We start from the raw sequence: 60,948 nt of genomic DNA, 5'->3' as shown, positions 1-60,948 counted from the left end.
TGTACAGCCTTTCCACGTTGCATCTGCACCTATCAAATATTTATCTACAGTTATTCACTGTTGCTACATCCACAGTGTTGGTCTGTGATTTAATTTGTCGTTCAGTTGGGAACATAATGATCCACAACAATTCACCACAAGACTACACGAATGTTAGCTACAAGGTTCACTGCGTCATGACAAGATGTATTGAACATTCAACTACCGCTGTACCTGCGAAGATTCATTAGCACATTCACATTTATGAACTCAGAACATTACATTTAGGGTGAATAAAATTAACATGAAGTACAATCACTGTTAAGTTGCCTACTTAAATTAATATTGCTTTTCTCGTTGATTTATATTAAAAAAATATATTTGGGTTTGTGCCAATACAAACCACCGAAGGTCACGAGATGAAGAAATTGTTTTATCTTATCGACTAACATTATCTCGACCAGGTTGGTAAATTGATGGTTCGTATACCATCTTTCTCAACGCCCTGATAAGCGGTGAGCACTCTTAGGATAGCAAACGCAGGTGTATTTAATTCGTATGTGAGGACCAATTCATGTGTGAGATTTGTTGTTGAATGAATATGGTTCACAGTCCGCAACATGGGAATGAATTTCGGCTCTTACAGTGCGTCGCCATATTAATACTGAAGGGAAATTTCCCTGATTTATCTTTGGCAATAATGGCACCAAAGCACGGGTAAAAAAATATACCAGATGCTCTCCTCCCTTTCCCACAACCTAAAAAGCTGATAGTTATGATTTTGTTTAACTACCGAGACAAATAATAAGTTAACGGTAAATAAGCAACATCTGAACATGGTGGGATTAAGGACCCGGGGCAGGGGACAACTCGAACACTCGTGTCGCTGACTAACTGAAGCTATTGAGCACGGAGAGAAAACATCAAAAACAAGAAATAGCCCCCTCCTTCAGCGCGTGTCACAATCGCAAGCAGGACTCGACCAGGATAACGCTTGTGAAGGGCGACGACTCCAGTTAGCTAGCTAGGTACTCCCTAAACATAGCTAACCAGCTTTATTCTATAGTAACCTAGAATTAGGTAACACTTGCTAACCATTAAGAAAGCTAATGTTGCTAATATTACTGTTTAGCTAACTGGCTAACGGTACTTTTTAGCTTGCTTATCAGCTAGCCAGCTCAGCTCCTACTAGCTAGTGAGCTAGCGGATTGAAACGCGGGTTTGACGGTTCAGTTTATATTACAAAATACAGCAGGCTTGCTAACTGCATTAGAAAGTTATAAGAGCGGTTGACAGATTTTAATTTCGTTACATTTTTCAAGCTCACTTATCTAACGCTAGATACAATCCAGACTGAGCTGGACTCCGTTCCATAAGCTAATGTTAGCGAGTGCGAGCTAGATGGTGGCTAAATTCACATAGCGTGCTAGCTGATTTGACTTGCGGGAGTGGACTGTCTGCATATTAATTTCTAATTAACTTGCTAACATGTGCATGCTTGGAGTAATTGTGGTTGGGTTCCAAAGATGTTATCATCAACTAGATAGCCATATGCTATGCTTTTAAACTTCATTGAGTGTAGAGGTAAGTTAAGCGTGGTTAGGCACTAACAACAGCAACATAGTGCCAGCGAATCGAATTCGCAGCACAGGACTTTAGCTAGCACTAGCTGTATGGTTTGTTTGGACTTCAGTGTTCTTTGATACCCCAGTAAATAAGCTAGTCCCTCTATTCGCCCCCCTTCGGGTTCAACTGTTCAACTGAAGACCCAAGGCCAAGATTGATAAACCGGTAAGTGATGACATTTGCCCTTGCTGTCGGCGAGCTGGCAATAGTCTAGGACCAATGTACTAATTTTGTCGTTTTAGCTAGCTAAAACGTTAACTGTTTATGTCTGATATCAGTTCATTGTGTCAACGTACGCTGCTACATATATATATATACCAGCTGATATTATTGCCAGATAGCTTACTAATTAGTAAGATACCGTGGCACTAGACTAGTCTAGATAACGTTATTCTTAACTTGGCTTTCGTCTAGCTAGCCTAACTAACATTCAGTTCATTTCAAGATGGCAAGCTGCAAAGGTCAACTAAATCGCTCGCTGGTGAAGTATTTGCTCATAATTAAACCAACTTCGTTGCTAACTAGTAGTAACGTCTTCATTCACTAATGTTACCAATAATATGCAACTAGCTTCCTAGCAACTTTGCTGCCCATGCAGTAAGCGTAGCACAACTGTCAGTAACGTTACATAGCGAGAAGGCTCACTCTGTCCTAGTCTATCGTTATATAGTGAGAAGACTCTCCCTGCCTTAACGCAATGACTTAATTATAAGTATGGATGAATCTAACGTTAGCCAAGTTAGGTCAACCTTAATTTACTCCTCATAACCTGTTAGCTAGCTGAAATGATGGTATATCGCTAGAGAAATGTATTGCCTCTCATGATTTAATGTCCACGTCGCCCTTTCTGTTACGCACACAACGTTAGTCCAGCTAACGTTATAAATCCGGAGCCAGCTTCTACTGTGAGCTAACGTTAGCTAGTTAACTACGTAGGTGATGCAGTCAGTTGCAGATGCAGCGCTTTGGTAACTTGGCTAGCTGTCACTGACCGCACAGAGATTAGCTGCGTAGCATGACAGTTAGCAGGTTCGCTAGTTAGATTCTGTACTGACCGGATGTGTAAGGGTAAGAACCCTGATTTTTAAACCAAGGGTACGGTCCGAAGAGTGCAGTGTTGTGACTGGTGATCAGTTAACGTTAGCAAGCATATCTTCTTGTCACTGGATAGGAAGTATTTACTGCCACTGTCTAGCTAGGCATATTTCAGCAGCTAGCTGTGACTAGTGTTTTCATGGGAAAAAACGTCATTAAATATTTGGGGTGACCTTTGCAGAATAAGCCACTGTTTGTCGAATGTCACGGGGAGGGACAATGCAGAGATGGAGCTGCAATTATTTACCGATGCCATTGGCAACAGTAACATCATTTGACATTCTTGGCATTAAGTCCGCTAGTCTAGCTGCACGACTATCCGTTCGTTTTTACATAAGAGTACTCTGTCGTTCGTAACATTTATCACAAATGACAGCTAAATATAAATGCTGTTTTTAGTAAACGCCAGGGAGAACACATCCACTTCGTCCAAATGTATGCTCTTCGCAGAGATTTTTTGAAATAATCAACAGTTTTTCACTTACAAATGAAGTAAAATGACAATTTTACAGCAGCGATATTTTACCTTGGTTTTGATACTGTTACGTTTGTCCTTCATGGCGTGTACGTGACATCATGGTAATGACCGATTTATGGTTTAATATGTCATAATTATACAAATAGCAGGCTTGTCATACAAACCTTGCACTAAAGTGTTTTGTGTTATATCAATGAGGTGTTATTCTAATTGTTGATATAATCATATATGCATACACCTATGTTAAACGTGGTCAAAGGCAGTGGTTTTGTACAGGAATGGTGTGGTAGCCTGCAGGGATAACACACTCAGGAAGACTGCTTTATTATCAAGAGTTGTAGTGGATTTGTTTGTTTGTGTGTCTATTCTCAGGCATAGGTTATCTGGTCCTGTTGAACTAAAGGAGATTAGTGGTTCTGCGGAAAAAGTTTTGCTTGTTTTTTCAGCACAAACATAACCCATCCTAATGGAATTGTGTGAGTGCTGGGGATTTTTGTAAAGGTTGCTCAAGGGGGAAAAAAACACAAAAAAAGGGAATCCAATCTTGGTCTTTTTTTGTTCTACGGTTCTTCAGGAAACAGCTTTTTTTAAATGAGAAAACTACCATCTTTGTAATCACGCAGTGTTCTTTCTGGTTTCCAGTATGTTACCTGGCAACACATGGCACATGCAATTGCACATGTTATTGCTACTATTGTGAAAAGCAGCCATAATGTTGAAGAAGACCAGGCATTCCAGTTCATAAAGCAAATAAGAAGTGGGCTGTTACAGCTGGTGCTTAATTTTGAGTTATAGGTGAACACAGCAATTTACATCGTAGCGTAAATTTAGTATAAAGCATTCACATGGCTATATAGGCATGAACATTTTTAATTGTGTCCATTAAAAAGGAAGGGAATTAAATAGAAAATTTCATATTTAAAAATCCGCTCCAGTTAGTTGTACGTTTACATTATGTTTTAGAGTTTAGCAGAGCGACTGTCTGTTTCTTACTGGGTCAAGTTTCAGGATTTTCCTAACCTGTGTGGGTGGTGGTCTAAGAAGGGCAGTTGGCTCTACAGCCCCAGCTTGTGCGCTTCACTGCTATCACAGAGTGAGACATTAGAAGCACTGACTTGGAGGCCTTTGGTCTCCCCTTACACCTTTATGTTATTGACCAAAGCTTTTCTTGGATCTGCCTCATTTGGAATCGATGCAGACTAAGAAACTGACTTTGCCAATATTTTTGCAGCCTGGCCTTTAATTTGGGTACAGGACTTGTGTAGTTCTAAACCCAAGATCCTAGACCTAAGATTTTAACTGTGAGCATTGCCTTCAGCATCTCTGCTCCCCACACACAGTTTCTAATCTTACCTTTGTTTGGTCTGTGAAATAGCAGTGTTCTCAGAAATGTATGTTTTTGGCCTGTAAGGTGGCTCTTCAGTTTCCTACTCAGTCTTTGGGAGTTTCAGTGTGGCGGGGCAGTCAGTGGTTGCTTGTTGTCTGTGATCAGGTCACCCATTGATACCATGTATTGCACACAGGGCACATAGGCTGGTGGCATCAGAATAATCTTCCAAATCCTGCCCAATGTGCATCATGCTGTTTTCATCAAAAGTGCGCTCAGGCTGTTGATCAAATATGCAGAGTTATTTTGTTTCTTTAATAGACGCAAACAATAAAGCTGGCTCCTCAGGCTCTGCATTTTTAAAATTGTGTGTCAACAAAGCAATTTGTGCCGTAATGACTTGGATTGTGGTTCGTCTTCCAGCACTCGAAACCGTGCACTGTAGACTAAGTCCGCTTTTAAAGATTAGCTACTTTATATGTTTATTTTCCCCCAGCCCACTGAATGGTAATGGTTAGTGTGGTGGTTTACTATAGTAGCAGCCAGTGTTTTCTAACATTAGATTTTGATTTAGTGCCTAGAATGTGAGTGGTGTGAACCGTAATGCTGAATGCAGTCAAATCGAGCCTGCCGAAATGAAAGGGCGCTATTTAAACCTTGGAGAGGAAGGGCTTCACCCACACACACACACACACACACACACACGCGCACACACTGGTCCTGTCTGTGCGTATGATGGTCTTTTTGAGCCGTTCTGTGTGTGGAATTCCGTGTGACACGCGCTGAGTTGAGGCAGACGTGGGATGATTGGGTCAGCTGCATGTCCTTTAAAGGTAATGTGTGGCAGTGCACATGTTGGGCTGCTGTGTGCTCATCTCCTGTGCATGTTCTCGTGTGCTGTGCGGAGTGACGTGCGCGCACACATACACGCACGCACTTGTGCACACGCACACACATGCACGCATGCACACATGGTAAGATAGGAGGCAGGAGACTTAAGAGGACAACATGCTTGTGTTTTTTTGACATTACATTGAAAGTATAAAAAAACCCCTTAATCCCAAGTGTGAACCTAAAATATCTATGAAATATTTAGACATAGTTTCTTCAAAGTGTGTTATTCTGAGCACCTTTAGCATCGAATGCTAGTCCTTTTATAAGCGATAATTCGGTGTTGTTAGCCCAGCCCAAACCTGAGCTTGTTCTGAGGGGTCTCGCCCCCCCCCCCCCCCCCCCCCTCAGTATTATGTCCAGAGAGCTGGCTGCCCGTCGCCCCACACTCACGTGCCCCAGCAGGCTGACTAATACCCACAGCATTCCCGTCCCCTCGCTCCTATTAGGATCGTTAAACCCGTTTCCCATCACCCCCTCCTCATAGGTAGACAGTGTGTCGATTCCCCTCAGGTCACCTGTTGGATGTGGCCCTGCCCCAGGATGGATCCCCTTCCTCTGCCCCCCCACCCTCACCCTACCTCCCTCGTGGGTGACCGGCCCAGTGACTGCAGAACAGAGTCCAGGTCAAATGGAGAAGGCAGTGCCTCCCTAAAGCCCTCTATATCCACGTGTGGTTCAGTGTCCTGAAAAGCCTCAGTGGTTTTTATTATGTTGTTTTTGGGTTCTCGGTTAAGATTTAGCGCAAAGCTACCTGTTTTTCCATGTTTTTTTACAGTATTTTCCCCTCAAAGCCTCACCCCCCATTTTTTGTCTTAGGAAAGGGCTGAAATGGAAAGCATAAACAAAGAATAAAACTACGAGCTCAGCAACGGTGGAGAATTTGCAGCTGTAAAGCTTGTATTTGTGGGAATGTGTGCACCCATGCTGCTGTTCTGGCAGTTTTAATGTGTTGACCAATGCTTGAACTTTGTTTTGTACCCCTCCCAGGCTGACACACACACGAGCACACACACACAAGTTTGCTCTCACATGCTTGCACATTCAAACACATGAGCACACACGCTCGCACACACACACTCACTCACACACATGCTCGCACACCTGTACGGCCAGTGGCTCTTCCTCGAGTCTAAATATGAGGCTGTTCTGTGCAGGACACTGCCTTAAGCCAGAATAAGACCTTGGACAGGGAAGGTTTTTCTCTGTTGTTTGAATACCTTCCTAATCCTCCTCCTTCCTTCCTGTGTCAGGAACAAGGCCAGGAGCAGTGGCAGCGTGTACTTTATTACGTTACTGTCTAAGCATTCGAACCCCGTCCAGCTCACCCCAAGCCACCAGCTCTAATCTGCCTTTTCTGTCTCTGCCCAGCGTGTTATTCCAAGTGGTGTTTGGTCAAGTTATTCTGAAGAGCTCTTTGTGTTGAGCCTGTTAAGGAAAGGTGTGTTTAGAGAAAGGCCAAATTAAATCTGACATCATTCTCCTGGTTCCCGGCTGCAGGGCAGGGTTAGCCGGTTAAAGTAATTGTCCTCAATCTCTCCCCGCGGGACCGCGAGCTCCTCCGCGGCGGCTGTGTTCTGGAGCGGGCGGCGGCCGCCCCTGGGCCAGCATCCGCTGCCAGCAGTGCCTGGCAGGCTTTGGCATTCGCGGTGGCGGGGCACGCCGGCGTTCGGCGAAGCGGGCGGAGGGCGGGCGGGACGTGCAGGAGGCCGCAGGGACGGCGAGGTCCCCGCCCCGTGAGCGGGGTTGCCGCGTGTCGGTGTGCAGGGTGAGACCCGGCCCTGCTGTTGGGTTACCTGCATCCGGCCTGTCTGCCTGTCCCAGGGGTCACAGACTGGGTGATTCATGGGAAAGGGGGTCACAGGAGCGCTCAGGCTTTTTGGGACACGCCTTTGATTGGAATCCCTCAGAGCAGAGCGTGAGCCTCACTCCGGGGCTCTGAGCTCAAGTCTCAGCTGTGGCGCTTTGACTCTTTTTCTTAATGTGAACCATTTTTCCCGACGATTGATCCATTTTTTTTCTTGTCGTTTCGATCGTTTCCCGTAAGGCTGCAGTTTTCGATTATTTTATTGATTACTCTATCAATTATTTCATTTCTGAACAATGAAATACCCCATAATAACACCGAGTCTTTCTGAACAGTTTATAGACAGAATGAAGGATCTGGACAATGCTCTGGAAACTGTGCCAGTCTCATGAAGAATATTTTACACTGGCTTTCATCATGATGCAGATTCTATTAGATGCCCTCCCTGCCCGAAACATTCACACAGGTAATTATGTTCATATGAGGGAACCCGTTTGCTGCAGCTGTGCTGTTCCAGCCTTTTCCCCTCAAGTATTCAGCTGCGCTTCTTCATCGACGGACACTTTGGGGAAGCGATTCGGATCTTAAACGACTTTCATCGCCGTGTCAAAATTCTAGTGAATTTTTTAATGGATAATCTGTTTTATTGACGACACTTTGGGGAAGTGATAAGGATTTTAAATTGCTTCATGGCCAGTCAAAGTTATGGTGAATATTATTATTTTGTTATCTGTGAACTCGATCAGTTAGACTGCTTCCTGCGAGCAGTAGCTTTCGTAGCGCGCCGGTGGCTGCAGGAACGGTGTGGGCTGTGCTGACTTCCTGTGATGCTGTGGAGGGTGACTGAGCAGCACAGCCCTCGGGGGCCGCTGCAGTTTGGTTTCCTCAAGGTCACCGCAGTCCTTCAGCGCAGACTGTAACGCGCTGCGAAATGCGCCGTGCCCTGCAGACACACGCGGCTCAGAGCTCTGCCCTGCAGACACACGCACGGCTCAGAGCTCTGCCCTGCAGACACACACACGGCTCAGAGCTCTGCCCTGCAGACACACGCACGGCTCAGAGCTCTGCCCTGCAGACACACACACGGCTCAGAGCTCTGCCCTGCAGACACACACGGCTCAGAGCTCTGCCCTGCAGACACACACGGCTCAGAGCTCTGCCCTGCAGACACACACACGGCTCAGAGCTCTGCCCTGCAGACACACACACGGCTCGGAGCTCTGCCCTGCAGACACACGCGGCTCAGAGCTCTGCCCTGCAGACACACACACGGCTCAGAGCTCTGCCCTGCAGACACACACACGGCTCAGAGCTCTGCCCTGCAGACACACACACGGCTCAGAGCTCTGCCCTGCAGACACACACGGCTCAGAGCTCTGCCCTGCAGACACACACGGCTCAGAGCTCTGCCCTGCAGACACACACACGGCTCAGAGCCATAGCAGCGTGGGGCTCCTTCAGACACGAACGTCCATCATTAGCGCTCTGTTTGGCTATCTCTTCCTGCAGGACGTCTCGCCAGAGCGAGATAAGGCTGGCGTTCTCCCCAGGCTGGACTGCAGGCTCCTCTCCTCTGTTTTTATTCAGGCCCGCGTCAGATCCCTATCTGAAGCTGTTTAACTCCTTTGACCCTGGTCAAATGAGAACACTCCTCCAGATTCCTGAGAACAGTTACTGACCTAAATTGCAGAAAGAAATTTTACCAATGACCAAGAAGTTTGTTCAAGATATTGATAGAAATAGATGTTTTTAAAAAACGTTTTTTAACATATAATTGTTTTGAGGATATAATTGTTTTGTATTTCCTATGGCTTGTAGTTGTGAAGTTTTGCCCCCCTTGCCTGTGTCCAAGGAATGTATTGCATCAAGATACGGCCCATAATCAGGATTAAGAATAAGTTGGTTTTAACCATGAAGGACTTCCATAAGGCTGATGATCTGGTGCATATATGACTATTATATCACTGCTTTATTTATGAATGTGTCATGCATATAAGATTATGGCCACATATGACTTTTCATTCTTAATTCTGATGCTGATTATATGCACAGTAGGTCTAACATGCAGGTCAGACGAGAAGGCCTATTTAGCATCTTGAACTGTGAGCAGGTCTGAGCTGCAAAGGTAGCACTAAACCCTGAAAAAGGCTTTCTGGGCTGCCCCAGTGCTGTCCTTAGTGTGGCATGCCCAGTTGGCTCCTCGACAGGGTGCTTATTATAAAACATTTATTTCATTGTACAGTTTTAGAACACCATAAAAAAAAGGTACTTTAGACATGAAACTCATGTGATCTCTGCTCTGACTTTGGGACATTGTTTTGACAGAATAAGGGGTCAAATACCAGAGATTGATATTTATGAAGGGTACGTGCGTGCGTGTGTGGGTGTGCGTGCGTGTGCAAGTGAGTGTGTGTGTCAAAGACATTTTGCCTGCAGTGTAAAACTCAATGCCTATGGAAGCTACAGTAGCTGATACAGCTGATACAGAGATCCACCGTACTGCCGCTGAGGAGCTGCGTAAATATGCAGCTTCTAAGCTCATTTTAACTGAACTAGTTGGAAATACTGGCACGTGGAACACACTGTCTGTGGAGAACATCTTTTGGCTCTGTGATTGATGGGTGTTTGCAATGCTGTTTTACGATGCACATGTCACGGGAAAGCTCAGAGCAGCAGAGTGAGCTAGATGAGCAGGCTTTTTCTGCACTGTGGATGAGGCATTCATCAAGGAAGTGCTGTTTGCTGTGCTAAGGGATTAGCCTGTGTCCCAGTGAGCTGCTCTAAGTCATCCTATGTGTTGTGTGGAGGAAAACGGCTATTTTAAACATTTGTCACATTCAGGGAATGGTTAATAAAATGTTTTTTCTGAAATGAATTTCTACCAAGATGTGTAATCACATTGATGGCGTGGGCTGAAATCGCATTGTTACTTTGTCAAATACGAAAAATGTTTGGCCTCTTTGCATGATTTTTAATGTGATCTGCTGCCCCTGAAGAAGTAGGCCTAGTTGAAGTAACTGAAGAACTCAGGACTGAAGAGCAGTCTTTTGATAAATTGCACAATTTTTCAAGTTCAATTTTGGTTCCCAATCATACATTTTTTCTGTGGTGCTATAAAGATGGCACTTTTGCTGTTTAAGATTTCCCACACTTTGAGGATTTATTAAAAGCCAAATAGAAAGTGGGAATAGCCTATTCCGGGATAGACAAGTCAGTCATGAATGCATGAAATAATGAAAAAGAAAAAAGACTTGGCCTTCCGATAAAATAGACCTGTCTAGCTTCCCTTTCAGGACTCTTGTCTTCACTTCAGTTTGGAATTTAAAGGAGTTTCTGAGGTTTAACTCATAGCTTTCCTAAAATCTAGCAAAGAGCTGTCAATCATTCCAAAAATGTCACTGGAAATGGAAAATGGTTGAATAAAATGATGTAATTTATCACTGGATTTAGTATCAACATCGCCATCCTGTATTTTCTTTCCATTGTCGTTTATGCTGTAGCTCAGTCTTGTATAGCTATTTCTGTTGTTAATTTCTTTCTTTGCCTGCAGTTGGTTGTGTCACCACATTGCTTTGAACTTAAAGGAGGAGGTGGAGTCTACCAATGAGGCAAAGTGAATACAGCAGCATCAGGGTGTAAAGACCATACTCACGCTATCTATATTCCACACAGCCAGTATTCTTCAAATGATTTACATTAGCGCAACAGCAAAGTCCTTTTAGTGTTGCAAGGACCTTGGTCAAGTCCTAAGTGGTGATAGAGTGCCTGCTTTGCGTAATGAAGAATGTTGAACAATAAAAGTATAATTCTGTGCTTTTCAACTTGAGATTTTAAGTGCCCCATTATAGCCTGATAAGTTGACAGTTCACTTTGTGGTTCCAGGTGCAATATAGCCTACAGTTATAGCTGTTGATTTGTTTCTGGCATCTGTTTTGAGGTTGAAAATGCTGAGCGGTGTGCTACTGTAAATGCAAGCGTTATTTTATTGTTGAGCGCAGGCACAATTTTCGCTGCTAGGATTGAAAAGTAACAGAAAGCAATCTCGTGGTTTTGCCTTTTTTTCCCTAAACCCAACACGCCTGCACCTCCAGCTACAATTATACTGTGGTCATGCCAATTACTGCATTACCTTCACCACCGTCCATGCAGTGGGAAGAAAACTTCTAATTAAAAGAAGTGAAAATGGACATGAATTTGCATGAACATGTCCCTGCCACAAACAAACTAAGATTGGCACACACACAAAGCAAGCTAAATTTAAACATCAAAACCAAGAGCAGGTATCACCAAAAAAAAGGACAAGTACATACGGTACATTCCATGACTAGCTCAGTGGAGCTGTCACTGTGGCACCACTGTGCTGCGAATTTCTGAATGTGACAGAAAAAAACACCTGGACATCTCCATAATGACAAGAACGACCACCCACTCCTGCCCCCCACCCCCCTCCCCACGAGGAACGTGTTGCTCAATGTACTTGTATTGCCTGCATTATTTAAAGGGTTTATGGTTTGAAGAGCTGCTTGCATAACAAGTGCGGGTTTCTATCTGTACTCCGCAGAACAGAGTGTAGACTTTCCTCATGTTCAGTGTTCCCATGATGCTCCACCTCAAGTCCTGTACTGTACCTCAACTGATTGCAGACTCTGTGCAGAAATATTCTGTCCCTATTGAGGGCCAGGGCAGAATCTGGATAGGGCCAGACCTGCGGGGAGGACCTCACAAGCTCAGTTTCAGTCACACCTACCACAGATAGTCATTTGGGATGGTTTAACGTCCAGTGGGACGAGGCCAAGTGGCGCCAAATTTCTAGTGGAACATCTTGATGAACACATCCTTAATTTCCACCCTTTACATTCTCTATTTCACTTGCGTCCGGCAAATCGATCGCTGCTGGGTTTCCGTGGTGTTTTACGGGAAAGGCGTTGGAGTGTACCCTGGGCGCGTGACTGGCTGTTAAATGGCAGTTTGTTCGGTTTTCTGACCCCCCCCCCCCCATGTCACTCGTTGTCGTGGAAAGGTGTAGGATTGGAGTGACTCTGAGTAATTGAGCAGGTGCAGACGGATGAGGTCTGGGCAGATCGGTCTATCTTCCCCGCTCACTTTTATGCCCTTGATTTGCACACACACACACAGCGTCCCCCTAAATCCAAGGTGGACACCAGCTAAAATTAGCCCATTAATGCCCCGGGGCCGGCAGTCAGAGAATAGGTCTGGAATAGATGTGGAGTCCTAATCTACCCGGCCCTGCTTACTAACAGGCCTGTGACAGCAGAAAAGAGGCTTAGAGGGGTCACCTCTCTCTCTCCTTGCCCCTGTCTCTCCTCCCTCTCTCTCCCTCCCTTTCTCGCTCTCCCTCTCTCCACTCCCTCTCGCATATTTTGTCAAAACAAAGGTCCGCCCGACAGCCGGGCTTGTTTTTCTCCTGCTCTCAGCTGTCTCTCTCCCTCCGAGAGCTCCAGCGTGTCCCCGCCCCCCCGCCCCTCGCGCCAGCCCGGGCCCTTAAACTGCCCTCTCTCTGAGTCGCTTCCGCGGGGGCCAGGAGCTGGCTTTGATCTGCTCCCTCCCCCGGTCTCCGAGGAGGACCGTCCCGATCGGGGGCTAGGGGGGCACGTGGGACTATGCCCGAGTGTGCCCGCGCGGCGGCCATTTCCCGATGGAGAGGCCGGAGGTGGAAGGTTGCCCGCGGGACCCTGCCTTCACAGTAAGTGCCCGGGAACCCGGCCGCAGGCCCCGAGGAGCGCGGGGGGCTGCATCCTGGCTTTTATTCTGTCTTCTCTGTTTCACACGTTTTCCCCCGTCTCTGTTCTCTCTCTGGTCCAGATGGGCCTTCATTGCACTGTTGAGCAGCAGGACACTGTTCTCTCTTCATCTGTTCTTCCCTCTTGCGTACAGCAGCTGTACGTCCCAGAGAGCATCTGGGTTTGTTACCTCAGTGACCTATTGTTTTTAGCCGGGGTTCTGTGGGAAAAAAAAGGCTAGCGGGAGTTGGGGTCAGGGCGCAGCAAGCTCTCTGATTGGCTGTAGGGGTGGCGTGGGTGGTGGGGTCAGGGCACAGCAGGATCTCTGGCTGGCTGTTGAGGCGGGGCGGTGGGTGGGGTCAGGGCGCTGCGGACTCTCTGGCTGGCTGTTGAGGCGGGGCGGTGGGTGGGGTCAGGGCACAGCGGGCTCTCTGATTGGCTGTTGGGCGAGCGAGCCTGCTGAAGGACAGTGTCTCTGACGCGGTTCACGGTAAAGGGCGCGAGGGATCAGCAGCTGCTGGCTATTGTTTTCGCGGCATGTTGCATCACCGCCGCATTCTCGCATGAGCCTATCGCACGTCCTAACTTCCTGATGGGCCAGGGAGTGCCGTGCTGGAGAACCTCTTTGCAGCTTCGCTCTCAACTTAATTGGCTCTCGTTTTCATTAGGAGACCGAGTCGGCACCCTCTTGCTTTCCCTCACAGAACCTGTTATTCTCTTGGGTTTTCAAGCAAGAGCCTTGAATTTAATTTGACTTAGTTTCTTTGGCTGGTGAAGCCATGTTGCTTTATTTTAAATGCATGCACCATGCTTCTTGCCTTCATTTTGAAAGGGAAAGTGAACATCAGCACGCATTCAGCTTTGATTGGTGGAAAGAATCTCCGAATTGGTCCAGTCACCCATGCTTGCGCTGTTTTACACTCACTATCGTTTAATATCAGTACTGCGAGCATGTCCTTGTCTGGATGGTGTGACGGTGTCACCTCTTCACCAGTCGGGCTACCACAGTTAATGTGGACCAGGTGCGATTCTGTGACCTGTCCGTGTGTTACAGGTCTAACGCGCTAGCGGATGCTTTAGCTGCGTCGGGCAGCGGCTGGGGGCGGAGCCCCGCTCTGCGGCTGGTAGGGAGAGCCCTCCCCCTGGGGCTCGGTGCTCAGGGCCCTTCCAGACCGCTCATAATTACGCCCTCATTAGCAGTAATGGGATGTGCTCGGCAGGATGTGGTCACTCCTTTATTTTTTTGTGTATTCACTGTTGCGGAGGCCGGCCCAGCTTCCAGAACGCCACGCTGCCTCCTGACGCAGGGCTCCAAATGAATGAAATTAACCGTGATGGAATGATCTGGGATGCACAGTTAAAAATGTGCATGCGCTTGTAAATTCACTCTGCGCTTCGACAGCACAGCAGCGTGTTTTACAGGCTGCGCTGTAGCGGCTGGTCTTGGGGGAGGGAGTTGTTTTTACTGTTCTCGTGTCTCACAAACATGAATTTCTGAGATTGTGTTCAGATGCATATGTCCACTGCTGTGTGCTACCTGGAAATGTGTTTTGGGGCGGGGGGGGCACTTGTATGTGTGTGTGTGTGTGTGTGTGTGTTTACATTGTGTGCTCTTGTTTGTGCATCTGTAAGGAAGCCCAACAGAGGTCTTTTCCTGGAAATCCCAGCCTAGCTGAGCTGAGAGGGCTCTTTATCTCTCAGCCTGCAAATAGCCCTTAATCTGCAACTTCAATCTAGTGTCATGGAGCCAGATGATGTCATTGCCTGATGATGTCAGTGCTAGAGCTCCTCAGATCTTGTTTGCGAATGCATGGCAGCGTTGGAGTGGCTCAGGAGATCTGAAGGCCAGCAGAAATGAGTGCTGTTTGCGGGGCCTGGGCTCCCACCAGGAGGGCTGCCGTATCGGTGACTCCGGTGCGCCGCGGTGTGCGTTTGGGCTCGCCTTCTTTCTGCCCCCAGTCTCACTGGATCCACTTAGCACCCAGGCAGCACAAGGTCGAGGGAGCAGTGGCAGGGATCTCTGGGCTCAAAGCGTGTATGTGTAGCATGTGTAACGGTACCAAAGAGCATGTCTGCCACAGCTTTCAAACCTGTCGGCACTGGGAGATGAAGGTGTGTGCCATGAATGCTTTAGGTGGGGGGGGGTGGGGGTGAACGCTGTGGTTGGGGGCGAGCTCTGTATTTGGGGGGTGAATGCAGCAGTGGGCTCTGAGGAGCATGCCTTGCTCTCGGTTGTAAAGGTTTCGGGTAGGGGCATGACAGCAGGCCCTGGGGATGGTGCTTTGAGAGGGTGCGTAGGGGCTGGATGTGCGGTCCTGCGGTCCTGTTTAGCCGCGGTGCAGGAAACCCGGAGGACCGGCTCGCTAACGGAAGCGGTCTTTGTAATTAAAACAATCAGGGAAAGTACACTGATTGTGTTGTTATGGTGACAGGAAAGGCAAGGACAGTGGAAATGGGAGTGGAAACACTTGAATGCCTTTTTTAAAAAAGAAACGGGTACAAAAATACTCACTAAGCCCCCTCAGGTGCTAAGCCTGCAAACAGTATCAGAACTCCCACTGAAGTAAATGGGAGGGAGACTTGACCCACTTTTTACTGACACATGTACACTCACACACTCGCACACTCTCACGTACACGCACACTCGCATGCACACACTCATCCACACACAAGCACACTCATGTAATAGCACACTTGCATACACACACAGACACACACAGTAGTGCACATGTATGCTTCAGTGGGGATCAGAGCGCAAAGAGATCAACTCGCACCTACTTCTCTGGGTTTGCACCATAAATGAGGACCTCTCAGAAAAACAGCATATAGCTCTGTGTGGCTTTAAATACCATTAAAAGCGAGAGGAGCAGCCAAAAAGTCCTTATCTCCCATATTGTCCTCGCTTGAAAGGTTACAGTATTCAGGGTTGTTCTCACCAGTAGAGCAATACAAGCACGTACGCATGCTCGCAGACACACACACACTCACACACACTCAATGCTGCGTTGCACACAGTACAGCATAATGCAGTCGTTGGTGTTAGAAGTGCAGCCTGTGTGTGGATGAGCTTGCAGAGCTCAGCCCGGAGTGTTCGCCCTGCTCCTGTCGCTGGGGTGGGGGGAGTGTGGGGGTTAGGAGTGGCTGAGTGACTGCAGCGAGCTGCGTAACACAGAGGAGTCCGTGCGCTGCCCCCCCCCGCGCTTGTTTACCCCTCTCCCCCTGGCAGATCTGCGTTGGCCGATGACTCATGCAGTGCCCGAGTGCCTCGGGAAGCGCTGTGAGATTTTTCCCTCTTCTCCCTGTTTCTCCCACCCACCCCCCCCCCCATACTCTTATGTATCTGGAGGATCAGAGTGTATGTGGATCTGCGCAGGCGCATCACTGCACTCACACTCCTGATCCAGCTAATGGAGATGTGTAGAGCCTGGTCTGAGGTCTGGTAGAATCGGCTGTCGTAGCGCCTCACCAGAGCAGAACCCCTGGGCCCTCTGAGGGTACCAGCGGTCAGGTGCCCTCTCTGCCTCGCCTGGACGGACCCTGCGGAATCCGTACCCTGCTAGCCACGATGAAGACATCGCTGGCTGAGTAGGGCAGAGGGAGGGGCAGGGTGGGGGCAGGGCGGGGGCAGAGGGGGTCTCCTCTTGCACTAATCCATCAGCGGGGGGTGAGAATGAGACACCTGAAACCCCCCTCCTGTCCCAGCAAGCCGCTGGTCCGTCCGCCCTCCCCGTGTTCTCAGAATGAAGTCTCTGTACTCACTGGCAAGCTGGACCCCTCCCAATGCTTCACCCCAGCGATGACTGGGCTCTTTCCTGGGATACCATTGCCCCTGCTCTCCCAGCTGTGTGTGTGTGTGTGTGTGTGTGGCAGAACTTACTGGGCTGACCGCTGAGAGCTTCCATACATCATTGTCGGACATGAGAGTACTCCTCAGCAGATTTCTCACAAGATGGCTCCTCCAGATTAAACGCATTTAGATCCTCCAGGGAAATGCTGACTCATCCCTGTGCTTAATGGTAGAGCAGTGTGACCCTCTGACTCATCCCTGTGCTTTATGGTAGAGCAGTGTGACCCTCTGACTCATCCCTGTGCTTAATGGTAGAGCAGTGTGACACTCTGACTCATCCCTGTGGTTTATGGTAGAGCAGTATGACCCTCTGACTCATCCCTGTGCTTAATGGTAGAGCAGTGTGACACTCTGACTCATCCATGTGGTTTATGGTAGAGCAGTATGACCCTCTGACTCATCCCTGTGCTTAATGGTAGAGCAGTGTGACACTCTGACTCATCCCTGTGCTTTATGGTAGAGCAGTATGACACACTGACTCATCCCTGTGCTTTATGGTTGAGCAGTATGACACACTGACTCATCCCTGTGCTTTATGGTAGAGCAGTATGACACACTGACTCATCCCTGTGCTTTATGGTTGAGCAGTATGACACACTGACTCATCCCTGTGCTTTATGGTTGAGCGGTATGACACACTGACTCATCCCTGTGCTCTATGGTAGAGCAGTATGACACACTGACTCATCCCTGTGCTTTATGGTTGAGCAGTATGACACACTGACTCATCCCTGTGCTTTATGGTAGAGCAGTATGACACACTGACTCATCCCTGTGCTTTATGGTTGAGCAGTATGACACACTGACTCATCCCTGTGCTTTATGGTTGAGCGGTATGACACACTGACTCATCCCTGTGCTCTATGGTAGAGCAGTATGACACACTGACTCATCCCTGTGCTCTATGGTAGAGCAGTATGACACACTGACTCATCCCTGTGCTCTATGGTAGAGCAGTATGACACACTGACTCATCCCTGTGCTCTATGGTAGAGCAGTATGACACACTGACTCATCCCTGTGCTTAATGGTAGAGCAGTATGACACTGACTCATCCCTGTGCTTTATGGTAGAGCAGTATGGCACACTTACTCATCCCTGTGCTTTATGGTTGAGCGGTATGACACACTGACTCATCCCTGTGCTCTATGGTAGAGCGGTATGACACACTGACTCATCCCTGTGCTCTATGGTAGAGCAGTATGACACACTGACTCATCCCTGTGCTCTATGGTAGAGCAGTATGACACACTGACTCATCCCTGTGCTTAATGGTAGAGCAGTATGACACTGACTCATCCCTGTGCTTTATGGTAGAGCAGTATGGCACACTTACTCATCCCTGTGCTTTATGGTTGAGCGGTATGACACACTGACTCATCCCTGTGCTCTATGGTAGAGCGGTATGACACACTGACTCATCCCTGTGCTTTATGGTAGAGCAGTATGACACACTGACTCATCCCTGTGCTTTATGGTAGCAGACTGATATGATACATGCACCCTGATGATGAACTTAAATGGGCTAAATAGGATTCATAATATGCATTCATAAATTTAGTATATTCCAGGACCTGTTTGTTGTTGGTATGGGTGTGTGTGTGTGTGTGTGTGTGTGTGGGCTGTGATAGGGCAGCTCTGTAATTGCTGTCCTCATTGTTGGGGCTGTGTGCGTGTGTGTTTGTGTGTGCATGCGTGTGGCAGGGAGCCAGTGGGGCTAATGTGGCTGGGCACATTGGGCCTGGCAGAGAGATCAGGTCTCCTTCAGTACAGCACGGTTCAGCCCCTCCGCTCCCATTGTCCCATATGCACATGCGGTTATTGTCATGAAAATTAGGCCTTTTAATTAGTCACTAATTAGAAAAACAGTCTGCACGGTTGGGAAATAAAATATAGAGAATGAAAAGGTTTATTTTTTCCCATTCATCCCCTTTTGTTTGTCTTTGTCTCTCTGTTTTTATGTTCAAGCGAGCGTTTCATAGAATCCGTGATACGGGGGGTGATCTGGGGTCCCATAAAAGGTCCCCCCCCCCACCCTACTCGCATCACGCTTTTATTCACGTCCCCTCCCCCCATTTTAAAAGTGCACTGTCCTGTGCGAATCCATGTTCTCATAATCAGAATAAATGAATGCGCTCCAGAAAAGGAGGGCAGGCCCTGCGCTCTGGGCTCTGGGCTCTGGGCTCTGGGCTCTGGGCTCTGGGCTCTGCGCTCTGGGCTCTGGGCTCTGGGCTCTGGGCTCTGGGCTCTGGGCTCTGGGCTCTGGGCTCTGCGCTCTGCGCTCTGCGCTCTGCGCCCTGTGTAATGGAGCGCCCGGTGGAGTTGGGGTCGGGGCTCTGGCTGAGCATGGCACCGTAGACGGCCGGGCGTAGCGCGGATGCCTTTGACCTGGACGCTAACAGACGGGCCTTCGGTGTAAAGACTCTACTGCCGGTGTGTGTAATGCGGCCCTGTCGCCTCTCACCAGGGGCTCCTCCGTTTGCCGGCCCCTGGGGGCCCGGCGGCTCGGGCCTGCTGTCAGGGGCCAGGCTGGTTCCTGTTCTAATCTGTGACACGGTGAGAAGCGCTGTCCCAGTCTGGGGCGGGGCGGGGCGAGGTGGGGCGGGGCGCATACCGTCGTCCTGTGACGCGCGCCACAGAGACGCGGGGTTTCGGAAAGCGCTCTCCTGCAGGACACTTTGGCCTGGCTCCCCGGGGGGTCGGGTGTCCGCGCCGGTGTGAGAGAGTCACCGGGGGGGGGGGGCGGGGGGAATGACGGTGTCCCGTTTCCCTCAGCCCTTCTGATCTCTGCCATGCTGCGTCTTTCTAGAAACCGAAACCGTGGGCTTGGACAGAGGCAGTGCCCCGGCGGGGTGGGGCGGGGCTGGGGGGGGGGGGTGGGAGATTAGCTTTCGCTCAAATCTGCCCTCTAGGCCCTTCTCTCAACACCTCGGGTCAACCCAGTGCCTCTCCGCCCCCCTCCAAACGCGCTCGGGCACCTGCACGCTCTCCTGGGGGGGTCGGCTGTCTGCACTCCGGCAGGGAGACGCTGCGGCCCAGGGCAGGGGGCGGCTCCATTTCAGCTCAATCACTGAACTGGGGGCGGGGCTCATTAGCACACTGGGAATTATTCAGCTTGTGACTGATGAATTTCACTTTATTTCCTCTATTAACTAAATGAAATGGACTTGGACCCGCAGCCCTGCTGCTGTTGTGCCAAAACGCAGACAACGTGGGCCCTCTGGGTGACACGCCTGGAAGAAGCGCTTGATTTGGTTGTGGGCCCCAGGGCAGTGCTCAGATCCTGGACTGTGACGCGTTAGCTCGCAGGGTGACGCACTGTGGGCTGTTGTTTCCGATCCGGACCGAAGGCTAAAGGCCCACAAGTTCACAGAGAAGCAATGAAAGTGGAAATGCAGGGACTTCTCTGAAGTGGATAAAGTGTTTACCTCTGTTTACATGAGCGTCATACAGCAACTACAGTGTCAGGTTAACAGTCTCATTGCACCCTGTGGGCACACCTGCAATCTGAGAAATGACAGCGATGATGCATGGAGCAGAGTGGAAATTATTTATAAGTTCTGCATTAGAATACTAATGGCAGCCAAGTGACTGAAATCTAGCTACATTTTTCTACTTCTGCTCATTCCAATGACTGGGAAGTGCTGAAGCAGCTCAAATCCGAGCTCTCGCGCTCAGTAAGCACAAACTGCACTGCCTTTTTTGTTGTGTGGGATTTTTATTTTTCTGCACTCTGAACTTTGCCCGTTGCAAGTGAGCTGGAGCCTTGCTTATAACCAGAAGATGTAATGGCTGATCCTAAATGTTAGCTAGCTATTTCGTTGAATGTTAACATGGCTAGTTAAAATTTTGTAAGAAATTTACTTGTTTTTGGTGTTGAATGTATCCCTGGGGAGGCCTCTTTTTAAGATGTAATGCAGGATTCTAAATGGAGCAAAGATTAATGGAATGTGTTGTGACATCACAAAACAACCATCTGTCTGTGGGTAAACAGTTCTGATTATAGGCGAGATTCTATAGACTCACCAGTGACTCAGGTCCTGTGTTCTTTCTGTCCTCACTGCTTCTCAGCTCCTGGAGGTTCCAGTCAGTAATAGGATTTTTATGGGGCTTCATTCCGGTGCAGAACGCACATTGCCGCAGCATTGTCCTTGGTGATGCCCCTAAATGAATTTTCAGATGATTTATCAAGCTGGAATGTGTTTGCTTCAACGGTAGGGAGATGGAACTTTCACCCACAATAACACATCAGCATTTAGGCCTACACAGATACCTCCAGCACTAGCAGGCTGTGAAATCAACTAAGCCATGTTGAGGCCTGTTTGGATCAATACCATTATCAGCTGTTGAGAGGGTTATAGATTATTTCCAGATGTTGTTTGGTTCAGTTCAGTGTGCACTGATCAACTTGTCTGCTGGCAGTGGCTGTGGTCTCCGAGACTGAATGTGTCAAAACAAGTTACGAGATGGATTAACCCGTTGACTCGCCACTTGTTTTGGAAACAATCATAAAAATCATTTAATTTCTTGTCTGTCCTTTTAATTTGGGCTGCATCATTTTGGCTAGCGGTAGCACTTTCTAGCTAGCAGTGGCAGTTTTTATATCTGCATTGTAGTGTTTGCTACAAGTGGCAATTTTTGTATGTGCAGAGTAGTCTTTGCTAGCAGTGGCAGTTTTGATGCGCGCAGTGTAGTTTCTGCTAGCGGTAGCAGTTCTCATGTGGACTGAGCTTCAGTCGGTGAAAGCCTGGTAGTGACTAACATGCGCTCATCTGCAGTGTGTTTCCATTGTCCGCCAGTCTCATTATTATCTTATTATCAGACGTGGTTGGCATGCAGCAGCATGCAGTTATTTACACTGCTATTCCTCTGTGTGTTCATGTAGATGTTGAGGTATAAATACATCAAAAGGCAGGAGCCACGGGTGTCTGTTGGCTTTATTATTATTTTTAAAGTGTGTTGCCGGTGCTAATCCTGAGCCCTCGCATGATGCTCATTTTAATGCGGAGGAGAAGTTGTCACTTTCCAGTGGCCGTGACTCGCATGCCTTGACGGTGATGCGAGTCGGCGGGGTAAAATGGGGGCTGTGATGACATCGCCACGCGCTGGCGGGGAAGTGGTCGCCGCGGCTCGCTCATGTGACTCGCTGGCAGATGGCGCAAGGGCCTGGCTCGGAGTGCCGAGCGAGGGCAGCGGGGTTGCGGGTTTGAAGCCTCGTGCTTGTTCAGATGCTCTGGGCTGTTATGCTGAAAATGTGCTCTGGCTGCATGGCTGAGCGAAAGGAAGTCCCGCGTGTGTAAGAAGCGGCATCGTATGAGCCAGGGGTGACTTTGACATCATGGGTTGGATCCAGAGCCTAATAATATCTCTGCTCAATAAGAAGCCGATTAATTTTGATTAAACTGTGAGGTTCCACTCTATAGTCTCGGTCCCGTATCCCTTCAAACACACCAGCTTGATAAAGGTTTCTTTATGCTAGTGTGTGTCTCTGATTTAGTTAAAGCTGCAAAATGCACTCTTTTAAACGCAGTCTTTTAAGTGCCCAAGTAGTAAAAATGTAACTAAGCGAGAATAGCATTACACTCAATATGTAATTACATTATAAGTTCTAGGTGTAAGCATGTAAGTAAGTGGTCTATATGCTTTTGTATAAGTGGTATATGCTGGTATGTGTGTGGTGTAGGCTGTATGTGCATGTTTGTGAGTGGTGTGGAGCGTGTGCTGGTATGTGTGTGGTGTAGGCTGTATGTGCATGTTTGTGAGTGGTGTGGAGCGTGTGCTGGTATGTGTGTGGTGTAGGCTGTATGTGCATGTTTGTGAGCGGTGTGGAGCGTGTGCTGGTATGTGTGTGGTGTAGGCTGTATGTGCATGTTTGTGAGCGGTGTGGGGCGTGTGCTGGTATGTGTGTGGTGTAGGCTGTATGTGCATGTTTGTGAGCGGTGTGGAGCGTGTGCTGGTATGTGTGTGGTGTAGGCTGTATGTGCATGTTTGTGAGCGGTGTGGAGCGTGTGCTGGTGTGTGTGTGGTGTAGGCTGTATGTGCATGTTTGTGAGGGGTGTGGAGCGTGTGCTGGTATGTGTGTGGTGTAGGCTGTATGTGCATGTTTGTGAGCGGTGTGGAGCGTGTGCTGGTATGTGTGTGGTGTAGGCTGTATGTGCATGTTTGTGAGCGGTGTGGAGCGTGTGCTGGTATGTGTGTGGTGTAGGCTGTATGTGCATGTTTGTGAGCGGTGTGGAGCGTGTGCTGGTATGTGTGTGGTGTAGGCTGTATGTGCATGTTTGTGAGCGGTGTGGAGCGTGTGCTGGTATGTGTGTGGTGTAGGCTGTATGTGCATGTTTGTGAGCGGTGTGGAGCGTGTGCTGGTATGTGTGTGGTGTAAGCTGTATGTGCATGTTTGTGAGCGGTGTGGAGCGTGTGCTGGTATGTGTGTGGTGTAGGCTGTATGTGCATGTTTGTGAGCGGTGTGGAGCGTGTGCTGGTATGTGTGTGGTGTAGGCTGTATGTGCATGTTTGTGAGCGGTGTGGAGCGTGTGCTGGTATGTGTGTGGTGTAGGCTGTATGTGCATGTTTGTGAGTGGTGTGGAGCGTGTGCTGGTATGTGTGTGGTGTAGGCTGTATGTGCATGTTTGTGAGTGGTGTGGAGCGTGTGCTGGTATGTGTGTGGTGTAGGCTGTATGTGCATGTTTGTGAGCGGTGTGGAGCGTGTGCTGGTGTGTGTGTGGTGTAGGCTGTATGTGCATGTTTGTGAGCGGTGTGGAGCGTGTGCTGGTATGTGTGTGGTGTAGGCTGTATGTGCATGTTTGTGAGCGGTGTGGAGCGTGTGCTGGTACGTGTGTGGTGTAGGCTGTATGTGCATGTTTGTGAGCGGTGTGGAGCGTGTGCTGGTATGTGTGTGGTGTAGGCTGTATGTGTATGTTTGTGAGCGGTGTGGAGCGTGTGCTGGTATGTGTGTGGTGTAGGCTGTATGTGCATGTTTGTGAGCGGTGTGGAGCGTGTGCTGGTATGTGTGTGGTGTAGGCTGTATGTGCATGTTTGTGAGTGGTGTGGAGCGTGTGCTGGTATGTGTGTGGTGTAGGCTGTATGTGCATGTTTGTGAGCGGTGTGGAGCGTGTGCTGGTATGTGTGTGGTGTAGGCTGTATGTGCATGTTTGTGAGCGGTGTGGAGCGTGTGCTGGTATGTGTGTGGTGTAGGCTGTATGTGCATGTTTGTGAGCGGTGTGGAGCGTGTGCTGGTATGTGTGTGGTGTAGGCTGTATGGGCATGTTTGTGAGTGGTGTGGAGCGTGTGCTGGTATGTGTGTGGTGTAGGCTGTATGTGCATGTTTGTGAGCGGTGTGGAGCGTGTGCTGGTATGTGTGTGGTGTAGGCTGTATGTGCATGTTTGTGAGCGGTGTGGAGCGTGTGCTGGTATGTGTGTGGTGTAGGCTGTATGTGCATGTTTGTGAGCGGTGTGGAGCGTGTGCTGGTATGTGTGTGGTGTAGGCTGTATGTGCATGTTTGTGAGCGGTGTGGAGCGTGTGCTGGTATGTGTGTGGTGTAGGCTGTATGTGCATGTTTGTGAGCGGTGTGGAGCCTGTGCTGGTGTGTGTGTTTGCTCTGATGCGTTTGTGTGATTATGTGAGGCTGGATGGAGCAGTGTAAATTCGGGGAGGAGTGACCTTGAGAGCGGCTTCATTAGCAGAGCGTGCGGCCGGTCGCCGTTGCCGTGCGTCGCTACGGCCGTCGCTATGGCCTTCGCTACGACCTTCGCTCTGGGCTGCGGCTGCACGACGCTGCTACTGACACCGACGCCACCCGCGCCGCGTCCGGTCTTCCGCGGCCCTGAGAGGCTGTCCGCGTGCCGAGCCAGGGCGCGGTGTGATTGGCGGTCCGCGTGCCGAGCCAGGGCGCGGTGTGATTGGCGAGCGGCCGGGGCGGTGCCGTCACGTCCGCCGCGGTCGCTGGGACGAGGGGCCGGCCGCGCGGCTGTGTGACACGGGCTCCGCCCGCTCGGTGACTGGCAGCGTTTACCGCCCGCTGACAAACTAAATCCTGAGGGGAACGAGGAATCTTTATCTCTGCACTGTTTAGGCCTTTCAGACCATCTAGCCAACTTCACTCCATTTTAAAATCACATTTTAAAAAAAATAGCCAAATCAAGCAGACCCTAAACGCGCAGGTGTGCGCGTCCGAGCCGCTTGTGGACAGGCCCCCCGTCCTCTTTGGTATGAGTGCTGTAAGAGCTGCAAGTGGGCGGCCAGTTGGACGCAGTTTATGTTGGCTAAATTATTATTATTATTGTTTTTTTTGCCTGTGCTTGTAATCCTTTTCAAAGTCTTGCCGTGACGACCTGAGCGTTGTCCTGGCACCGTGCTGAGGGCCGGGCAGAGAAGATGGCTCTGCGCTTTGGAGGTGCCTCTTGGATGCGATGCTCTGTTGTTTTTGCATTAGCCAGCCTCATGGAGTGCTGGGGGAGCTGCTCCTGCTCAGCCTGCAGTGGAGCTCACTCGGGGATTTTGGGGCGCTGTCTACATGTTGCTTCAGCGCTTTGGGGCTCAGTGTAGGTGGGCAGAGGCTTAGACGTCTTTGCAGCTCTGTGGGTTTGAGGGCCTGTGACCCCCTGCAGGGTTTGATTATGGAGCGCACCAGACTCCTGCTCACCAGCCCATTCCCTTTGGATTGCGTGCAGTCTGAGGCTCTCTGGCCCCTGTGTGTGATGTGTTCATTGGGCTGAGGATAGCTCACTGTAGGATGTGGTGAGTTCAGGATATTATGAGTGTAGCTCATTGTAGTGGTGGCTCTCTCTCTCTCTCTCTCTCTGTCTGTCCCCATCAGTCTGTCGGTGTCCATCCTTGACGGGCCCTCCCACACACTGCCACATGTTGGCTTTGGGAGCCATCAGTCAGTTATGCCAGGGAGGTGGCATTGACCTTTTAACTGCAGAGATGCGTAGAGTTTGGGCAGCAGGGCGCTTCACTGTTTGGGTTTGTGTTGAAACTGTGCGGAGAGTGTGGTAGGATGGCTGAATTCCCCTCTTAGAGGAGGCTTTGGGCAGAGGGACAGGAAGGGACAGGAGGGGACAAGAGGGGACCGGAGGGGACAGGAGGGGACAAGAGGGGACAAGAGGGGACCGGAGGGGACAGGAGGGGACAGGGTGCTTTGGTGCCAGACAGTGGGGATGGATGGAGAGGCTGTGTCTGTTGAAGAGGTGCAGGCTAATGAATTGAGGTGTCTGGGCAGGGAGCCGGGAGATACACCCCTCCCCCCACCCCGAATCTGATACCTGCTGCCAGGAGGAGCTGTGTACTTATCAGGCCAGAGACTGCAGACGCACACACCCACACACACACACACACACACAGACACACACACCATGCGCTGTCCGCACACACCCTACACTGTTTACACTCACACCCTGCGCAGTCTACACACACCCTGTCCTGTCAGTACACATCCTGCTGTTTATACGCCCCCGGTGCTATCTTCACAAGGCATGTGTTCTGTGTTCTGTTTCTCGCTCTCAGATTTTATTAGAGTCCCTTGTGTTGTTTGCCACGCTGAGATATATAACCACCATTCAATTTCTGCTGTTCTCTCTCCCTCCCTCCTCTCCCTCTCCCTCTCTCATCCCCTCATCTCCCTCTCTCCATCTCTCCCTCTCTCCTTCCCCTCTCTCTCTCCCTCCCTCCCTCCTCACATTCTCTCATTTCCTTCTCTCTCCCCATCCTCTCCCTCTCCCCCCCCCCACTCCCTCCCTCTCCCCCTCTCTCTCTCGTGCTGTAGGAGGCAGGATCTCTGAGCGGCGCGGGCGCCCAGCGTGTGGGGATTGATTGGCTGGTGGGTGTGGCCGGCGGGCTGGCTCCTCCCCCTCCGGGCGGCAGCGTGCGCTCCCAGCCGGCCCCCTGCGCCCCGCGCTCGCCCGGCCTGCGCCCCCGCGCCCATGCCCCCAGCGCCGCGCGGCCCTCCAACGCCATGTGCCTCCCGCCCGCCATGGAGCCGGGCAGCCACGGCCGGGGCCGCGGGGAGGGCGGCGTGCCCCTGGAGCCCTTCGTGCACCAGGTGGGCGGGCACACCAGCATGATGCGCTACGACGACCACACGGTCTGCAAGCCCCTGATCGCCCGCGAGCAGCGCTTCTACGAGTCGCTCCCGCCCGAGATGAAGGAGTTCTCCCCCGAGTACAAAGGTCAGTGTGTCTGCCGCCCCAGCTCCCACACGGCAGATCCGCTCTGCTCGTACACAAAACCGCCATGAAGGCGCTTCACTGAGGGCTATTACAGAGCAGAAACCAGGCCTGAACCCCCAAATAGCAAGCATGAGGTCAAAAACAAACTCCCAGTAGGGAGAAAAACCCTCAAATGCTGGTGAAAAAAGCTCCCCGATGGGAAGAAATCTCAGGAGGGACCCGGCTATGGAGGGGGGGCCCGTCCTCCACTGGCCGGCCTGCTGTACAGTAGCGGTAGAGCGCATAACAGATAAGTGGCTACGCTAGAATGAAGGTAGGTATTATAGGGGTGACCTATGGAGAGGTTTGTAGACTGCTTCACCAGCAATAAAACGCTTGTGCCCAGTCACAGCTGAGCACTGTGTGCAGCCGTGGGAAGCCGTTTGCGTGTGCTGATTGTGCACTGTGATAAAACCGCCGTGGCGTGCACGCTAGCAAACCGTCTCTCATTTATCTTTGTCGTTATGGTTCCCTTTACAGGGTGACTTTGGAACACCCTCCGCACTACAGCGATTACCCTGCAGGTTACCTTTCAATGCACTGCAGAGAGGCAAAAGCTGTATTAAAATAAACTGCCTTTTTTTTTTTTTTTAAAAGACGTGATGTGCGCTCATGTGATTGGTCCTCAGGGCTTTGTATGACCCAGTCAGATTATAGTACGTCGAACATTAATGGAATTGAAAGTTGCACCAGGTCTGGCACGCAGTTGTGCTGCCATAAACATCCTCGTTTATTATACCAAACCGTGACTCAGTGCATGCCGACTGGGGCGTTGGAGGCAAACGCTCGCTGCATATCGTCATCCCAACTGCATTTTGGGAAAGAAAGACTCCCATTTGTCAAGTGCTGGAGTGGCTCGGCCTGCTCTCCGTCTTCATTTTGATTGGTTCAAGTGTTTCTCTTACCGTGGCGACCGGGGCGAAGCGTTCCCAGGAGACAGGGAGCAATAACACACGGATGTTTTGACGTGGGATGTCAGTGCTGCAGAGAACCAGAGCACAGAGATTAGGAAATGAAAGCCGCAGGGCTGATTTTCGCGTCCGCTGCGCGCGCTGTGTTTCATCTGTTGGGAGCGCGTTGGCATGGAAAGGTGAGGAGGGTGCGGAAGCAAGCCGGCCATTACGGCTCTTAGCATGAAACGCGGGGATCTGATTGTTCCTGATTAATGTGGAAATGGTGGCTTTCAGTCTCTAAATGTATCAAGCAGAGGCGGAGGGCTTGATTATATCATGAGCACGCACATCAAAAGCTTTTGCACTCTGACAGCTGACAGCAGGAGAGACTGTTCAGCAGTGAAGTCAAATAAATAGTGACGGCCCCAGGTGTACAGTATGTTAGACCTGAAGATCAGTATTTTCTTGATTAGTCTGAGAATAAAATCAGGAAAGTTGCGTCCCTGTGCAAAATCACTACCACTGCCTGTATGTGCAGTACAGATTTTGCTCAGGATGCAGTGATTTACTGCAGGTGCAATCAGTCGCTCGGCCCCACAGCGCCTAAGAAGAGAGGCGCGATGTAACGGTCTGGGTGCTGTTACGGGGACATCCTGCGGAGTGTGATTAAGGAGCGGGCCGGGCTCTGCTCCCCAGCCCATTCCATTTACGGGCCCGAGCCTCGCCCCTTATCTGCCTGCGCAGGACGGCTAAACGAGCGCGGAGCCAGGACCGGCACACACACACTCTCTCTCTCTCACACACACACACACACACTCGCACACGTACACGCACACGCACACTCACACTCACACTCACACACATACACACACACTCACACACTCACACGCACACTCACACGCACACACACACACACACTCACACACTCACACGCACACGCACACTCACACACACACACGCACACTCACACTCACACACTCACACGCACACGCACACGTACACGCACACGCACACTCACACTCACACTCACACACATACACACACACTCACACACTCACACGCACACGCACACTCACACGCACACACACACACACACTCTCACACGCACACGCACACACACACGCACACACACACTCACACTCACACACTCACACGCACACGCACACGCACACGTACACGCACACTCACACACATACACACACACTCGCACACGCACACTCACACTCACACGCACACGCACACTCACACGCACACTCACACGCACACACACACTCACACACACACTCACACATTCTCTCACACACTCTCACACACACACTCACACACACACACACACACACACACTCACACACACACACACTCACACACACTCACACATACTCACACACACACACACACTCACACACACACTCACACACACACACACACACACAGGGATAATAAAGCAGCGGTAGGACGGTTGCGTCATCACTAGACGATGCGCTACGGTTAGTGCCATTGAAACCGACGCTCTCTCCCGAGGTCCCTGCACGGTTGGGTGACATCACGACTGTGTTTAATCCCCGTCTTATCTTACCGGCCCCGCTGTTCCCCTGATAGGGGCGGCGCTTGCTGTTCTCATGGTGCCGACTCGGGAGTGGGCGGGGCTCGCGGTCGTCGAGGTCGCCGGGGCAGCCACGGCGGGAGGGAGCGGCGTCCGTGAGAAAGCCCTGCGTGTCTCTGAAGCGGTAAACAAACGCGTTTCGCCAGCGTCTCCCGGTCGCTCTATTTCGGGCGGAGAGGGGGGTTGTGCCCGTCCAAATTTTTCCGTCCATTAGCGCCCCTACCTCCGTCGCGGTCCCCGCTAGCTGGTAAAAATAGGGCGGCCCCCGCAAGCTCGGCATTGTTTACGCGTGACAACGAGGCTGGGAGAACTGCCCGCCAACGGCGGAGGCACGCGCAAAATGGAGAATGGGTTATTAATAGGACCGGGGGTGGGGTGGGGGGGCGCTGGCCGCTGGGTCGCGGTACCGGACTATCACGACCAACGCACAAGTTCACTGCCTCAGTCACGACCAACGCACGAGTTCACTGCCTCAGTCACGACCAACGCACGAGTTCACTGCCTCAGTCACGACCAACGCACAAGTTCACTGCCTCAGTCACGACCAACGCACAAGTTCACTGCCTCAGTCAGGACCAACGCACAAGTTCACTGCCTCAGTCAGGACCAACACGCAAAGCCTCCATGAGTTTTGGGTCATCAGCATTCACTGGGCACCGCTTACTCTCTGAAAAATACAGATTTTTTCCTTAAGTGTGTTCTTAAGCAGAATTTAGAATGTGTGTGTTTTAACTATCCCTGTCAGACAAGGCTACAGTCCAAACCCCTTCAGGGGAAAGCTGGTGACCTCACCTTCATGCCTGTTCTGTGGGTGAAAGTCATCTTGATAAGAGCATGCCTGCTATTTGTTGAGTCATGATCTTGGATTGAAAGTAAATTGCTTTTTCTTTCTCCCTTGAAGGTTGTTGTCTGTGAATGCTCTCGTTAGCCTAATGAAAGCACCCCCCCCCCCCTCAAACATTAGTGGGCTCTTTTTTTGATGCTGTGGTGAAGTGGGACAATGCGAGCGTTCATTTCGGCGGTCAGGGGGAAGGAGCGCGGTCTCCGGGCCCGTTCACCACTCCGCTAACGGTCAGCGGCACATGGGCAGGGCGCTTCTGGGCACGCTCAGAATGCCGTCCCTCAGAGACCTGCCGTACGGCCCGCGCCCGTCCGGCCGTCAGACTGGACGGGCCACGCCCGCCATGCACCGCGCAGAGTAACCAGCCGTGCGAACTGCCATTCTGCATGGCTCTGCAAGGCTCAGCCAAGGGCAACTGCCAAATGACAGCCTTACTTCAGTGAGAGAATGAGTGAGTGAATCACTGCAGCCAATGAGACACTGGAGCTGCACTGGGTTTGTCCTTCTGTGAATTTTGGTTCTGTGCGGTGGGTCCTCTAGAATTATTTTTTGTTTAATTGCTGTTTAGCCTCAGAGTTTAAATAATCCACTGTATCCTCCTCCTAAATGTTTCATACACTTGAACTCTATTCTTACCCCCATTCTAAACATCAGTGGAGATGTTTAAAAGCTCCGCGCTGGTCCTTACCCATTGACTGACTGCCTGTGTGTTAAATGTGTGCAGGAGAGGGCAGGCCAAATCAGGCTCTGTGTCTTTAAGAAGAGCCGCTAAGTCAAGCCGAGAGCCCAGTCCCTAACTCTGATTAAACTGAGCCCTTCCTCATTTAGCTGCATTGCTACAGCCCTTCGCTTTATTCTCAAACACACTCACACACACACACACGTACCATACACCATACACCACACTCACACAATACACCCCCCCACACACACACACACACACACACATCATACACAACACTCACGCCATGCAACACACACACACACACACCATGCACACGCACCATACACCATACACCACAGTCACACCCCACACACAAACACGTATGCACACACACACACACGCGCACGCCCCACACACAAACACACACACACGGCCTCTTCTCTATGACATCACCATCTCTGTTCATTAACTCCAGTGGCCAGACAGACCTCAGCGAGGGCCCAGGAGGATGCTGTGTGCGAATCAGCAGTGAGGAGGCTGAGGATATTAAATGTGCCTCCCTCCCTCCATCCCTCCGTCCCTCCTGCCGTCCCTCCCTCCCTCTTACCCCAGATCCATTTCACCCCCGCCAACTCGTTCAGCCCATCTCACGTGCGCCTTTTTGTGTTTTTTTTCTCCTGTGTCAGTGCTTTTGGATTGCTGTGAATCACTCTCTCCTCCCCTTGAATGAGAGTTTTCATTTTGCAGTTACCCTCGGATGAATCTTGCAAAGCTGGCATGTGTTTCTGTTGTTTTTTCCAAGGCAGTTAGCTCTAAGTGCTTAAAAGGTATCAACTTTGTTATTTGAGAGAAAATCGTTGCAGAAGGATGATTCATGTTGTGTATGGCTGGCTTTTGTGCAAATGTGGCATTTAAATAAAGAAAGTATTTTACACGTGAGGCTCTCTATCAGTTGTTATTTATAATAAAGCTCTTTAAGCTCCCCTCTTCTCTCTGTCGGTCCTCACAGGTGTGGTGCTGGTGTGTTGTGTAGTATATGTGTCTAAATTAGCCTGTTCCCATTGTTGCTCCTCCCAGGTATGGTGCTGTTGTGTTGTGTTGTGTGGTGTGTGTGTGTGTCTAATTTAGCCTGTTCCCTCTGTTGGTCCTGACAGGCGTGGTGCTGGTGTGTTTCGAGGGGGACATGGACGGCTACATTAACCTGGTGGCGTACCCGTACGTGGAGAGCGAGGGGCTGGACCACGAGGACCTGCCTGAGAGGGACCAACCGCGACGCAAACACTCCCGCCGCAGTCTGCACCGCTCCAGCAGCGACCACAAGGAGGAGCGGCCCGCCCACGAGAGCGACAGCAGCGAGAAGTGAGCGGGGCGGGGCGAGGGGGCGGGGCACGGGGGGTGTCGGGGCACGGGGGGCGATGGGGCAGGGCGCGAGTGGGCTGACGGGAAGGCGTGCGGGGGGCTGGCCGGGGGTTAGTAACATGATGACCAGAACAGGCCATTCAGCACATCTACGCTCACTATTTACCTACGAACTACAGCATTCAGCATTGCATCTGGCCTGCACTTAACCACCCCAAGGGCCTCTATCTGTATAGCTGAGAGACAGAATGGAGAAGTGCACAAACAGGAGGGTATGAGGGAACGAGGAGCTGTGACGAGTATGGATGGCGGGGGGGGTAGCAGAATAGTGTTGAGTAGACAGCTTTGTAAGGAAGGAGGGAATGAGGGAACAGTGGGGTGTAGGCTTTTGGGTGAGCTTAAGAGATATGATATATGGAAAGGGAAGGAGGACGAGTGAAGAAGAGTATGTCACGTGGTTGGGTTTGTTAGTGATGATTGAGTGTTTGGGTTTAAGTAATGGTCGTGCCTTTGGGTTTTTGTAATGGTTGTGTGTTTGGGTTTTTGTAATGGTTGTGTGTTTGGGTTTAAGTAATGGTTGAGTGTTTGGGTTTATGTAATGGTTGTGTGTTTGGGTTTTAGTAATGGCCGTGTGTTTGGGTTTAAGTAACAGCTGTGTTTTTGGGTTTCTAAGCCAGTGCCTGAGAGCTTTGTCACACGGCTGGGGCAGGCTGTGTTGCTAAGCGCCTCCTCTGACCCGCAGCCTGCAGGAGCTGAAGAGCCCGCGGCTGGACCTGCAGATCCACTCGGAGGTGCCCTTCCAGATGCTGGACGGGAACAGCGGCCTGACCTCGGAGAAGATCAGCCACAACCCCTGGAGCCTGCGCTGCCACAAGCAGCAGCTGAGCCGCATGCGGTCTGAGTCCAAGGACAGGAAGCTCTACAGTATCCCTCCAGCTCGCAGCGCCGCGCGCCGCTCCGGCCAGGTTAAAGGTTAACCCGTCAGCACACGCTCCTGCTCGCTTTGTGGAGCTGGCTAAATGTTGCGTATAATTAGCAGCAGAAGACAAACAATACACCTTGATGTGCCTGAAAGGTGTGTGTTTGTGTGTGAGTGCGTGTGTGAGTGCGTGTGTGTGTGTGTGTGTGTGAGTGTGTGAGTGCGCGTGTGTGTGTGTCTTGTTATTATTAGCATGGTACATTAGTATGGTAAAGCGGCCTCATATTACTGAAATAGGTCCAAGTGGTGCGTTGGCTCTTTTGTACACCTTGAGGAGCTTTCAGACCAGCTCATTCTGTTCCTCTCTCACACTCACGTCTCCTTTCGGTTTCCTAAAAGTCTGGGTCGGTCTCAGCCCGCTCTCTGGGAACTCTGATGTGGGAACTCTGAGGAGAAAGACTTTCCCACCCGTCCCGGTCTGTAGTCTCAGCCCTTTGTGGCGGGAGTCGGGACGCCGGGCCGTGAAATGGGGTCCGGCCTGCACCTGGCCGCGTCACCTCTGCGCGGAAGGTCCCGGCGGGCCATGTCCTGAAGCCCACACGTGGAATCAGAGCCGTCCTTCACCCAGCTGCAGGGCGCGGAGATGGCTTTGATTACACTTTCCGCTGCGCTCACACATTCCTCAATTGTTTAGTTTTCCACGGCGAGGGGAACAAAAATAATAAACGGAGGGAGGGGAGGGAAAAAAAGTGAATTCATCATGAGCAGCCTGCGGTGTCAGTTTGACTAGTTTGTTGTTGTTGTTTTTCCTCAATGGGGGGGCTAATTTGGGAAAGCGGCAGTGACGGCCTTTTAGAGGACGTGCAGGCCGAACGGGGCTGGTGGGAAACTGGATGGTCTGTTGGATTAAGAGCTGGGAAGGATCACATTCGGGAGGCGGATCAAAGAGCGCTCGAGCAGAGAGCGCCCTCTATGCAGCTGCGGTGGGCACTGCAGCTGAGACTGTCCTACTTCACTCTCCATTTTAAACATGGAGCTCCCACGCTCGTAGCGCTAGCCAAAGCTTTGCTGGTCCTGTCTTGAAGCTGAGGGTCGAGAACGTATCATAACCCTGGAGGTGCGTATGAAAGGTCCAGGAAACTGAAATCTGAATTCTTTGCTGATGTGTTGTTTTTATACTTTTCTCTTTTCACAAATGACTCAGAAATATTTTTAAATGAAAAAAAAAAAAACATAGGAAAGCCTGTGCCAAGTTTGGCGTGCTTTCCCCCTTGGCTAAGCGCCAGGTTATCAGGGGGCGGGGTTAACTTGGTACAGTGTACGACACTAAAATGCTAAGACCGGTGAAATCTTTTTTACTTGTAACATGTAAATGATACTCTTGCCACTTGTGTGGGGAAGCTGCTAGAAATGCCTAAGCATTGGGCCTCTCTGGATGCAGAAAAGCCAATAAGCTTTTTTGTTTTCGAAAAAAATGATGATACTCACAAGAAATGGGTTTCATTTCTGGTGCACTGCAATATTGCAGTAACCCCAACAGTTAATATTAAGTGCCCATTTTTGCGAGGATTAAAAAGACATTTCTGTGGAATATAACCACAATTTGAATCCTGTTTCCTGGACCTTTAAAGTTTTATAGTTGAAATGAATTAATCGGAGGATATTCATATTATAAACTGTAGGCTATATTTTTTATACTTCCCCCTCAAGTCCATTTCCCTGGGATGTGTGCAGGGATCTCTATGTCCAGTCCTGTAGGACTGCAGCGTCTGCTGGGTTGTGTTGTTTCAGCACAAGGAAACCTAAGTAATTCCTTTAAAGGGCTTGTTCTCTTGTTTGATGGCATCTCAGTTTTGGTGTGCTTTTTTGATTGGCCGGGACAGTTTTTGTGTGCGATGCAGGATGTTTTGTATATTTACGGAGCTTTCTGATGTGCCGGCGTTGTAATGGCTGCAGCAGCAGGGTTTGTGAAGCGAGGTACAGTTAACTCCAAAGCAGTTTATTCAGCAGAGTTATGCCTCCAGAGGCTGCGCAGATGTATGTGGCCTGATTCTTTTTCAGAAACCTACATTTAGTATTATTTTTGGTTGGAACCGTTTCCTCTGACGCATGCAACCTGGGACCACTGAACTCCAGGGAAAAAGACCTGGCACAGCATACAAAATTGGATACTTATGTTTTGGGTTGTGAATGAGCCTTTATTAATAAATTAATATGTTTATGTATGGCCTCTGGAAACATGAAATCACTGAACAAACTGCTTTGGAGTTACTGGAAGTGTCACCCCCAAATATCCCTGCAGAAGCCCAGTTTATTCCATTCTTCTGTAAGTATCTAACGTTTCCCTCATGAGGCTATAAAAACTGTCTGGGCCAGGAGAAAACATGCTCAAAAACTGAAATAATATTGGGAAAACCCAGACAGTGAACTACAACTCCCAGAAGAGTCCATCACCAGAAACCTGCTGACACCACAGCCCGCCTGGACTGAAGATTGAGATCCCTGGTGTGCTGTTTCTGGTTGTGAGGCCAAATACTCACAGAACTCTAGGCTCTCTGAACATTGGTGGTGTATAGACCAGTGAGTATTCCTCAGTGAGCTGTGTGATAGGCCCACACTCAGTGTAAAATGTAAAACGTGCTCTTGTTTATGCAACTCATTTATTTGCAGTGCCGGAGCTGTAAGGCAGATGCTCTGGGCTAACTGCTGGCCTTGCGAGCATCACTGACAACGTCACTGTGAAAGCTGCGAGTTTATGGTCGCCGTGGTATCACTTGTGTTAAGATAGGCAAATGATCCTCACAGAGGATTACAGGAGTAATCACACACACACACACACACACACCCTGCTCAGAGAGGGGCTCTCCTTAACCCGGCCGCTCCCCAGAGTTCCTGCTCCTGGAGAACGTGGTGCACCACTTCAGCTACCCGTGCATCCTGGACCTGAAGATGGGCACGCGGCAGCACGGCGACGACGCCTCCGAGGAGAAGGCCGCGCGCCAGATGAAGAAGTGCGAGCAGAGCACGTCCGCCACGCTGGGGGTGCGCGTCTGCGGCATGCAGGTGAGGAGAGGCGGGGCCGACCCCCCAGGCACCCTGCCCCGCCGCTGCAGTGAAGCCCTAGCGCTGAGGTTATTAACCAGAATAACAGCATGGGCAGCCTCTATGTTCCTTCTGCTTTCAGTCTGTCTGAACTGCAGGAGGCTCTGCTTATTTACGCGGGTTTCTGATGACTGGAGCGCCCAGTGACACTGCATTGTCGTTTTCTGAAGATGTTTCAGTGTCTGCAGAGATTAGACAGTTGAGCGTCTGGTTGTTCTGTAGGAAGGTCTGTGTTTCTGTCTCCCTGCTGTGCAGGCAGCCCATCCACTGCCACTGTGGCATAATCACAGATGCATTGCACTCCCCAGATACTCAGCTCTATTCTGAACACTGATAGTTCTGCCTCCCTCACATTGGGATGTGTTGGGGTGCGTGATAATATGGAGTCTGTATCACTATTGGCTGTCTGCCGATAACAGCATCAGACACACTTACGGTATTGGCCTGATGCTGATTATCACAGGTATGGTGGCGCTATGTACTTATGCCAGAAGCGTGATTCATTTGATGCTCCACTGATGCTGTAAATTAAGTGAAAATGTCATTGCCACAGGATTACAGGGTCCAAAAATAGGGTAAATAGGCAGGTGGTTTTATTTACAGCCAACCAGATGGTGCTAAGGGGTATACACTGAATAGGGGAAAAAAAAGGAAAAACTAAATGGTAGAAAGACAAAAAAAGAAAAAAGCAGCCACAATAATCAGGGCTTCTCTACAAAACGCCTTTAAGTTTTCTACTCTCACAACTCAGCCACATGACCCCGTCTCCCTTGGCTGCTTTTACATAATGTTGTCTGAGCCTGCATCCACCTGGCTTATAAAAGCAACGCTCCTCCCCAGGACCTAAATGAGAAGAAACGGTTCCCACTCACTCTTGGGTAGAGCATGACAACCTATCCATGTCTTTCTATTTAGAATTCAGAGAAATACAGAATGAAAAAAATATATATATTTCATTTTACTCACAGGGCTCACTTTACCAACCTGCCCCCCCTCTTCCTGGGAGTGGTGCCCAGCTCCTGTGAGAGAACTGCAGTCATACACAAAAGACTTGAACCATATGAATGAACGTGTGCTTTCCCATTTGTTAAAGTGAACAGGGGGAAATGGAAAAGCCGACTGAACATATAAGAGAAATGCAAAAAAAAAAAAAAGGTTTATATACGGTTATGAACCTAGTAACAAGATGGATGTATGGTGTTGTGAATAAAAATGACAGGAGTTATTGCAACAGAAAATAAACCAAAACAAAAGTATGCACTGCACGCTAAACGAAAAGTTAAAACTAGCTACGCCTACGGGCGGGTAATTTACCACAGCGACATAATCATATTCAAAAGCAAGCAAATCACAGCATCTGAACCTCTTATGATTCATTTCTGATTTATGGTTTTTACCAGCCAAACTCGCAAGCAAAGCTATACAGAAACTCAGTTGCTCCCTAGACTCATGCTTTCTGCTTAATAATAGAGTGAGCAGGTTTATATTTTCAGTTTCACGTATCTTTAGTCGTTACATTTTGTCCTTTATATGTTGATATCTGAGATGTTGAAGTTGACGTCTCGGCTACTTCCACAGTTGTGTGAACTTGGCTGCAGTTTGTGTTACAGTGTAAAACAGGTATGGCCATTGGCCAGTATGTTCAGTCAAATATTGGTTATTTATATTAGCCCCAGAATTTCTATATCATGATTCCGACAGATGTGTTATATGTCTGTAGAGGTGTGGACAAGTAGAGTAGTGTAGCATTGGGTGTTCTATACTGTAATACAACACCAGAAACTCCTGTTACGGACTGGAACGTCCTGTACTTCTGAAGCAGAGGGGCTGGAAGGAACTCTGTAGCTGAGTATCTAGGGAGCCTAAATGATCTGTGGTGCAATGTATGTCACGTTCATGTACGTGGCCTAATGTCTTCCCCCCGTTCCTAACATTGCAGAATAGTGAAAAGGGTTCTCAAATGGCAAAGAAAGTGGGGTGCGAGAGGACAGGAATGCTTGTTTTTCAACTGTGGTGCTTACTGGAATAGAGCATGGATCTGATATACTGGGCATACATGCACACACATCCGGCAGAAAGTACATGTGCTGTAGGATTAGCAGCACATTAAGTCCGAAGACTCCTCAGGCTGAAAGGGTTTGATCTTCTGTTTCCTGACCTACTTTTGGTTCAGATGCATGTGCGTTTACATACAGTATGAGGCATATATCAGACTTGCGCAGATTGATTTCTTTTTTTACATACAATTCGTTATACAGCTGGATATGTGCTGAAGCAGTGCAGGTTAGATACCCTGCTAATTCCCTACCTGGGGTTCCAGGCCCGGTTCCCTCACACTGCTGCCCTCTGCAGCTGTGTAGTTCTGTTGTCATGTTTTGGCTCACATTGATTTAAACACATTCACTCTGTCTCACCAGTGTTGTTATTTACTATTGGCGTTAAAATCATTTGGCATGTATTCTAAAACATTGAGGATCTAGGGAGAAGTGTGCTATAATTTGATGTCACCATGATTTTTAGTGACCTGACTTTTTTCTTTTAAATTAAGGACCTATACTTATTTTTTCAATACCCAAGACTTTTTTTGCAGTGACTAATTATTTGAGCTTCTGCTCATTTTTTAAATAAGCTTTGGCCTATTTTATTCTCTGTTAAAACTGGGTGGAAATTTACAGTGGAGAACTCTAAAGGAGCGCACTCAAAGAGATGGAGGACTTTTCTTCAGCAGCTGAGGGCTGACCTTGGCTGAAATGAATGTTGAGTTGAGGGAGCGTGTCGTATGGGTGCGCTGAGCTTGGCTTTCTGTGAAGGATGTGCTGTCACTAAGGGCTTTTCCTTTTTTCTCATTTCTGGAGCCGGAGAGGCCCTGGAACGAAGGACGAGCCTCGTCCCTCTGTGTGGTGCAGTTCACCATTACGCCCAGCAGACTGCACCCCAAGGCCCTTTACCCACAGCCACCCAGCCCTTATTACGGTCTGCTGTGTGTACTGTCATTCTAAAGCCAACCCTCACACATCTCCCTCCCCATTATGCTGTACTGCCATCCTAACACAGTGTGAGCTCAAACCCTCACACATCTCCCTCCCCATTATGCTGTACTGCCGTCCTAACACAGTGTGAGCTCAAACCCTCACACATCTCTCCACTCGTACTGTACTGCCATCCTAACACTCTGAACTCTAGTTAGAAAAAAAACAACCAGAGCAGCAATGAGCAGTGCACTCATAAATAAATAGATGACCTGGGGGTCACTGACAGATGCTTGGATACTACTCCAGTTCAAAGGAAAATGGTAAGCTGTAGAGAGGAGTTCCAAGTGACTCTTAAAGGAGGTATGCGCTAAAAGGCCTTTATTAAGTTGGCAAATACCAGGTACCAAAGGTAATGGTTGTGTTTATTTCCAAGTGATGCTTAGATGAGGCGTATGTTAAACAGCCTTTATGAACTGGCAAGTGTACGGGCAGAAAAGGTTTAAAGCAAGAACAACATAAAAACTGTCATGAAAACAGTCAACTTTTTTCCCTGTCTGCACAATAGAATCGTATTTGCGTGGGCTTGGCCTTTCTAAAATAATGTCTAAACGGTGTTCCCCGATGCCTCCCGCAGGTGTACCAGATGGACACGGGCCACTACCTGTGCAGGAACAAGTACTACGGCCGGGGGCTGTCCATCGAGGGCTTCCGGGCGGCGCTGTACCAGTTCATGCACAACGGGGCGCAGCTGCGCAGGGACCTGTTCCATCCCATGCTGGGGAAGCTGCGCAGCCTGAAAGCCGTGCTGGAGAGGCAGGCCTCGTACCGCTTCTACTCCAGCTCCCTGCTCATCATCTACGAGGGCAAGGAGCCGGGCCCCGAGGGGCCCCCCGAGAGGGAGCCCGCGCAGGGGCCCGCGGAGGGGCCCGCCCACCCGCCTGCCCCCCTGCCTGCCGCGGACCGCGCGCAGGAGCTCCCCCCGCCCCCCTCGGAGCCCCGCGGAGTCGCACCGCCCCCGCACCCGCCCCCCAGCGTGGACGTGCGCATGATCGACTTCGCCCACAGCACCTTCAAAGGTTTCCGCGACGACCAGACTGTGCATGACGGGCCTGACAGGGGCTACATCTTTGGACTGGAGAGCCTCATCAAGATCCTGGAGGGCATCCGGGACGAGCTCCCGTAGCTAAATAAAGAAAAGGGAATAAAAGCAAGCCCCGCCCCCCTCCACCCCCAACCCCACCTTTGACACTGAGATAATATAATTAAATAAAAATGCAAAACAAATCTAAAAACATGGTGACATTTCCCAGAATGAATGAAAAGCACATTCATAGGCAAAGAAACTAAGGAATGACTGCTTTTGTAGCGATGATGGAGATGGACGCTCAAGGTTTTAGAAACCCTTTGATCTCCTCATTGATTGGCACCTAGGAAAAAGGTGGCAACTTGTGGCAGGGTCTACAGCCCCACTGTCTGGACAGACACAGCTGCTCCCCCCCAATAACCCCCCTCATCCGGCAGCATAGAAGGACGTGTCTGCCTTGTGTGTTCATTGCCACCATGTGGCCACTTCTGGTATTGCATCAAGGCACGGGTCAGAAATAATAAAACGCAGCTGAAGCTCAGGGCAAGTCCAGGGTCAGGCCCTGTCTTAACACTGTGGGGTTGGTATGGGGGAGTGTGTGTGTGTGTGTGTGTGTGTGTGTGTGTGTGTGTGTGAGAGAGAGCGTGCACGTGTGTGTGTGTGTGTGTGTGTGTGTGAGCATGCGTGTGTGTTTGTTTGTGTCTGTGCCTGTTATTGTGCACATGAGGGGGGTGTTGTTTTGGGGTGGGGTGACACCCCCACAAAACCTCTTCTCAGCAACAGTATTCCCATTGTGGTTTAAAAGGGGAGTTGAAAGCTTTACTCTAAAGGGAGCTGGATGCTGGACAGTCAAACAGTTATCTTAATGGGAAGGAAAAAGCTGAACCCCCCCCCCCCTTTACTACCCAGTTTTAAATACTACAGCTTTACTGTATGGAAATTCTATATATAACAGGTCACATTCTTATGATTTTGTAAGCTACTTCTTGTCATCTTATTCACTTCCACTACCATCTTTCATTTATCGTAGTATCTTAGTTTCCATATATTTAGCATACTCTAGCTTTTAGACTCCATCCACCAGGTAACATAGTTCAGCCAGTCCCAGGCTGGGCTGTGGGACGGATGATTTTTTAATTTATTTTTATTTTATTTTATTTTAATGTTTTTTTCCCCCCTGACCCATTGGTGTTATTGCATTACAAAGCGTTTCTTGAAAGGAAAAATATATTTACAAGTCCTACCTTGTAATTTGCACCGTAGTGGCTGGATCAGCAAGCATGAGTCTTCTTTTTCTGTTAAATGTATTATTATTATTATTATTATTATTATTATGCTTTTGGGTTAAAAGGGTGGAGAAAATAGATATATTTGTACAATGAAACCTTTCCTCCATCAGCACATGTAGCAAAAAACGAAAGAAAAAAGAGAACCTTACTTGACCCATCCTCTCTGTTTGTCTGTCCGTCAGCCCCACTGTGGCTAGGTTAGGATGTTCTCTGTTTAGATGGAACAATTTTGCACTGTAGCCAGAGCGCCTTTGGTGAATGTGGATTCTTTCTCCCTCTGTCTCTCTCTGTCTGTTCTTTCCCCTCCTCTGGCACACTGTAGACCTTCAGGCGCTCAAAATCAACACTCCGAATCTGTGTGTGTGTATGTGTGTGTGCCGAGCTTTGCCTTTTGTCCTCACAAGCGTATGTTCAGCAGAGATGCCCCGGTCATTGCCATTCTTCTGGAGTGTTTGACAAACTTCTCACTTGTATTAAGGGGAAGAACTCCCTGCTACCGTCCAGTGTTTCCCCCATGTTCTTCACAGTAGGCGTAGCGAAGCCTCACCCCCAAATCCAGCCGGCCACTCTCCCCGGGTCTCTGTGGTTACCGTGTCGAGTGGCGGGAGAGGTCTCCGGTAAATGCTCACGACCTCACTTCCTCTCTGACAGCAGAGGTGCTACCGGGGGCCGAACCATGTATTTCAAATGTACGTTATGTCAACGGTTCCTCTCATAGTCAATAGCAAGACGATTATGGCTTTCTTTCACCAGAGTAAAATTCAGCATTACCAGGCTGCTTGGCAGAGCACTTAGTGGACTGACAGTGTTCAAATAATCTTGTGTTCCTTCTCTGAGGAAGTCTGTACTGAAATTAAGGAAAAAGAATATTGTTTTAATGCATTCGTTATGAGATATAGTTACGTATTAAGTCTATGCCCTGATACTTAGAATCATCCACAGTAAATGTCCACGTGCAAAATTGTATATATATATTTGAATTTGACTTATTTTTAACATTTTTAAAAAGGCGCTCGCCTTTTGAGGGTTTTCTATAACAAAGTGCCGCTCAGTTCAGTTCGCAATAAAACTGAAACCCAGTGATGTGCCAGAGAAAGGTGGGAACTATCACTTGCAAGGGAAGAAGAAAAAAATCTATAGTCCGCGAGAAGAGGTTTGAACTAAGTCATAATGGCCTCCTTTGTGGTGGATGTTATATGTCGATCTTTCCATAGATGTGAAAAATTATTTGTAGAAAAATATTACCCAAAAAACTCAAAGTATAATTTTCTTTGTCGTTGTTGCATGGATGGATATTTTTTTAAGAAGAATTATAATATTACATCTTTATGACAACTTTGAATGTGAGCTAAAAAAAATACATTTATTTAAAAAACCCTGTCTCCTGTCTCTAATTTCTATCTTATTATTCTGTCTCCTATTAGAGAATTCTCCCATGTCTGTTGGTTCTGTTGTCTCCTCCCATGCGCTGTCTTATCATTACTATGCTGATGACCCACAAGTCTTTTCTCTTTCCGTTCCCCCTGCCCTTCATCCTGGACAGTACCAGTGTTACACACTTAATCTGCTAGCAATATTGGAGTGTTTACTGGACCAAAAACTGTCCCGCTCTGCGAACATTGCAGTTATGACTGGCATGCAGGTAAACCCAGTACATCAGGAGAATCCTTCCCTTCCTCACCACCTCCTCAGCCCAGCTCTTAATCCAGGTGATGTCACCTATCTGGAATACTGCAACTCCCACTGGCCTCTGCCATCAGACCTCTGCAGCTCCTCCAGAACGCTGCTGGCTGTCCGATCTGCAACCTCCCCACACTCAGCCGTGTCATTCACGTTCTTATCCCCTCCACTGGTTCCCTATCTCCACTCACATCAAATTGAAATCTTGATGCTAGCCTTTTGGCTGGCTAAAAGGACCACTCCATTAAATCGTCAAACGATCATCAGATCCTACACACACAGGCTACCCTACCTCTCTGTTTTGCTACATCTGGGCACCTGGCCCCTCCTCCCAAGTTCCTGCACTTACAAGCTACATCTCCCATCTGTTCTGACCCCTGATGTTGTATTGAACTTCGAACTACAGTCAGGACAGAAGAAACCTTGCCCGTCTTCTGACAGGCTGAAGACTAGCCTCTTCAGATTGTGCCATGACTCTTGTGGCCCCCTTTAGATATCCTTTCCTTGGATTTCCTTTTGGGATAATATCACAGGTATAGCTGTGTAAACACAGGTCATCTGTCTAGTGGTACTTTCTTGTTCAGTACTGTACATTGCACTGGATAAGAGCATCTGCTAAGTGATCGTAGTATAATGAGTGGAGTTCGTCAGGTTTATGAATACATGTCATTGTTTAGCATGTGTGTAAATGTGTTTAAGCACCTGCAAAATTTATAAAATGGCTAAATTGCTTTGGTTCAATTTGAAATTTAAAGTTCATTATATGCAGTGGCAGGATTTATGTTAATTTAAAGATTTATCACAAAACCTCATTTAGGTTTTTGTTGAAGTGACAGATGCAATACACAAATATTCTGTTGAGCAGCTTTGTTTTTTGTTTGTTTGTTTTCTTTAGACCAAATTGTTTCCAGCGATATATTCTTGTCATTTCTTCAAGAAAATACTGGATTGTGTGTACATAATATGCATAACTGCAAATGTGTGGGTGTGTAGCCTATTTGAAGTGCAGTATACACTCGCGAAATAGACACAAACACAGTAGTACCCCACGCATATTAGTGAATTATTTAAAATAAACGTATTTCCCTGGTATATTGGTCACATCTTCCATTCTCACCGTGGGTGCTAGATCTGAAGAAATGTTAGCGCTTATGGTTTTAGTTCATTCCAATTTGTCCATCGAGGTAACACGTCCGAATAAACTCACGCAATGATAGGTTTTCGCTGATAGCCCATCCGTGCTATGGCACGTTTTAATTTGACAGCGAGTTCAACCTTCTTCCTCGCCACGTTGTTTGCTTCTGATTGGTCCAGAAGTCTGGTGTATATGGATTGGACCAAATCGTGCGGTGAACAAGAAATATTGTGTTGCGGGAATTTTGGATGTTAACACAAAGAACTATTTATGGTCTTAATACAAATAATTTTTGGCTCGTCCAATAATTTTTCTACCCTGTTATATGTCCGATATTCAAGCGTAGATGTAAACATTTTCCTGGTAAAAGGCTATGGAAGACTTCGGCAGTTGCTGTATGTCTTTTGGCGTGTAAAACGTATAGCCTATTCATGCACATTAACTACATATCCCTAGCATAAAGACGATATTAAGTATTCTAAAATACTGAAAGGAAACCTATTTGGCCATGTGCATATTCTGCTTGTTTAGACAGAAACTCCTACAAACAAACTGGTACAATCCAAAGACCTATGAACCCAGGTTACGTTGCATGGCTGTAGTTGAATGGCATTGTGGTCTTGGTCCGCCCATCAGCTGATGATTGTACTGGGCTGCTTACCGAAGTCATTCAAAAACGAAATTCACCTACTTTAAGTTCAGCTACGTGTCATATAAGTAAATTGACGTCATTTTATATCCGTTCATCGTGGTCAAGTATCGATAGCTAGTCAACTGAACCTCTCCTCTTTAGCATAACATAGTTTATGCGTGACCGAGCAGTTTAAAGACTGGTGAGTGTTGCAAGACACAACCGATACAGTAGTTACACTAACTGTTTGTGCTGTTGGACCTGCTGCTGATTAATTTGTTACGGCCGCAGTGCTGATCCTTGCTTTGATTTTTCCTGGCTAGTCACATTTGCTCTTTATTTTGAGAAGGTGTATTCACTTCAGGGAACTGACGTTGCCTAAAGTTTATGTAGAACGTTATTTTATGGACAGTCAAACTCTAGGTATGAGTATTGTTTCTTAACTCAATATAGGTAGCCTATTCCTTAAGGATATATTCTTATTTGCTAGCCTGTTAAATTACAGCCGAACAAGTATTGCCCATCGTTAGACAGCACAGCTATCTCATTGGCTTGCTAACTAATATTGGTAAATGTTATAGCCTATCACATAATTTGTAAATAAGACAATGTTGGTTTATGCAGTTATTGAACAAACTGATATGACCGATTGACACATATTGGGATATGATTACATCAGTTATGTAGCTACATGATTCATATTGGCGGGTTGAGAGCTAAATCAAAGCAAAGTAGTCGGCTAATTTAGTTAAAATGATACACTGGTTCCGCCAGATTACAGAAAGATTACAGTTATTCATCCGCGATTGCCTCTTGTTTAACTAAAGCAAATTTGCATGGAGGCAAATTGTTTGATTTTCGTGGGCAATGAACGTAAATTAGCTAGCCTATTGTGTTGGAGATAACTGCAGGCTGCTTAGAAATTTGTAGCCTAATTTGTGAATTTGTTTGCATTTCGCATAGGCGAAACCTAACCAACTGAGTGGTCTTCAGCGATAAATGCCTGTGTGCATACCCCTCCATTGATCCTTCTGACCCCTTCGTTTGAGCCTACAATGAAAGCGCTAATCCTGGTTGGAGGTTATGGAACTAGGCTCCGGCCGCTCACACTGAGCGTGCCGAAGCCTCTGGTCGAGTTCGCCAACAAGCCGACTTTGCTGCACCAAGTCGAGGCCTTGGTGAAGGTAAGATAGTTCATTGAACATCTTGAATTTATATAATGACAGTAATTCCATCCTTTAATCTTAAAGTGTTCTTGAAATTTTCTATAACAGAGGTCTAATACTATACTACAACTACTAGTGCTGCTACTACTACTACTAATAATAACAACAATAACAGTGTTATTGTTATAATAATAATAATAATAATAATAATAAACGCAATTCAACTGTGAAGTGAGTTCAGAATGCTTGCAAGCAACAAAAATAAGTTGTATCATTTGTGTGCGCCCTGCACTTTGCATTGTCAGTGTGCGAGGAGACATGTAGTGTTTGTTAACTGGACTGTTAAAAATTGATGCTTGCAATAAATCTGACATGTAGTTGTTATTGTCCTGTTACGTGATAAAGTATTTTTGTGCCATGTACTGTTGGCACGTGTGTTTTTTCGAGGAATTTCGGAACAACATTAATGATTCTCATGAGTATTAAGGATGTTTAGATGAAAATAATGGGTATCCGATGGTTTAATTCACGCACTGGTTGTTTTCCCGCTGTCCAGGCTGGAGTCAGTCACGTGATCCTTGCTGTAAGCTACATGTCTGAATTGTTGGAGAGAGAGATGCGGGCACAGGAAGAGAAGGTAGGTAGTGTGTTTAGCTTGTGGGGTAATTGGAGGTGCGGGACTGGCAGGACTAGTAAATGGTGTAAATTGGATTTCCAACACATGATACGAGTTCCTGCCAGATTTAATATATCAATTGTCTTTATGTTTATTTTAAGTAAACTGATTAATTTAAAGACTTGTTTCTGTTGGATGGTAGCTGTAATTGTATGCTTTTCTCATTGTTATGCTGTGAACTGCTCTCATCACGGGGCTCTGTCTCACAGCTTGGAATCCGGATCTCCCTTTCCCATGAGAAGGAGCCGCTTGGAACAGGTGAGTTGGGGGTCTGTTCGGCATGTGGAACGGGCTGGACAACAGCCTCACTCATCAGGCTGGTGACCCTGTGGTACTACGAGCCTGGTTCAGTTTGGTGTCTTCGGCTCACCCTTTTTGACTCTGCCTCACAGCTGGACCCCTGGCCCTGGCCAGGGAGCTGCTGACGGACAACGCCGAGCCCTTCTTCGTGCTCAACAGTGATGTGATCTGCGAGTTCCCCTTCGAGGACATGCTCCGCTTCCACAAGCAGCACGGCAAGGAGGGCACCATCGTGGTGAGTGGAAGAGTCCCTCTGTCACAACACAGCGAGTGAGTGAGTGTGTATGTGAGAGAGAGAGTGTGTATGTAGAGTGTGTGTGTGTGTGTGGGGCGGGGGGTTGGGGATGGGGGTGAATTCACACCTAAAAGAATCTGCTGTATTTTGGTTACATCACTACCACAAAAAACATGAGTAGCAGCATGTTCATTGAATTTCTCCTTTGCTTATGCTTTGTGATGGTGCACTTCCAAACACTACCTTCATTTTTTTTTTTTTCAGGTGACCAAGGTAGAGGAGCCATCCAAGTATGGCGTGGTGGTGTATGAAGCAGAGAGCGGGCGCATACACCGCTTCGTAGAGAAGCCGCAGGTCTTCGTCTCCAACAAGATCAATGCAGGGATGTACATCTTTAGCCCCTCCATGCTGAACAGGATCCAGGTCGGTCCCCCTCAGGGACTTCCCCTCCACTGACCACCACACGCACATATGGTCTTCCATACTCCTGGTAGCACATTTTTGCTCATTGCGGTAGCCTGTTACTCAAATCACCCTGAGAACTGCTGGTTTTCCACCCTCTCTTTACCTGGGAGTCAGGTTTGAACACAGTCTGGCCAATCAGAAGTGCTGATTGTTCAGTTAATAACTTGGGAGAAAAGAAAACCAGGGCTAGATTTGGATTCAAGGCCAGATTTGTGTATTCAGGGTGTACTATAATAGTAAGGGAACTGGACTGGTAGCCTGACCCTCTTAGTCAGGTCTCCCTTGGAAAAGAGGAATTCACTGATCACCCCATTCCAGCTGTAATCTTTAACCATAATGAGGGATTGCTTCTATGAGATACTTAGAAATCAGAAACGCGAGCCGTTTTACCATCAGGTTTTTTACTTCATGTTTTGAATTGTATGGTTCTTGCTGATGGCCTTTTCTGTGGGTCTCAGTGTCCTGATGTGTCCTGATGTGTGTGTTCCCTCAGCTGAGACCCACCTCTATAGAGAAGGAGATCTTCCCTGTGATGGCCGGGGAGGGACACCTGTATGCCATGGAGCTGCAAGGTGAGGAGCGCTGGCCTCAGCTACAGCACCTCCAGACACATCGCCTGACTCAGTCTCTTCCCCAGGCCTGCCGCATTTAGGTCCTTTTAGACAGTCGTGTAGAATAGAATACGGCTTTTATTGTTCACCTCAAAGTGGAAATTTGCCTTTGGCTTCAACTTCCATCATACGTTGAATCATAAAAGTAAAAGGAAAAAGCAAAACAAAATGGTGACATGCATACTGTACACACATGCATACAAACCTTAATAGCAAATTTGCACTCTGACCATATTATACTTTCCATCTGTAGACGTGTATTATGAACCAGAATACACTGCCCATATTCCGCCTTGTGTAAATGTAAATTAAAACAGCAGTAGTAGTACTTGTCATGCAGCCACGCTGACAGTGGGTTCATTCCAATGGCTTATATTCACTCCTTGCGTTGCTTTCCTCTCTTCTTCACTCCACCCAACAGCGAATGTATGTGTATCTTAAGCTGTGTCAGAGTACAGAGTGCGTCCGTGTGCATCGGCAGGTTTTTGGATGGACATCGGCCAGCCCAAGGACTTCCTGACGGGGATGTGCATGTACCTGCAGTCTGTGAGACAGCAGGGCCCAGAGAGGCTGCGCACGGGGCCTGGCTTCCTGGGGAACGTGCTGGTGGTGAGCTGGCCTCTGCAGATCTCTACCTGTGCGCGATTCCTTGGTCACAAAGGATGTTTATCCTGAGCATGTTGACTCCTTTTTCACAGATGGTCACAGGTTTGAATCCCAGGTTTGAGGCTATTGTTTTAGCAAATAACTTGGCAAGCAAAAAACCTTTCATGTAAATTGGTAATGCTCTAAGTTTATGAGCAAACTATATTACTGCAGATTAAGGTATCTGTGAAGCAAATTTGCACCAGCATATGATTTATGGTAAATAATGCAATTTAGCACTGGAGGTGAATATGAGCCGGACAATATTAGATCCCGCGAGGTGGGGGAAACCTCAGTGTGATTTAACATTTGACTCACAAAGCCCTCTGAAAAATGGCGCTTCCAGACAGATGATTTGTGAGAATCTGGTGGAAACTGACAGTTCTACACACATTCAGTAATGCTATAGCAACACAACATCAACAATAACAAACACAGCTGAGTTAATCAAATTGTATCCAGATTGTGGCAATGCTGCGCAGAGAACAAATGATTCCAATTGCAGCGGGCTAAGTATCGAAGCAGGGAGCCGCTGGAGAGAGTAGATAAAGGCGGAAAACCCTTTGAGGATGAAGCCTCCTGTGGGGAGGAGAAAGGAACCGTAGCCAGGCTTACAGGGAGCGACCAGGCTTACAGGGAGAGACCAGGCTTACAGGGAGAGACCAGGCTTACAGGAAGAGACCAGGCTTACAGGGAGAGACCAGGCTTACAGGGAGAGACCAGGCTTACAGGGAGAGACCAGGCTTACAGGATGAGACCAGGATTACAGGATGAGACCAGGCTTACAGGGAGAGACCAGGCTTATAAGTCTTCAGGCCACAGTGGAAGATGGGTAGTGAGGGGGAGGTTCGGAGAGGGACGGGGAGTTTGTTCCACCACTGGGGAGCTAGGGTGGAGAAGCTCTGTGATCCCTTTGGGCGGGTGGGAGGGGTTACAAGGCGCCCTGCTGCCGCAGAGCGGAGTGATCGAGCAGGCACATAGAATTGAGTCATGTCCTGCAAGTAGATGGGGGCTGTCCTGTTGGCTGCAGTGTAGGCAAGGGTCAGGGCTTTGAACCGGATCCTGGCAGCGACCGGTAGCCAGTGGAGTGATCGCAGCAGAGGAGTGACGTGGGAGAATTTGAGAAGGTTGTAGATGAGTCGGGCAGCGGCATTCTGAATCATCTGGTCGGGTCAGGGTCCAGATAGTCTCTATCCAGGAGATGGCGGGTCGAGGTCAGCTCTTCAGAGGCTCTCTCATCACAGCGGGAGACTAAACAGATGATTTCAGTCTCCTTTAAAAACACAAATTGTGTCTTATTACTGAATAAAGTCATTACTGAGTTATGTCAGTTAAAAATGTAAAAATTTCAGGCTCATTAAAGTTTAGAGGTTCTGCATGTGATGGCCTTGCTTTGCAAACCCTTTTCTTTTCATGCCATCCAGGGTATCTGCACAGAGCACTCCGCAAAACTGCCATCATAATTCATTAGATGATGGAATCTGAGTTTTTATTTTCATTAGTTTTAATTTGTTCATTTGTGTGTCAGTTTTTTTGTTTTATATTGGAAGACCTGTCAGGAAGAGCATTTTGCAAATGATTTGCTGCAGTTCTGTGGTGTTGCACTAGAGGGGGCCCTCATCTTAAAATTTCAATTTAGACCATTTTTTGCCAATTCAAATTTGAGACTTTTTGATAAGCCCATTTTTAGCAAATCCCTTGCCACAGCAGAAGGATAATGCAAATAAACGGGTGTTTGTACAGAGAGATCCTGCTGGAGTTTTGTCTGTAATGGTCCTTTTCCTCTGTTGCGGGCCTACAGGACCCCTCCGCTCAGATTGGGGAGAACTGCACCATCGGGCCCAACGTGACGCTGGGGGCGGGGGTGGTGCTGGAGGACGGGGTGCGGATCAAGCGCTGCACCGTGCTGAAGGGGGCGCGCATACGCTCCCACTCCTGGCTGGAGTCCTGCATCATCGGCTGGAGCTCCACCGTCGGCCAGTGGGTGAGCAATCACACCGTGCCTGCACATGCACATATGTGCGCTCACACACACACACACACGCGCACACACGCGCATACACGCGCACACACACACACACGCGCACGCATACACACACACGCACATGCGCGCGCACACACACGCACACAGTAAGGACACCCTTTCAGCTGGTGAAACGCGTTAGGAAGCCTGTGTGAATCCTGTCACCACATTCTCACTCTCAACAATGTGTCACACTGTGCCACCTCCTTATCACCTTTAATATCCCTGTCTCCTGCATGTCACTGGCTCCTACACTGGCTGTTCTTTCCCTCTCCTCTCCGCCCACCACTCTCTTCAAGTATCAGTCTTTCACCTTCTTTTTCCTCTCTGCTTCTGAATCCCCCCCCCGCCCCATCCTGTGGGTCTCTTTGTTCTAAATGTGTGTGTTTGTGTGTGTGCGCCTGCACCCCTACAGGTGCGCATGGAGAATGTGACCGTGCTGGGGGAGGACGTGATCGTGAACGACGAGCTCTACCTGAATGGTGCCAACGTGCTTCCTCACAAGTCCATAACAGACTCAGTGCCTGAGCCCCGCATCATCATGTAGGCCACGCCCCCCCTGCTGTCAGGCTGGAGGAGGGTGGAGTCACCAGGGCAGGGATGTGAGGAGGCGGGGCCAGAGTGACAGAAGGCAGAGACCCAGATGGAGGCAAAGACAATTAGAATGTGGCTGCTGTGATATTCACTATGCATGGCAGAGAACAACTAACAGTTGTAGTACAGACCATAGGAGTGTGTATGTCTGTCTGGGTGTGTGTGGGTGTGCGTGTGTGTGTCTGTGGGTGTGTGTGTCGCTGTAGAGCATATTAATGTGTGTGTGACGTGTGTATTGGGAGTGAGGAAAATGAGTGTGATTTTTGCAAATATGAAATGGTACAACAGTGAGAGAGCAGGTAGGGGCAAGGTCAGGAGTGTGTGTATGCGTGTGTGTGTGTGTGCAGCAGTGTATGAACTGTGTCTATGAACTGTATCAGTCAAGATCAAATACTGTCCAGGTAGCTGCATAAACCCATTAGTCTGACAGAACATTTTATTTAAAATCCAATTAAAAACATTTTTGTGTGTCAGAATAGAGAGGAAACAGTCCAAGTGGCTGCAAAGAAGCTTTAAGGTGGTTTCATTGTCACTTTGCCTTAAGAAGCAATCTGTTTCCTCTCTTCCTTTTTTTCTATTATAACCTGATGCCAACATCAACCACAAGCCTGTAAGTCCTGCTACAACGTTGAGTTGAATCAGGAATATTTATAGGCTCCATTTAGATTGATAGATTTTGCTTAGCCTGTTGAGCGTAAATCTTGGCACAGCCATTGTTTGTTTAGGCAGGACTTTCTGCAGCAAAGTGCTAGCACTGTCTCCAAATCCAGATTTTTACTAATCCTTCTATTAAAGCCTTGAATTCCCAAATCTGTTAGGTTAAAAAAGAAAGAAAATCTAAAACATTGATTATTCCATTTAGTCATAATGCAGTTACTCAACAGAGGTATGTAAAGGTTGTTATCAGTTTTTAAAAATCTTTTTTTTCTGACCACAGGCCTTGTGTGTGAATTCAGCAGACAGCATTAATGTGTCAGTGACAGTGTGAGTGAAAGAATAGCATGTGAAAAAGTGTAGTGAGAGTGTATTTGGATGGGAAGGGCTAAAATAACATGATGAGGTGTAAATGGTGACTACCGTAAAGACCAACGCGTATAATTGATTGCCTCAGGCCCCCACGCGCCTGTCTTCAGCCCCGCTGGTCACATGCACTGGGGCGCTGTCTGCCAATGAGCGGTGCCACTGACCACTAACTGAACAATTACCCAAGTGAAGACACACATGTTTTAATGAAGTACTTTTTATAATACAATTTTTGGATCCATGACAGTGAATTTCTTTATTTAATCAAATTTGTGTTGAGATAAAGCTTTACTTCAACAGCGCACGTTGTTTGGGGAAATTTGCGCGCGCACAGGCGCACTCATAATGGATTAAGAGTTGTACTTGTAATTTCACTTGCATACTTGAAAGTTCTCCGGTTACTATCCACCCGGCTATCAACTAGAGAATGAAATAATTGTTTGGTTACAACAATAGCAAAAGGGAGTGCTTAGTTAAACATATCGTCACCACTGACACAACACTTGCCAAAGTAACTGGAACCAAACTTTACCCGTCCTGTTCTGTATTCTAGCTATCGATCATACGAACAACCAGGGGTGCACTACATGTTCTCTCCACAGAAATAGCCTACTGATTTATAAATATTTATTTTGTTTAAAAAAATTGCAGTCACATTAAACTGCTATTTAAAGACGTAGAGTGAATGTGCGGTTTGCCCACGCAGTGATGCGTATTCGGCAGAGTATCTAAATGAATAATAAACTGAAATTGTTTATAAACAGGAACACTGAGTAATAAACAACGTAAGCATACTTTCTTTGGTAAAACGTAAAATTAAGGTGAATCATCAAGGGGAAGTTCGCTGCACGCATATTTTGTCAATGGCAAGCGGTGCAATTCATACATTCCGAAACCTAGACAAACCTAATAAGGCACTCGTAAAAAAAAAAAAAAAAAAACTACCGGAAACATCTTCCTTTAGATCAGTGAGTAAAAATTACAAAATATGTGAACATCGCATTCTTCCAGTCTTCTATCGCTTACCCACTGGTGATGTAATGCTTTTTTCCGGGAGGTTGGGTGTTCCAGATTTGTGGGGGGGAAAAAACTAGCTAGAAAAAAAGCGATTCTATTGGGTAGACGATTTCTTTAGGCATATTGTAATTGGTTGGAAAAGTTTTTCAGGGATTCCCACCCGACTTGAGCTTTAAAACAGTCTTTGTCAAACGCTTTCTCTGCACTACTACCAACAAGATACCAACAGTGAGCAGACTGAAGTAAGCTTGGATCGTGACGATATCGCCCGACTGTGTAAATAACGGAACTAACCTGCAATGGATCTTAGCACGGGGATGCAGAAGGTGAGTTAAAACGGCAATGTGCCGTCTATGCAGAACGCCTCCCCGCAGGTAACACAAGTGACTTGCCATTCTCGAAAGCGGTTTGCAGAATTACTGTACAGCTAACTGCTGTACGAACGGATTTGACTTCATTTGCAGTGTTCATTGATTAGAATAACACGGTGGAAGTAATAAGTATTTTTAATTGGAAGCATGGAAATAATCGAATGCATGCAGCCAGCACTGGTTTTAAACCCACGAACTAAAATTGCGCTTTATCAGCCAGAGAACTATCACTGGCGTACCAAAAACTATTGACGGACAAATACAGCTTTTAAATAACCCGCAATTATTTTCCAGAAAAATAATTAATCAGAGCTCTGTAAAGTAATAGTTTAAATAGTTTAGTTCAAAAAAATTCAGGGAGGTCACAAATCTTATTCGAGTAAGATCGAATAGTCTTTATTGTCCCAATAGCCTTACACAGTTTTAATAGGCACAGAATAGGCATTCTTTGTTCGCGCATGAACTATTGAATAATTATTTGCCGAGGCTCATTTAAAAAGTCAGACATTTCTTTGATCTGCAAATTTAATTTCTTGATGCTTGAAATTTACCATGAAGCCATGTGCCCTTATGATCTACCTTAGTAGCCGATTTTATTGTGCTATGAGTATTTTCATGTGTGTACCTGTTTAAACAGTTGACCTAGCCACCGTCCACCACTTGTTCAAATGTCAGAAGAGAAAGAAACACCTTGAATGCCAGCGATTGTGAGTATGCGTTACGGTGTTGTGCGATTACCTGTGCGCCCAGGACAAAGTCTGAACGAGAACAGTGGAAAACGCGCATATGTTATCAGAAATGAGCAGGCCACTCCTGGGTATTATCGTGAATTAACACTTTGTTGCGCTGCAAGGGGATTCTGGCCAAGAATGCGCTCCCGGTGTGGCCGTGTTTTTGCCGGCTACAGTTCAGCTGCGCTTCCGGCCGCACCGCAGACTCTGACTTGGCAGGCCCATTAAAATACTTTCCTACATTTCAGTAACACCCCCTACCCCTACGCACGCACACGCGCGCGCGCACACATATTTCTCAGTTTCTTCTTTTGCAATGGTCGAAAGGAGAAAGGGGGCAGAAATAAAATAATTAACTGTGCTTAAAGATCTGTGTCCCACTGAGTACTAGTGTTTCAGTGCCCCCTGAAAGTCTTTTAGATTAACCGCCGGTTTCATCCAGTGAGATGTTTGTAATATGAAGAGAGCCTTTTGTGATTTTAATGGAATCTTTGTTTGTGGGATATATGGCCTGTTTTTCTAACCTAAATTCTGTTGGCATCTTGACCTGGCCTGGTAATGACCTTTTGAACAATTACCAATCATTGCAAGCAGACAATGCAAAAAATGTAGCCTTATTGTATGAGTCATGCCAAATTATCCATACTAAAGTTGTCATTTTGTGCTGCAATATTAGCCTTTCCTGGAGTCATGGTGGGATGCACTGAAGAACTGCTAGGAGACTACATGTACAATCAATAGAACCATCCTATAGAAACTGACCCTTGGCCTTCCCATCCTGTATAAAAGCTACTTCCTCAACCCTGAAACTTATTGTACCTCTGCTTGCAGCCAGCCAATTGGTTACTTTGCCCCCGATCTGCGTTGGCGATTTCCCATCCGATACACGACGGCAACTCCCCCTCCCCCCATTAATGCCAAGGCACAGTCTTCTCCTCTGTAGGGAAGTAGAAGCAGCCTTAAACTTAAAGATTAATGATCTCAGGTTTCCTCTCACTGGTCATACAGTCTGTTTTGTGCCATGTTTTCAGTGTCAACATTGCTGCTCTTGATATCTCTGGATTCTGATGTCAGACATCTCTTGTGGTTTCAGGCTGCTTTCAGTCTACCAACACAGTCATTGAGACTGCCAACAAACTCTTGCACACTTGCTAGTTCACTTTCCCACCAAAGCTTGTAATTCTTATGTTGCATTTGGTCACCGACCGTGTTAATGGGAAATACTTTTCTCCAGCTTTTTCATGCCCCTCATTTCAGCTACTATTTTGTCTTTATAGAGTCTAGCTGTAGATTGTATTCCTTATTAGCCATTAAAAAGATCATTTCATCACCAATTTAGAACACACAATTGCCACTGTAAGCCTGTCCCACTCCTCCGGCTTCCTCTGTCAGTTCCAGGGGGTTCTTCTTTATCTCTCTGAGGTCCACTCCTGCTTCGCTGCTCAGCCGTTTGCTCCAGAAGACTCTGCACCTGACTTTTCAGAAACGGAATATTCCATGATAAATTCCATCAAGATCAGAAAAGTTGGTGCGGTGCTTCACAATTATATGGGCAAATATAAAAGTCTCCTTTCAGATATTTCAATATATAAATAAACACATATATGTGAAATATATATGTATATTGTATATGTATATATATATATGTTTTTATGATATATTTCTGTGGTTCAGTTTTCACAAAGGTTTCATTGGTACCAAATTGACCAGAAAGGTCGCTGTTGCATGATTTGGCGGGAGAAACCTTGATGGCCGAATCATGACTTACTGACTAATTGCCTAAAGCAGGGTCATCCAATCTCATGCAAAAATGAATGGTGTTGGTGCAAGTTTTTGTTTTAGCCCAGCGCTAAGACACCCTATTCAACTAAGTAACTAATTTAATATTTAAAACCAGAAAGAATACACTCACTAGAGTGCGGACCTTCACCAAGGCACAACAATCTCTCCTTGCATGAATTGTAAGTTTGACCTGATGGTGGCACTCAGGGAAAGGTCATGGGGTCACCGAAATCAAGAGGTCTCTTCCTATTGGGAACATGAATATGCATGGGAAATTTCATGGCAATCTGGGCATTACTTTTCTAGATACGTTTGTCACAGACGGGCAGACAAACATCTGTGTTGGAGGTAAAAACAAGGGTTTCTACCCTGTTTAAACCCTACGCAGTAAAACGTTCTGTGTTAAACCTACTCAGATTTTCTGTTGGACAGGTTAGTGCTGCCTGAGCGGGTGACGCTCACTCGCCACATACCGCACCTCCCGGCGGGTCTGCCCTGCCCAGCGGTAATGCCAGCGGCCCCGCGGCAGCTTGGCCTGTCACTGGGAGCGGATTACGGAGGGATTTACCGCCATGGCTGCTCCGTGTTGTGCTTGTGTTTGTCCTCTGTTTGGCAGTGTCATTTTCCCCCCTCACCTTTCACCACTTCTGGGACACGTCCTCCCTTGTGTGTGCGCTTTGGTTTCGCCCCCCGCACCGGGGCTGGCTCGCTGTGCCTCTGCTGTCTGTTCGGCATGATGCCCAGCCCCGTGAGCTGGGGCGAGGAAGAGGAGGGCCGCAGAATTCCTTATTTTGCATTGAGTTTAAGCATAATTTATACACAACGTTATATTACATTTAGAAGCTGCAGTTATTCAGAGCAGCTTGCAAAAGTATACACAGTTTTTGGCAAAGAGCAGAGAACCACAACCAATAGAAGTAGGTATTGCGCAAACCTACAGCATAATGTTAAGGGCCATGGTAGGTGCTAATTTGAGCCTATATCACAAAGCTGTTAAAGGCTTACTATGCAGGATATTTACCTTGAAAATATTGTAAAATAACCATGCTCAGTCTAACTATGATGCACTGCCAATCGCTGTTTTTCTCACATTTTGACTATGTGAGAAATTAATTTGTGATATGTGAGGAGTGTGACTCCTCTGCTTGTATTTCTTCTTCTAAGATGTGTTTGGGTGTGATGATCATTTCTGTGTGGGGAGGGGTGGGTATGGCTACAGACCCTGTGGAGCGGGATCAGGTTTCAGTGTTTGTAGCTAGCTAGCTACTGCATTTGTGGAGGTGATGAAGCACAAGTACAGCGAAGTGAAATGACAAGCCGACAGGGCTCTTTGAAAAACCAGAGTCAACCTTGAAATGGCTGTCGCCATCAAGAAAAAGCTATCTAAAAACCGAGACATTAAAATAAAAACGGTATAAACAGATACAGTATAAAATATAAAAATGTGTGTGGAGTTGAGGACAGAAAAGGAGGCATCTTTGATTGTAAACACAGGGCCACCGCAAGGCTATACCTCCTGCCTATATAGGCTATATAGTATGCCTTTAAAAATGACTATGTATAGATTTGGGGAAATATTTCTAAATAAAATACAGGCATTTTAAAATTTTGATGAGGGTCCCCTACATGCCTGGGTGGGGGTCCATGGTTCAGAAAAGGTTGAAAATCCCTGCTGTAGATGCATGTGTAGAAAGCAGAGCTCTTTCTCACACACACACACACACACACACACAGGCTGATGTGTAACTCTCGGTTGCCTGAGTATTTAACAGGAGAAGAAGGGGCTAGACGCCCTCCTGTGTGTGTTTTCTGTGAGCCCCCTCTCTCCGCTGAGGAGAGCTCCTCCAAGCCTTGACGAAGGGGAACTGCTGGCGCGAGTCCGACGTCAAAATAAACAGCGTGAAGGCTCCCATTTGTCAGAGGGAGCCTCGCCGGAGCGCCCATTCATGAGTTTGTTGTTTAGACTCGAGGGAAAGCATTAAGGGGCTGGGCGCTCAGCGCCGTGGCTGAGGACTGGAGGGTGGTTGCGATTGCTGGATGGTGTGCGTGTGTTTTTCTGCTTGCGAGGGCGGTTCTAAATCACTGTGACTTAGCGTCGCTCTCCAGCACCTGGAGTGAGTGTGTGGGCGGGAGCTCCAGCCAGTCTCATGGGACGCTGGGTGCTGAGAAACTGAAGCCAATGCTGGCAGAAGCTAGACCGTGACATCATCGCTGATACGGGGAGAGTTCTGTACTAACGTGAACTGATACCGTGCTCTGCTCCGTTACCCTTGTGTGTGTTTGTCTGTGTGTGTGTGTTTTTCTGTGTGTGCGCATGTGTTTGTGTGTGTGTGTATGTGTGAGTGTGTGTGTCTATGAGTGCAGCTGTGAGTCAGTCCCCCAGCATATGACTGTGCGTGTGTCTGTGTTCCCAGATGTATGAGTGTGCCTGTGTCAGCCTGTGTACACCTGTGCCTGGCTGTACATGACTCACTGGTAGGACACCAAGCGTCTGCATGTCCCCCGGCCTGTACCCCCAGTCAGGAAGACCCCTCTCCCACAGCCTCCGGAACGTTCTCTCAATGTTCTCTCAAGGCTCTCTGAATATTCTCCAGATGTTCTGTGAACGTCCCCGAAATCTCTCTGAAGAGTTTCTGAATGTTCTCTGAAGGCTATGTGAACGTTCTCTGAATGCTCTCTAAACGTTCCTCTGTCCCCCTCTTTTCTCCCCCGTCTCTCTCTCTTTTTTTATTTCCAGATGTCGGTGGGGCAGCAGCCAGTGGGAAGGGGCGCGGCGTGTCTGACATGTAAAGGGATCTGCTCTGGATTCCAGCCACATTCCTGGAGGTAATTTATTCTCCCTTCTTTTTAAAAGCAGAGCAGTAAGTCATCCGCCCCTTCCTCCTCGTCCTCCTCGTCTTCCCCTGATGTTTGCGGAATGTTGCGCGCGATCTGCCAGTGCCCGTCGCCAGCTATTGTGTCGGGCTCTGTTGGTGTCCAGCCAGCGTTTTTGCTAGCTTGGAAAAATAAATGATTGATGATAATGTATGAGGATATAGGAATATCCTTTCATGAGCATTTAATAACCCAAGTAAGACTATCCCATTAATTCCCATCATCACTTTTCTGAGAATTAATCCAGCCTTTGCCTGTTTCTCCAAATGCATGCATTTTTCCACTGTGATTGCTATATTATTATGGCAAACTGAAGGCAACTCTGAAATATTTAACTGTTGTCCTCCCTCCAAACAAGACATTCACCCGCAAGTCAGATAACTAGGTCAGATGCTAAATACACTAGATGAAAAGGTTATCGATGCAAACGTGTAATTTATGGAATGTGGAGCACAGTACTGATGGAACCCTACCCTTTGAAGCACAGTGAGTCAGACGTACAGACATCACATCATTATGGTCCTCAGTGGAAATGAAACACTGGAAATTGCTCAGGAAAAGACACCTCTTTAATTGCCTCTTATCACAGGCAGTCTCGTGTCTAAAATTGGCTGGGGATGTATTATGAAAGTTAGGGAAATGGGCTTGTTTTGAGAGATTGCAGGTTCGATTCCACAATCGGGCACTTCCTTTGCCAGGTTCTTATCCCTGAATAGCTTCAGAAAATATTTAACTGTGAAAATTGATAGAATTATAAACGGTATGCTGAGCAGGGGCTATGGCTCCAGAAAACCAAAAAGAATAATGTTATCAGGTGCAATATAGTCATCTCCACTGAAGAGTGTGCTGTGAAGAAAGGTCACATCCCTTATTAAAATTAAGATCCAAAGCTAGTATCCCACCTATGTAGGATAGGTATAAAGGGCACAGATTAAGAATGAAACAGCCGTACAGGTCCAGCAGCTTGGCAATGCAGGCTTTGGAGGTGAGCCCAGTGCTTATCTGTGCTTTAAAGTGGAGGTTGCAGCAGTGAGCACGGCTGGTAAATGTGATCAGATGCTGCAGATTTTTGAGGGATAATTATGAAAATAAGATTGTGATGGAATGGTGGATCACGGTGACCCACACTGCCATGGCCACTGTCCCGTGAGCTTACCTGTGTGGAGGTGCAGGTGACCATGTCCTCCCCCGTCCGAGGGACGCGTGGCTCATAGGCCCTGCCTGGCCAGCTGTTCTCAGGCTGGCTGTCTGGCTGTTAGTCAGGTGTCA

The 60,948-nt window shown here is 48.0% G+C and overlaps 3 protein-coding genes across 4 annotated transcripts in view; all 3 read left to right on the top strand.

The window, feature by feature from the left end:
- The first annotated feature begins 863 nt into the window (after positions 1–863).
- On the top strand, positions 864–43,100 carry ip6k1 (inositol hexakisphosphate kinase 1). The gene is made up of 6 exons (XM_035388372.1): positions 864–1,770; positions 26,553–26,955; positions 32,150–32,354; positions 33,097–33,278; positions 36,161–36,336; positions 39,982–43,100. The coding sequence occupies exons 2-6, from the start codon at positions 26,742–26,744 to the stop codon at positions 40,528–40,530; spliced, it is 1,326 nt and encodes a 441-aa protein (XP_035244263.1). The 5' UTR covers positions 864–1,770; positions 26,553–26,741; the 3' UTR covers positions 40,531–43,100.
- A 2,034-nt stretch (positions 43,101–45,134) lies between these two features.
- Positions 45,135–53,148, top strand: gmppb (GDP-mannose pyrophosphorylase B). 2 transcript variants are annotated; one of them, XM_035388634.1, is made up of 10 exons: positions 45,135–45,368; positions 46,160–46,350; positions 46,889–46,969; positions 47,218–47,266; positions 47,401–47,543; positions 47,808–47,966; positions 48,502–48,580; positions 49,101–49,228; positions 51,066–51,248; positions 51,703–53,148. In XM_035388634.1, the coding sequence occupies exons 2-10, from the start codon at positions 46,222–46,224 to the stop codon at positions 51,832–51,834; spliced, it is 1,083 nt and encodes a 360-aa protein (XP_035244525.1). In that variant the 5' UTR covers positions 45,135–45,368; positions 46,160–46,221; the 3' UTR covers positions 51,835–53,148. The 2 variants fall into 2 exon arrangements, with proteins under 2 accessions (XP_035244525.1, XP_035244524.1); XM_035388633.1 differs by having other exon boundaries at positions 46,130–46,350.
- A 425-nt stretch (positions 53,149–53,573) lies between these two features.
- lmcd1 (LIM and cysteine-rich domains 1) overlaps positions 53,574–60,948 on the top strand; it is a 21,697-nt gene continuing 14,322 nt past the window's right edge. The window contains exons 1-2 of the mRNA XM_035388636.1: positions 53,574–54,247; positions 59,543–59,631. Coding sequence (XP_035244527.1) covers positions 54,221–54,247; positions 59,543–59,631 — 116 coding nt within the window. The 5' untranslated portion in view covers positions 53,574–54,220. The remainder of the gene's footprint in view (positions 54,248–59,542; positions 59,632–60,948) is intronic.

The sequence above is a fragment of the Anguilla anguilla genome, chromosome 13 (assembly GCF_013347855.1).
Source record: "Anguilla anguilla isolate fAngAng1 chromosome 13, fAngAng1.pri, whole genome shotgun sequence".
NCBI classification, from domain to species: domain Eukaryota; kingdom Metazoa; phylum Chordata; class Actinopteri; order Anguilliformes; family Anguillidae; genus Anguilla; species Anguilla anguilla.
Note: the sequence above shows the minus strand (reverse complement) of the source record. Positions and strands in the feature narration are given on the sequence as shown.

Coding starts and splice junctions, on each gene's coding strand:
- gmppb (XM_035388634.1), top strand. CDS start 46,222: ATGAAAGCGCTAATCCTGGTTGGAGGTTATGGAACTAGGCTCCGGCCG. Junction 46,351..46,888: donor AAGTCGAGGCCTTGGTGAAG/GTAAGATAGTTC, acceptor CCCGCTGTCCAG/GCTGGAGTCAGTCACGTGAT. Junction 47,967..48,501: donor CCATGCTGAACAGGATCCAG/GTCGGTCCCCCT, acceptor GTGTTCCCTCAG/CTGAGACCCACCTCTATAGA.
- ip6k1 (XM_035388372.1), top strand. CDS start 26,742: ATGTGCCTCCCGCCCGCCATGGAGCCGGGCAGCCACGGCCGGGGCCGC. Junction 32,355..33,096: donor GAGAGCGACAGCAGCGAGAA/GTGAGCGGGGCG, acceptor TCTGACCCGCAG/CCTGCAGGAGCTGAAGAGCC. Junction 36,337..39,981: donor TGCGCGTCTGCGGCATGCAG/GTGAGGAGAGGC, acceptor TGCCTCCCGCAG/GTGTACCAGATGGACACGGG.